Source organism: Poecile atricapillus, chromosome 4, assembly GCF_030490865.1.
Source record: "Poecile atricapillus isolate bPoeAtr1 chromosome 4, bPoeAtr1.hap1, whole genome shotgun sequence".
Lineage (NCBI taxonomy): Eukaryota > Metazoa > Chordata > Aves > Passeriformes > Paridae > Poecile > Poecile atricapillus.
This window is the reverse complement of record NC_081252.1, coordinates 12845366-12917454: the sequence shown is the minus strand read 5'-3', so window position 1 is coordinate 12917454 and position 72089 is coordinate 12845366.

Here is a 72089-nt window from a genome sequence, read left to right as displayed (position 1 = left end):
AGTAATGGCTGACATTATCAGACAGAGAGGGAACATCCCAGTGTTGTCCTTGTCGACTGGTGGAGCAGCACAATAAGTCTACTTATTTTACATTTGTGTAGTATGGATTCTGAAAGCTATTCTTAAAAAAGAATTTCCACAAAAATAAAACAATTCCAACTTACACCCTTATGCAAGATCAGACTCACTGCACAATTACAGGGAATTACACTCTGCCAACAGTGCTAAATTGAGGACCTCTCGTTTCCTGGCTCTGCTACTGTTGGACAGCTTATGTTCATACTGCTTTGTTTCCATCTGTGCTAACAACAGAATCCTTTTTTATTAAAATGTTGCTGAGTTATATTGTGAAAGTTCATTTGAACTGCACACTTTCCTCCCTTAGAAATACTCCTCCTCCATTTGGGTACAAGATATAAGCATTTGTGAGCACCTCCAGCACGAGTTATTTCAGAAGGAGGGGGGCAAAATAGATATTTTAATTAATGTACAGTTTTTCAAGCAAGGGGAAACTTAAGCTCTGGAGGAATAGGTTTTATCTCTTATGTGTGTATATCCATCTATTAGTTAGGGTTTGACTGGTTTGGGTTTTTTTTTTTTTAATAATAGAGATAGTTAACAAAAATTTCTGAAAAAATGCCTTCAGGAAAGTGCAAGTGGAGAATATCCACCCATGAGGATGTGCAGGCTCTGATTTCAGAGCTCACTAAAATTATTTAAAAAAAAAACCTAAAAAAAAAGAATCTTTCTAAAGATCTTTTTCAAATGAGACGCAGAAGGAACCATAACTAAGTAAATAGAAACTGAGGTACTAAATATTGGATTAATTATCTTTCATGAAGAAATCTGAGGACACCGTAGTGTCCCTAATAAACCTACCTTTTTTCCCCCTTTTTAATCGTGAGGAAAGATTTTTCCTGTATTCTGAGCAAGACTGATGGTTGCATGGTCATTCCAGTTTCTAATGAAACTGTGATAACTGGAAAGCCATATTTAGGTATGTTGTACAGCAGGTAGGGAAATACCTTTTGTCATAGCAAAAACTGTAAAGTCTATTTCCCAATTAAAGAAGAAAGGATAAAATTGTAACAAATTAAAACAGGGACTAATAAGGAAATTACCAGAGGAAATTAAGATAAATTAGTAATTAATTAGACTGTAATTAGGAGATAATTAAGAAAATTAAGGAATTTAGGATGTACATTATATGTTCTAGCTAAAACAATAGTTCTAGTTCAAAATCTAATGTCATTAAGCACTTTTGTAATTCTCTGGGACACGTTTCAGATATTGAAGTAGCAAAGTTGGCATTTTCAGGTGGGCCTTCAGCCAAAACAATATCTCTGTGTTCAAGAATAGTGGCTATATTCTTCTATAAGTAGAGTTGGATCTGTTTCTTGGTAACTGTTCAAAATCTGGGGAATGATGCAATTCCTGCACTGAAAAGGGATCCGGTCTGAGTCCAGGGTTGAAGTGCCATTAAGTATTTGAAGCCAAGATTTGGTATTTTGTATGAATCCTGCTGACAGCAGAGAATTTTAATGTAAGAGATGAAGACAAACAGACAACTTTCCCAGCATTTCCAAGTCTCAGGATAGGCTCATGCTGGAGTTTTATACGCAAACTGCCCCTGGAATAGGTAGTTCCAGGAAGGGTCACTTAGGCTGACACAAAGGCAGGTTTCACAGGTGCTGTGATAACAGAAGCACTGCTCTCTCTCACACTGATGACCAAACTTCTACTAATAACATAAGTAAGATCCTGTTTGTTTTCACTGGTCTCCAGAGTTCTGGTGCCACTCAGATCTAACATTTACTTGGAATATGCATTATTTAGTGCTCTGCAGCTCAACCCAGGTACAGCCAAGAGCAGGCATTATGTACAGTTCAGAGCTCATGGGTCCAACCTAACCACGCTTTTGTATCAAGTTCTTACCCTTTTGCAAAATACAAAATTCCATCCACACAGTGGGAAAAGTTGCTTGTAACAACTCTATGACATTGGACTTCAGCTATTTCAAAGCAATCCATCTTCTGACACGCTTAACCAGGAGTAAATTTAGGTTTCAAATTATTAGGTTGAAATTAGCCTCTCTGCCTGTTATTCCCATCTGATATGAATTCTTCTTAGACCATAAAGCTACAGAGCTAAAGCCTTATTAAAAGTAAAAAATGAGCGTACACTATTTTCTCCATGATGAAGTATTTCTCTCTCTCTCTTCAGTGAGTTTAAACGTGCAATTATGTTTGAAGACTGATGTCAGATAATGCTGAACTTCTGTTCAGGCAGTGAGCTATATCTTTGTATTCACTAGCTTCAGGAAAACTGTCCTTGTTGCTGATAAAGAGGATTGAGTAGGAATGTCTCTGGGAGGAATCCTGAGGAAGGAGCACCCAAAGATTTGCACGAAAAAACAGGGGCAAATATTTAGGTTTTTTTCTGTAATTCTGTTCCCGCTCTCTCTTTCGTCAGAATTACATCAAAATATGTATAATGCATGAATATAAATAATCTATTATTTACATGGCATTAATTACCTGGATGGAAAACACACTTGTGAAAGAAATGTGTGTAGAAGCCATGGGAGTGAGCCACTAAAACACAGTCATCCTTTAAATAAATATAACTACACCGCAATAAATATAACTACACCGCAATAAATAGCAGCAGCATGCACTACAGTCAGAGAGGAGGAGTAGAATAATATGTTCAATTGTAAATCACTGTGCATGGAAATTTAGGCAGGCATAATACAATTACCCGACTGGAGGTCAAATGCAATTTCACAGGGTGAATAGCAGACTATGACCATGTATCTGTTTAATTTTTTTTAATTTCAGAATGAACCAGCTATTATTTAACATTTTGAAATATATTTAATTTTTCATATGCTATTCCAATGAACACAGCTAATTGATATAGCAGACAATTGTAATTTGCATAATATTTACAAGTAACATTTTTTTTGAGATTTTTATTCCAGTCCCACATTTAAACTAAAAAGGGGAGGACAGAGACAATTGATCAGAATATTTATCTGAAATCACATCAGAACTACCTATCATCACAGGGACAGATAAATTTTGTGGAGAGGAACAGTACTATATGTAAGAGACACAAGGCATTAAAATTATTTTTCCAATGAATATAGATACATATGCATATATATGAGGAAAACTTCAGAGATATTTTACTGACCTATAAATCCTCCATGAGATACAAGAAACAAATCAAATTAGTGAGTCGCAGTTTTATCTTTCAAGTCCACACCAGTTCTCAAGCTGGGTCTCACAAAAATGAGGACCTTGCTCTTTAAGTCCTTCCTCATGCTTTGGAGCTAGTGTTTACTACCTACATCCTTTATTGTTATTTACTGATATTCAGAGTTTTGTTTTATTCCCCTTCTTTGAAGACCTTGATTCTGTAATGCACACAAGAAACAAAATAACAAAATAGCCAGGCTTTTTGAAAATGTGAATTTTTTCATCATGTTGATTCAGAGTAAGAAGAAGAACTCTAAACAGAGGTGCTTGGGTCAGTTTTACCTCTGAGATACTGCTCTAAACAACATTCATGAAGATGTTTCTATCCTTTCACTGGCCAGCTTCTGTGTTAGTTTTCAAAACCAAGAATAAAAAATTCATTATTTTTGAAGATGAAGTTTTAACCATTATTTTAGAGGCTCACATAAATACCTGTTTGATGGTATTCAGATTGACACAAATTGTTAGAACTTGCAAAATATAATGCTTATTACAAAAAATTACATGTATTGTTCATCACCTTAAAAACCTTTAGTACTACCCCTATAAACACAGTGTTTCATCAGTAAGATGCCGAGTTGGATCTGTGCTGGCTCTTCCTGACAGTTCTGAACTACATTACTGTCTCATTTTGTTGGTTTCATAAACTGGTTCCCAGCTCAATCCCACAAGTACACTGTGGTCTCTGCTTAAAAAAAAAAAAAAAAAAAATTAAAAAAAAAAAATTAACAATATGATTCAGCTGATACATATTTTAGAGCCATTCAGCCATGTAGTACTTAGTGACTTCTTTTGGCCAGGAGTCAGCAATGAGCAGCAGTGTGAAGCAACATTTTCTGCTGCATTGCTTTTTCATTGTGAAGACTGGAAACAAATTAAAAATACAGCTCAGTGTCAATAATTAAAAAAGTTCCTTGAAAAAACGTTTGCTGTGTTCATCAGCCATTCCTTAGGTGGGGACACATATCCTGTACACCTGAAGCACAACTCGGACAGGCCAGTGACACACTGGTGCGCCTGGCCACGTGGCTTTCTGAGGCTGTCCCAGAATTAAAGATTTTTTTTCTGAGTGCAGACTGATAACATCAGTGGAGTCACAAGCCAACAAATAAAAGGTGAACTTGGCAACATCAAAATTGAAGCCATAGGGTAAAATTTATGTTTACTGTACATAGCCTAGTTGTTCAAAGAGCTGAGCATGCTGGCATGAGTCCAGCAAAGCACTTAGAGGACGGCTGGGACTCCTAACGTGCCAAGAGCTCACCCCAGAAATCAGGGCTTTGCTGAAGCAGGGCCTGAGAACACAGCACACCGTAGGGCAGAGCCCACCCCGGACAACTGCAGCTCCTGTTGGTACTTGATGATAGCAGGAATGGTAGTGGCCTACTCAGAGAGACCTGTGGCAAACCAGGAAAATGAGACATTCCTACCATGGGAACTTCACCTAAGTTAATGAAGGTTTTACTGGCTTTCAACACAGATGTAATTTCATTTAGTTCTTCTACCAATTTATTATTATTATTATTATTATTATTATTATTATTATTATTTCTCCCTTTTTGTTTAAAGCATTTTCCCAATTGCACTTAACGATAATTGCATAGCTGGGCTTTGGCCACTGAAAGGGGAAATGTTGGTCTCTGCCCTTAAAACCTCATTAGCACCTGGTTTGATTGGTTTTGTTGGTAATGAGCTTGTACTATATTGGTGAGAAGAAGAAAAAATAAAGTTTAAATACCAAAGAGCTCAAACTATTAACTTTTCTAAGAGGTTTACTTATGAGATCCTGGGAGAGGTTTTTTCTCTGTGCTAAAACTGCAGGGGCCAGCACCTGGATATATTGCTTGATTAGTAACAACCTATCCCCAGGTTTGGACATGATGAAAGATTTCAGGGCTTTAATCCCTTAAATACAATATCCAGCTTTGCATCTAAGAGCATGCATACATTTAAACATAAAATCTTCTAGAAGGCTGTTTGCTAATGGAGAAACTTATTATTATTATTATTCATCCTGAAATTTATAAAGCCCTGAGGAAAACTCTCAATACACTGACAAGAATATTCCACACAGGAATTCTTTCCCATTCCCATTTCACAGTTTACTATTTTTTTAAATTTAGACCATTCATCAAATCTTTGACATTTATAACAAGGATTTTCTACAAGACAAAGAAGATCATAAGCTAAAAACCTTGTGTAAAAGCAGCACACTTTCTCATCTTGATCCTAATAACTTCTTAGTAATAAATCACAAGAGAAATTCAAAAGAGTGATAATCTGAAAATAAAAAAAAATAAATATGGGAAACAGAAGATTTCCTAACAACATGGAAAAAGCAAACATGATTGCTTTCCTCATTTCAGATAATGTTTCTCCAGGAACCCATAAAAAAACATGAATTCCTTTAATATATTTTTAAAGATAAATTCTATCAGAAATCACTCTGAGTACAGTCTTCTGCTTTAGCGTGTTCCTCAGTTCTTGTGAGATTTTTTTCTGCTACATTCAAGTATATAAATCAAAGTTTTAATCTGAAAACTTGTTATTTTTGCAGTGATTTTCTCTGTTCCCTCCTACATATTAGCCTGCCTCTTCATCATAAAGTAATTTTTAATTTTCCATTCACTTTTGTTTCTCTTCTAATTCCACTGTCTTGGAATAAAAGAGATCCCCGCCCCCAACTTTTCTGCTAATTATTTAAAATCTAACTTGTCAGTCCTAGCACAGCTCTATTCATTCATATTTCAGCCTGGCCCATAAAGATCTTTATGCAGATGTTATATAAGTGTTAGCTGTCCAAAAACACAACCAAAGAAAAAAACCTAGCAAAAGAAATGATAAATTAAGTGGTGGGTATCAAATCTGCAGCTGTTATTCTTTGACTCTGCTTGTGCAAGTTTGCTTCAACATCATTAGGAGGATCTGCCCCCTGCTCTCTATTTCAATGATTTCTCCTCATTAATAACTCTAAAGGCATAAGTAACCAAGAAGTTTAAAGGGTTCTGCCTCTTTTTTTTTCATGTCTTCATTAAGTGTAATTTTCAAATGAAACCTATATCTGGAGCCAACACATATTTTTGATAGAAGACAGAATTACTTCCCTTTTTTCCCTCATCCCTGCATCCTCCTCCTGTCATGCTCCTACACATATATTAACAAGAGTTATGGGACAGACAGCCCCAAAAATGATTTCTAGAAGAAACTCCTCCCTATGAAATTAAAATGCTGAGAAAAAAATCTTCCATCCTTTAAAGGTAATGAAGCTAGAAAGGAATTCTTTTTTTATAGTTTTTCAGTAAGGCTGACTACTGGCATATGATTTGCAGAATTCTCCTTGTCTTCCAAACACAGACACAAGATATAAATTCATATCTTTCTGCCATGATGAGATGGCTTAATGCCAGATGCTTCACAAAGTCCACAGCCATATCTCTAAGCAACCTGTATACAAAAATGTGGTTTTAGTTCACCTGGTGACACTTCCTACTATAACACTATGATTTATTTTCTTTAACTTTGGGCTAATAATAAACAGGAAATAAAAATTATTTTTGAAAATACAGTTGCTCAGCAGTTGTATAAAACACATGCAGCAGTAGTAGAATGGGGTGAGTGCAGAAGGATGTACTTTATTCAATGCAGGTGAGAAAGGTAATAGAAAACTTCAGCCTAGAAGAAAGGGAACTTCCATGGTTTCCATTATTCCGTCAGTCTTTTCCAGCCTGCTGCCCCTGCGCCATAACTCACCTGGAGGCAGATCAGTGGGACTTAATTGTCACACATCTTTATCAGTACAAAGATACAAAATCAGAGAGAGAGGCTCACAGAGAAGAGGAAAAAAGCACCTAAATTATATATACAGCAAGGCTGTAAATCAGCCTTCCCTTCTGTTTCCTACAGACTTTCTTCCACCACCCAATAGGTCACAGCCAGGTTAGTACTGTGAAGAGACAGAGCTTCCTCCCTTGACTCTGAACCTGAACTGTATGTTGGCTTAATTTAGTCACTTCATTATAAAAAAACAAAAAGAAGCCTTGGTGTATGGCACACTGTAACTTTAATTTCCTTCAATAAAAAATGTAAAAGCTTATTAAAAAATTCTCATTCTGCTCCAGAGCCCCGAAACTAAATCATTGATTTCATAATCTTTAAATTTTAATTAAAACTAAACTCTCTCACAACAAATTAGAAATACATAAATACCATGTGTTAAGAATACCAAAGGATTGTTCTGACAAGGTACAATGTCAGTCCCCCTGTCTCTGTGGATGCAGCATGGTACATAAATGTGTTTTGAGGTTTCCTCAGTCCCAGCTTCAGTTCATGATCAAAGGAGCTTGTCAAGTAAATGTCACAAAATTGTCACTGCATTGAAAATGAACATAACTTTTTCTTGGTTTTTTTTTTAAATTAGCTGAGGTTATTGCTATTAGAAACTACTAAATGTTCCAGAATCCACCATAGAATGCACTTGAATAAGAAAGCCCTGTTACCCTGTGTGCTGCATTCAGCCAGTTCCCTGCAGTTGGATTTTGTGGGGAGGATGATACCCCAAGGGCTGCTCCACCATGATAAATGCTAGGAGAGTCTGCCTGGGAATAAGGGGAGCAATGAAAACCCTTTTTTTCCCTCACAGGTCACTTATCAAGTTTTAATTTTTATCTATCTGACACATACAAAAAACCAAAGAAACCACTACCATCAACAAAAAAAAAAAAAAAAAACCCCCCAAAACCCAGAAACAACCAAAAAATCAACCAAAAAACACCACCCAAAACCCAAGTCTGAACATTATTTTAAGTGTAAAATGTTTCTACTGGTATGTGTCTTTCTCATAATTTTGCACAGAGAGTGGTAACAGTTTTTTAATTGTTTTACAGAATGACAAAGAAAACACTAGAAAATTTTTTAAATCTTAACTTAAAATTACTGAAAAACTTGGAGAAGACTGAAGGTTGAGTGAAAATTACCAGAGCAGACTGTTATATACCTGGAGCATGCAGCTTTATTCAGACCCCTGAATGATCTTAATAGATTTCCTTTCTCCAGCAAAAGCTTGGTATGTTAAAAACCTGTACAAGTTTGAACTTCTAGAAATGATGCTTTGCATTTATTGTCCTGGTTTCCTATGTTGCCAAAGTCTGGATAAAAACAAAATATTTTTTGGTGACAATTTAGCTGTAAAGATACAGAATAAAATAATTGTGAATAAAATGTGTTCAACAGAAAACATCCCCAGGAAATCCCTAGCAGCCCTCTTTATTATTAGAAAAGAAAATAATTTTCAATTATTCTACTAGCTGCTCAAACATTTTCTAATTTCTATATGGAGGCCTCATTCCACTCAGTCCCCAGTCTTTACTTGGGAGAATTTAGTGGGTGCTGATTATTGTTAAAATATTTTGGAAAGCTTTAGGAAGAAGCCATTAAACTATTTCCAAGACTAAAGTAGGGTGAAATAATGTTTCAAATACACAAAAAATATTGTAGCCAGTGCCCTGAAAAGCTTTAGCATTTCCAGTTGAGAAGCTCAGGCCTGAAACTTGGGTTTTTCTCTCACTACAAGTCTACTTGTCTTTTGCTGGATAGGGGAAAAAGCAAATGCTAAGGCCATGCTAAGACTTTGATCAGGCTTTACGTATGCTCAGCATTTTGGCAGATGATCTCTCTAAAGAGCCCATCTGCAGTGACCTGCTTGCAAACAGGGCTGCGCAGGCTGTGTGGAATCCCATCCGTGGCTGCGGCAGCTAGATGCCACTGTGGCACAAAGCACTGCAACTGCAAGTGCAGATCCTTTTCCCTTCCCTTCTCGCTGCCTGCCAGGCACACGGGAGGAAGCTGAAAGCAGCCAAGCTTGTGCACAGACAGGACCAGAAACTGGACAGGTTCAGAGGCCTTGGAGCAGGGAAAGGTCAGGATTCAAACGGGGACCATGCTGTGAAGGAATGAGAGAAGGAATTAGGCTCAATAAAATACTGAAAAATAAGCTAGGATTATGATTCTATGAATTAGAATATAAAGTAAGCAGGAGACAGGGGGTGTCTCAGGATACTGTGATTTCATACTGTAAAGTGAATAGGCACAAAAGGAAAGAGAAACCAGGTCTGAGTCCAACACTCTTATTTTACGTAGTGCAGAATAGAAATTGAGAAATTTGGTGCCAAATACTTGTCTCCTGAGAATCCGCTACCTTAATGACAGAGATGCATCCTGTGGATCTTGATTAGACACAATCATTCTGGTTACTATTCAAGTATTCAAAAACTGAATGAAGAATGGGAGTGTGAAAAGAAAAAGCAAGCCAAATATCAGGCTCCTCTTTGTTCCGTGCCTGGTAAAAAAAAAAAAAAAAATTCTTCCACTTGCATTTTCCTCTTTTGGTTCCAAAGAAACATTTGTATTATTAATATGTGTAATGTTTCACATGATTCTTTAAATGAACAATGAACATCTTATGCCTGATATGATCAAGTTTTGAGTAGCTTGTTCTGTATCTGGAGGACAAGGAAGAAATAAATTGGACAACATATCTTACCTCTGTGAAACACTAAGTCGTATCATAAAGACCCCTGAAAAGAGTCTGAAAAGCTGCCTTTACTCAATGCAAATAAATGTTAACCTCTGATAAATGTGCCCCTGAAGAGAAATTAAACATCTTGCCTTAGAGCTGCTGTCATAGCCTGAACTTCTGGTAAATATTATTTGTTTGAGGGAGAGAGCTCTAGTTGCTTTATAAAGCTAAGCCACTCAGCAGTAGTGCTCCTCCAGTTGTCCTTGACAGCTATATTTTTTCATGACATTTATTTGCTTGGATTTAGAAGTTTCAATGTTTTGATCCTTATTACTGCAGATCTGTAAAAATGACAAAAATACCACAATATAAATTACCAGAAATTGAAGAGATGGAGTCTGATGATTTCTGCTGAATTTAAATTTTCAACACTGCTCTGAATATATAGGAGAAGCATTTGGTGAGTCCTCCCTTCTACACAAGTGACAGGTAGAGCAATAGAAGCTGTGCTGGAAAGTTATGTTGATCACTGGTGAGGACTTTATTTGAAGGTAAAAAAACCCAAATAGCCCTATACTTCACTGTAGTAGGCAAAAATATACATAGATAAACAGGAAAGCCACACCCAACACTTCCTTTGTCTCCCTCTCCCTTGGGTTTAATATTCCCCCTTCTCTTTCTGCAGTTTCATAGCATTTAAACTTTCTTCCACCTTGGTTTTCTCCACATATTTCAAGAATGAAAGCAACACCAGAGCTGGACCAGGCTGGTTCACTGACACGTGGTTTGTTATCCATCACCAAGGGACACACAGGCTCCTGCTCTGCCATCAGGATCCTGCCTCTGCCTCTTCAGCAGCAGCTCCAGCCCTGCTTGTTCCCTTCTGCAGGCAGGGTGCTGCCCAGTGGAAGAAGGGGTGCTTGACCCCTTGATGTTTCTGGTGACACATGAGGGCAGAGAACCAGCACACATGCAGCACTACAGAGAGAACAGCTCACCCTCCAGATGCAGAACGGGAATCAGTTCCCTGCTGCAGCTACAGCGATGTGGAGAGCATGAACCTCCCACATCCTGGGCAAAACCAGGAAAGCTGGCTGCTCAGCACTCTGCTCCCTGACCTGGTACACTCCCTCAGAAACAAAGTTGACTAGCAGGAGATTTCTGCTGGAAAAGCACTGTCAAACAAACCTTCAGGGAAAGGAACCAAATCTCTTTTTTTAGGTTTGTTCCGAGAATTTCTTGCTGCAGAACATGTTATGCTGTCCACATTAGACAGCCTCAAAGTTTTTAATGCATTGCAGAGACCTTGAAATCTCAATCTGATATACAGCTGCTTCAGTCTGTGCCTCTTCCTACGTCATTATAAACTTGACCTTAATTAACCCTCTTAGTGAAATGGAGTTTGTTGATTCTCAAGGACAGTCTCATTGAAAAACAATGTTGCAATATCACTCAAAAGCTAAAGTAAGGCTGCTTTATAAAGGGATTTGTACTAATAATCCTTGAATATTAACAGCTTCTTATGCTATGTGGTTTATATAAACTTATCCATATAAGCTAGGATTGAGCTCTGTCTTTCTCAGCCTTAAAAAAAAGTCTACATTTCCTTCAGCAAAAACTAATTCTCTCTGGAAAACACTACATTGACATTGTAAAAAAATTAAATAAAATTAAATGCAGATTTAAAATCAAACAAGGATATCCAGTAAACACAGTAATTTCTACTGTGACTTACAATGTTTGTCCCTTCACGCTTTCAGTAATTTTATAGAGAACAAATATACAGAGAAGATTCTTAGGGTGGATAATTTAATTTTAAAATCCTCAATGGAAGAGTTGGGTATGCCAATAATGGCTGCCCTGCATCATTTGAGGTTCTTGGAATATGCTCAGGGCTGATGATGAGAAAGGTCTGTGTTAGCATCCAATCTGTATGCAACAAATAGGACATAAGATAACAGCTACTGATCTTTTACAATTCACTTTAAAGGCAGCATATTCTTTCTTATGGAAATAACTGAGACCACTCAAAACTAAATTGCTTTCTTTGTCCAGAGTTTAAGAGCATAGGCTTCAGAGCTGATGCTCACACATCTCTTTGTCCTTATGCATCTCCATGCCTGTCCTCACTTTAAAGAGCTATAACAAGCTGTAATTATTTCTCAGACTATTTAGAGACCAGAGATTATGAGTTAGTTAAATAATGAAAATATTCATATAGAGAATGTAAGCACCTGAAATTACAAAAATCCAACTGATATTTTCTGAATGGCAAAAATATTAATGTTTTTATCCCCATAAATAAAAAACAATTTTGTGGATGTACAGTACATTTATTACCTTGCCATCAAGTATGTTTTATCCTCCCGATTTTGAGTAACAGTGTACATACATAGTACATATATAGCACAGTATGCATATATGATAGACAAGGAAATTTAAGACATTTGCATACTGGGGAACCACAAATAAAAGCTATCATTTACCAGTGGGTTACTGTGAAAACATTTCTTGGTGTTGTTGGTATTGTACCTGAAATTTGTAGGTACATTTTAATTCAGGTCTAGAGTATTTCTTATTCCACTTATTTTTCTACTACTGTGCTGAAGTATCTGAGTAAAAACCTGAATATCTAAATACTGTCTCCACTACAAAGCATGTGCTACCATGGAACCTCAGTGATGAGGGAAGCACCCTGCAGCATCTGAACAGACAATTCAGAGGGTGATGCTTTGCATTAGAAGTTTCTAGTCTTCCACCAAAGCCCAGTGCTGGGGAGAAAGGCCAAAGCTCTGCATTAAGGGGGAGCTCAGAGCTTATAACCAGTCCTTTGCCAGTGTTCCTGCACTCCTAATTGCATGGACTGGCAACTTTGGTTCATCCAAAACTTTCACCTGTCCTTTTACAGAGACTCCTTTCCCTTATGGATACAGTAGAGAGAAAGGAAATTTGTGTCATTCTTTTGGATAAGATTCAGCAGAGCAGGGAGAGTTTTCTGCTCTGCAGTGTGCCCAGGGACCCCATCAGCTGCCAGCCCCTGTTCCCTTCACCTGTATTTTCTGTCATTAGAGAGTTCATTTGTTGATGATCATGATATTGGAGGTTTCTCTTATATGCTTCCTAATATTAGCTATTTTATTTGAAAATTAGAAAAAAAGACATTAGACCTTAAATTGCTGATGTTAACAAAGACAGAACTATGTGTTATTCAAAGAGGAATAAATCTAAAACATAAATTTAAATGCTGCAATTAGCTTACAGTCAAATGCTAGGCCTGTTTACAAGCATCACTGTGTCTACCTGTCAGTATAAAATTAGTAATCCTTTGCCCAAGTCATGCAAGGATGTTAGCATAAAACCCCAGCCATTTCTCTCACACCAAAGGTGCACACTATGACTGTGACACACAGTATCCAAGTAGAAAAACTCACTGCTCTGTTTCGTGTCTCCTAAAGCTCTTCCAGATTTTGTGTGCTCACAGTAGCCTGGCAAAACTAATTAGGATAAAATAGTAAATTTACCTATATCATAAGAAATGATCAGCTGTCCAGATACATCTTTATTGCAAAGACTTAGTGAATGGAATTGTTTTAATCATAACAAGTCTCCTTGACTACTCTTCTTCCCAGCTGTTTTTAGAATCAGATATTTTACAGGCCTGCCACATATTTGATTTTTTAAAAAATATTGTAGGAAAATAGAGGGTCAAAGCATGATTTAACTTAATTACCATGCCTTTGAAAACAAAGAGAAAACAAAAACCCAGAACCAAATAAAAAAATCCGCCAATGCCAAATCAATTACTTTTTTAAAGGATTTAGCATGGTGAGCATTCAAAATCTATTCTATACTACTGTTTTCCTTCTCCACCCTTTTCTTCACCAGGCTTCACCCTGGGAAAAGATCTACTGACCACCACTTCCCTGCTGTTTACACTTATATGTCAGCAAAGGCCAGACTAAACCACAACTGAGTGTGATGAAGCTGGGGACTGAGAATCTGAGTACCTTGTTCCCAGCTCTAGATTTATCATCTTTATTTGCCATTCTGGCATAGACAGAACATATTTTCTCTTTCTCCTATGACATATAACCTTTAGGACCTAGGACTCAATTTTTCAAATATGTCAGTGTTTAGCAATGCTTAAAAAGGTAAAATTTTTCTATGTGGAATGTGAAACTTTTTGATTGATGGCATTTTTTTGGAATATTTAACCAAAACAAGATGGTTAGGTTTTGTTTTTCATTCCCTGTAAGAGCATATAAATTGTGCAAACTAATTGTATTTACTTTCTCAGATAGCCTAATGTATTTACATTCAAGAAAATATTTACTTTTTCGATTTACTTTGTATAAGTTTGAAAAGCAGACAGCTGCTTTAAAATCAAAATGATGAAATAGATAATAAATGTGGGCAAACAGCTGAGTGTATTTTTCCTATTTTTGTTATTCTAAGATGGAAGAACTTGACAATTTTCCTTAGGTAACAAAGTTTTGACATGATTTATTTTAACCCAACTCAATTTATTTTTGCATGTTTGTAGCTAAAAATAAAGGGTTTTTTTCAATTCTAATATCTGTAAGAATTCCATCTGATCTATCCAGCATTAAATATACATTTAATTGCATCCAAAAATGATACATTTCCTTTTCAGAATGTTCTAAACATGCAGAGGCTGGCAGACTGAAAATAACATTTACAAACGAGAAGCCCATGCTGTGCTTTCATTTTTTTTTTTTTAGTAGGAAAAAGAATGACTCCCTGAAAATTAACAAAACGCAAGAACATCTAACCTGCTAAAGGTATGAGAATTTCATCTGGTCATTTCCTGAATGATACCTGACTATTAATTTTTTAGCTGAAAGATCATTGACTAAATATTTTACAGAGGGAGAGCACATTTATCATCCTGCACATGGTGAAGGATTTCTCTTGAATAAATATGACCAGTGAAACAAATGAGGAAAATATTAACTCATTTAACAACATTAAAAAGACAGGCAGCACATGTAAAAACTTCTGTGGGAATGAGCCTGTCCTTATGAAAGCACCTCACAGGGAAAATGAAAAAAAAGGAACGATTTCTGTTAATATAACCCAACATTGCCTCGCTTTTGGCTTCTCAAGCCTGATGCTGAAGAAAGCCCACAGGAACCTGAGAATGAGGACCGACCCTATGTGTCCTACAGATGTGAGGTCATATACATGCACACACACTAGAGTGCTGCATTCTAAACAAATCTAATTTTCTTTGTTCAAGAAAGCCTTTCCAATGATCCCAATGTTTTATTTTTGAGTAAGTGTTGTAGATTCAGACACTTAGATAGCGAAGAAAAAGTTTTGTGTTTTCAGATTAAAATTACTAAAATCATGTCAGACAATGCAGAAATTCCAGACAATGCCTATTAATCCATTATTAGAAAAATAATCCATTATTAGAATAAGAACTGCATTATTAATAAGGATTTTCTTCTTGTTAAATAATACAGTTCCATCTGTGATACATGGCCACCTAGTGACTAATTTAAATTGATTGAAACATTAATGTGAAACGTACTGTTAATTACATTTCACCTTCACCACTTTAACATATTCTGCAGCAACTGTCATGGATGTAGCACTAACTTGTGACTGGTGGCAGTGAAATGATAAAGACTTGGTGAAAAACTGGGCTTACCATTATATTAAAACATTATTATAAAAAAGTTAAAGACAGCTCCATTATTTTTAAAAAGATGGGCATCCATTCTTGTTTGGAAAGAAATCATCTAACTTACCTTATGAGGAACATGTTTGCATGCTTTTATAAAATTTAAATCTAAGTCCAAGAAAGAACTGCTTTTTTTTTTTTTAATTCAAATTTTCAGTAAAATATAAAACTCGTTGATCAAATTTAGCTGAAACCAAGTTGTTTTCAGAGTTTGAGAAGTTAGTTCCTTTAAGGTTTGGCTTCTTTGACGCTAAGTGAAAGTGATTATTATTTTTACATTTCAGCAATTCCAGGTTTTAACCTAAACTACAAAATACTTATATGGTCCTAACACACATTCCTATTACTGATGCTGCCATTTCATGTTTTTTTTCTAATGCCTTGCACCACATTTCTAAAAATGGAAAAAAAAAAAACAAACCCACACAACCCCCACCCTCTAAACCACCATCAAAATAGTATTTGAAGTTGCAAATAGAAATTTGAATTCTGCACATTAAGCTGTCAAGTTATTACACCCATACTGAATGCTCACAGATCTCTATTCAAACATAGAGAGATTAAAATCCAGGCTGCTTATTTTGAATCCTATAATCTTAATTATAGATTCACATTGCTAGCAAATTTTGTTTACACATACCATTTCTTCAGAGTGTATTGTGAAATGCACAGAACTGCTACTAACCATCATGAGTGAAATAAGCAATAGAAATGGGAAATTTATTTATTACCTTCCCCTAACTGATTTTATTGCTGTAATTCCCCTGTTCTCATTAGATTCAAGAACTACACATTTGTACTTGCTAGTGAGCTGAACACGGACCAGAGAGGTAATTTGAAAAGTGATGATGACATTTGGATTTTTGGTCTCTTGGACTCCTGTTTCCAACAAAATGACCATACAGCATCAAAATATGGAGAAGGAAAAACATCCATGACCTCCAGGTGGAGATGATGGAGAAGGAAGATTGAATAAGCATACAATCCCAACAGTTCTTTTTTCTATCCTGACAGTTCATGACATTTGAAGGCTTCTGTATCATTAGTCATGACACAGTGCACTTCCCCTCTCTCTCAAGCTTTCCATACATTTTCAAGCTCCTTTCCCTTGTAAATTTTAAATGTACAATTGTTTTAGCTTTGGTTTCTTGGGTTTTAAATTAAGCTTGAGTCTTCTTTTCCTCTCCTTGTGAAGTCAGTTTATTTCTGGGCTAGTTATGAATGAAACTTTGACGGAGTGTAAGAAACTAAATTTGCTACTACAGAGGAAAAGATTGTATCAAATTTTCATTGGCGATACATTCTGTAACATTTACTATTCTCTGTTCATAATTACAAGTTTAAAAAAGCTCTGGTGAGGATGAAAACAAACAGCAACTTTCCCCAGCTAATTATATTTGACCTTTACTTTCTGTGCAGTTTGCAGCATAAAAGTGCTGAAAGTAGCAGGAGTAATCTCAGATAATGGGTGTTGCTCAACAAAGAAAATACTTCAGAAGTTGCAAGTGGTGACAAAAGAATGTAGTGTTTTCTATCACACTGCTTGTATCAGTTATTATTTAAATCACTACCAAGCTGGGAGCAGTTCCTGGTGTGTTTCTGTATTATTGCTGCATTCCTCCTCTGACTCTGACACCTGTAACCAGCCAAGGCACATCAGTAATCACCACAATTCATTTCTTCTCCTCGTGGAAAACAGAAACTTCTCTTCTTATCCATCTATGTTGAATAATAAAAACACAGAATGGCTTGGCTTGGAAGGGACTTTAAAGACCATCTATTTCCCATGCCCTGCCATGGGCAGGGACGTCTTTCACTAGGCCAGTTTGAAATGAGACACTTTATTTCCTCCTCAAAATATGTAGCTAAAGTACTACACAAGAAAAGAACATTACAGACCTGATTCTTATTTTTGTACTGGATGTTTCATAACTCATATTATTACCAATTATCATTCCATCCAGCTTGTGACAGCCAGGGATAAAAGGAGGAAACAGGCTTCATTCTCAGCTGGCCATGTTTGGAGAGGTGATAGTACTTCCCTCTCTCTAAAGGAGAAATGATGGGGATAACAGACTCCTTGATGTGAAGCTCCAAAATCATCCTCAATATAGAAGCTGAAATAATTTGGATCATGTAGATTTACAATTTACAGCAGTCCTTCCTCAGATCTGATTTGCATTAACAGTGTATTTTTAAACACGTACAGATGACACAGAAAATACTGCTGGGAATACAGAGTCTATGGGAGGAGACTGTCCATAATATTTTTACTTTTGATAAAAGGATTCCAGAGTTTAACAAATCAGATTATCAGGAACTTGAGAGTCGTCTTCTAGTCAGAAGACTTCTTGACAGTAATTTGGACAAATCTGCCCAAAAGAAGGAGAGGAAAACAGACTTTTTTGTTAACAGTTATTTGTCCTTTGGATTAGTTTTAGGGCAGTGAGCACCTCCAGAACACTCAGTTTTATAAAATATAATGTCAAGCTCACTAATTACTTGCCATTTTCACATACTATCCTTTCAGAATATTCGCCTAATATCTCTGCATAAACCTACTTCTGAGAATATTTGTGTTTATTCTTTGTTAATGGAATTAATTGCAATATGCATTCCCTATTGTAAACAACTTATAAGTTCCTTAATCATTACAAAACAAATTGTCTTTTCCATCTTTGAATTACTAAGTGCCAAATAAGAAAAGTATTCACAATCACACAGCTCAGGATCAAGATAACCATGAAATATTTCATCTTCCAATTAAAATCCAAGTAACATTTTTTGATAGAAGTGGGAACACAATGCAGAGTACAAAAATGGGAATATGACAGTATGAGCATCTAGTCAAATTTTATTCTATTTTAAAATTTCTACCACCCTTACCCTTCGTGCCACAAGATGTTGACTTGCTTATGTAAAAGTAGAAGAATATTAATTGTTTCTAATTATTTTTTTTAAATTCCTGAGCAGAAGAAAACCTTGCTCTGTGTACACTGGTTACACAAATTCCTTCCATTGAATGCATATTTATTTAGTGTCTGACATGTAAATTATTCTAATGGGAGAATGTTGTTTCAATGCAGTGTGTTGAACATTCCAGTTCGCTGAGAGTGAAATGCCATTGCTGTTCCTAATTAAGCTATTTTCCTTTTAAGTTTTCCAGAGAATGATGTGAAGGATGGCAATATTGATGAAGATTAATTGGACTGAAACTAACAGTGATAAAACTGCAGATAAGGTTATTCTGCTGGGTAGCAAATGAAAATTACAGCCATTTGAAAGCTGAATACTTAAAGTCTTCACATTCTTAATATTAAAATGGTGTACAATGGAAAAAAAAAAATTAGGAAGTATACATATTTCAGGTATTGGATATGTTGGCACTCCTTTGCTCAATGAAAGAACACAGTAAAAATGTAATGTAAATTCCTAAATAAATAAATAAAATATACATATTATGTTAATGGTTATTTTGCTTTGTCTGGGAACTTGATAGACCTATTTATCTAATATAATTTAAAAAAAATGGTGAACACAGTTTTATCCAAGCACTCTCACTAGAGTGCTATAAGGATACCAAACAATTCCAATTGTTCAAAAAGATAATTTTCAGATTAGGCGAATAGATGCTTTCTTGGATTCTTCAGGCCAGGGACGCCCAGTGGACTTCTTCACCTACACAAAACTAGGCTTGTCAAAATTCAACTGATAGCAGGATTGATAAATGGCTATGGAAAACAACCAACAAACATCTCAGCCCAGATGCTGTTACATTTTGGAGTAAATAATTCAGAATCCATCAAACAAATTGATTTTCCAGATGTTAATTAGTGTTTTATTAAGAGAAAAATAAAAGTCTACTCACAATTTACTTGTTACACATTTATTTACATAACTCTTGGTCAATAGCAACTCTAACACAATACTGCCACTTCCTAAAACCTGGATAGAAAGTCCTTCAAGGATGATCTTCTCAACACCAGGCAAAGTAACCTCAATTGCTCTTTTAGCAAGAGATTTAGAAACAAACGTCAAGCTGTGTAAGCAGCAAAGATATAGTTTTGTGAGAAGTCAGAGTAAGTCTATTTTGCCATTCTGAAAAGTCATGATTATACTTACATCCGGGGACATAAATAAGGATATAAAGAAAACAAGTAGTTGAAAACGCAATGTATTTATGTTTCACAGTTACTTAACCAAGCAACTCTTTTTCCTGAGTGTAACAACACACTGTAAGAGCAAAACCAGCAGCAAACTAAAACCAGGGCAGTCACCTGGAAAGAACTGAAACCATTGCAAAGATTTTGTACAAGCATTTTACACTGACAGTGCAAAACAAAAGTACCAGGCACATCTGGTAGTGGTATCTTTACCTTTAGGTATGAATTATAGCACATATTTCCTCCATTAACTAAGTCAGATGGTATTGAACTGTATATAAGTCAGTATTGCAACTTCATTAACCTCCTCTTGCTCCAACAGTCTCACATTCTGACCAGTTTAATAAATTTAGTTTCAAATTTGCAACAGTTCTGTAGAGATAAGGCTTTACTGTTTATTTCCTCCCTATGCATAAGTATGGAAACTAATCAATCAAGTGACATACATAGATCTATACATATTTATATACACATTATGTTTATACTCATTTCATACTTAGTTCAAGTATTATGAAAATCAATAAAATCATTTGTTGTGCATACTTTCTTGTGAGCAGTGAGAATACTGTGACTACAAATCTTCATATACTGTATAGAGATGCAGTCCATAATGCAGAGATATTATTTACTATCCAGGTATAAAAATATCTTTACAGTCACGTTTTTATTATGAGATACGTGTTACAGCCTGTAAAGTCACAAAACCTGCTTATACTAAAAAAAAAAAAAAAATCTTACTGCATAAATAAGATGTAAAGATGTCTATCTCCCTCTTTTCAGGCTTCTCACTCATATGCAAAATTTCCCTAATTGCTATAGCTGCCATCCGCCATCCATTAAGAAAGAAACTCTGTTTCAGTCATCCAGAGATCTGGATGCCTTCATAATGTACTACCCACTGCAGCATCCAGGTTTAGCACAGAACCACCTTGGAGCTATCAGATGTCATTAGCAGGACCTGTGTGACCGAGATGTGTCTCTCTTAGGTAAGACAGAGCAGAACCTAAAATGCTCAGCGTTACACGGCACTCGGCACCAGGCTCCAGCAAGGAAAACAGCTGGCTACGAAAAGGCAAAATGGCATAACACAAAGTCGGTGCCAATCATGGCCAGCAAATCTTAAACTGCAAAAACCTGTTGTTGTCTCCTTATATTGATTGTTTTGCTTACTGTACACAAATAAGGGAGATCCTTACTTAACTTGTTAAATAAGCTAAACCCCGTAAGAGAATGTTCAATGAATTTCCTAGGAAAGAAGAATATTTCCTGAATATCATTAAGCAGAGCAAAGAAATACAGAAGCAGCCATTTAGCATAATAAAGCTCCAACTCTGTTAAGCCCCTTGAGACTTACAATTTTCAAACAAAAAGATTTCTCCACTCTCATAAAATCCCAAGCCAGAACACAAACAAAACAAACAGCAGACATCCATCCATTCAGATCTCCCTCAGATACTTGTCATTTACAATTTACATGCTATTGAAATTCATGCAAGAAAATGAAATGGTGATTTAGTATGTTTGCAAGTCAAAGGAGAAAATAATTTTTTTCCTATCTGCCCACTTTTCTTTTCTCAAGTGTTCCAGAATCCTGCTGGAAAATGTGTATGCCTTAAGCCTCTGTGAGGACTTGTCTTTCATGAACTGTTATGGTTTGGAAAGATACAGTATCTTTAGTTTTGAGGATCTGGAATCTTTCCTATTCCACATCACATTAGCAACCAGTTACAATCAATATTATCCATGAAAAAGAATCAGAAAAGCAGAAATTTAACTACATTTCAAATTAAATAACATGTTTTACAGTCCATACTTGTGGCTGAATTAACTATAATTTCTAAGTTATCCATGTCACTACGCTCTTTGACTTTTAAAGACAAATGAATCACTTAATCTTTGACACCAAAGACATCAAGATACCAAGACATAATCTTTGACACCAAGAAATGTCTTGGTGCAGTGTTCACTTAGGTAATTTTTTTTCTAACACAGTAGGTAGATAATAATCAGATGAAAAGTAAGTTGTGAGTTGTTGTCCAGCTGCCTACATTTTCCCCAAGGCCACAGTTCGTGTTAAGAGCTGTATTTAAATTGCTACTTATCTGTGTTCTCCACATGTTTCAAAGTCTTTGGCTCAAGTGAAACTCTCATGAGATGCTGCAATGTGATTATGAACGTTTACTTGTCAAAGGAAAGACCAATTTTAAATCAAGATTCTTTTTAATAAAAAAATGGGGTGTCAAATCCCTCACTTTACATTCCTTCCCAATTTCAAAACCACACTTTCCACCAGGTCTGCAGGACAGAGAAATTCCTGTATCTTTATTTTCAGGGGAAATTCAGTTGCCCCTTCACAATTTAGGAATACTAAAGTATTCCTATTATGATTACCAGGAGAACATGCACATGAAAGCCTCTTTCTTCTTCTGCTTTAAGTTGCAGAGCTCCCTTTGATAGAGATGTTGGACAGGGATGTTCCACAAGACAAGCATCCAGAGTGCCAAGGAGCTGTACAGACAGATCTCATTTGTATTGATGGCATCACATGCTGAAAATGCCTCCAGCTCAACTTTGGTAATTTACCTCTACTGATGCAATTTAGTTGACTATCAGTACTGACCTGACTTTTTTTCCATGTAAACAATGTAATTACTCTACAAAATAGAAAATATGTAAATGCTATGATTTAACTTTACACAGCAATTCTGTACTAAGCTATACTATGTCCCAGAAGGTTTTGCCACTAGATCATTATTTACTGATGGGCTGTAGGGGAGCCATAGAAGATAACCTCCAAAGGCACAAAGATGAATATTTAATCCAGGGTTTCTGCCCATTAATATTTTATTAAAGCCCAGCTATTTTCCACCATCCAGAAAATATTCTATTCCATTAATGATAATTGTGAATCTCAATGGATTCGGGTTTAAGCAGCTTCTGGATATTACAGTGAAATAATTCCTGTGCTGGTCATTAACAGCAAAGATGGTACTATTTACAGCTTCAAACCCCAATACTCCTTTGTGAATAATTGTATTTTAACCCAATCATTACGGGGTAGGACTTGGGTTCAGAAGTCACAATGATAAGAGTAATATAATTTTTATTTTTTTTTCAAATACCAAAACCAGCACTTAAGTTTCTGTTGCCTTATGGAGTGAGAAATAAGTACCAGGTCCTTCCTCTGTTGTGAACTGAGCCAACTTTACAAATGATAGCTCCTCACTCACCCAGATAACACTAACTGGATATCAAACCCCGTTTTCTTTTTCTGTCTCTGTGCAAAACAACGTACATGATGATAACACTAGCAACAAGGGAATGGGCACCAAATTGAATTTTCTAGATCAAGCTCAGTAAAAAAACCTTTCCCTGTCCTTTTCTATGACTGGAAGACTGATCACAAATGAATTTATTGAATGTCTTTCACAGATACTTGATTATCTAAAACAATAAAACAAAACAAGGCAGATTATTGCCTTGGGAACAACACATTTCCTTTGTTACAGAAGTACTGGAAACAGAAATACACTTTTTTCCAGTCCTGCCTATAGGACTGGGATGGAAAGAAAATTGTTAAGCAAATGTTCAGCACCAGTACACATGGAAAAAAAAACCAAACTTCCTTAGGCCATTAAGCTGCAGAAGAAATTGCACTAAGAAGTTTTCTGCTATCCTTTTTAACAGCACTTCTACATATGTTTAGTGATTGTAACGGACTAACCAAGATCTGTCTACCAAGAGGTACAAACCCAGTTCCACGTGCTGCCTAAGAACTTGAAACCTTTTCAAAGAGACAGAGCCATCATCTAAACCCCAAAGGAGCTGGTGTGGTGTCCTTTAACTCCTTGCAAGACCAACTTCATTTACAGTTTCACTCACTGGTGTAAACCCCAGAGACATCTAAGCTACATTTGATGAGCAAATGTTTATCATCTCTGGTAGCTTTTGATCTAAAAATATATGTTAAAAAAAAATGTTCAATTTCATTTACATTCATGCTTACCTGTCACTTGGAAGGTTATTAATGCACATAAAATCAAACACATTTTGTTTTGAAGGCTAAATCTTCAAAACTGTAATGAGTACAGAAGTTACATAATTGATACACATGTTCATTAAAAAGCTTATTTTAGCAACAGATTTTACCAAATAATGCTTTCTATCCAAATAAAATAAACAGAATTTATTACTTTCTTTTCCTGTGAGAATATTACTAAAAAAACATGCTTTTAAGGAAATATATACATATATATATATATATCAATATATTTTGGTTATTGTGTGTGTCTACATACATGTATCTAATTTCTATATGCAAAAGGACCCCCATGTACTTCTCACTTTGCACCATATGGTCCATTTATGTGCAAGATTAATCCCATTCTAAAGGTATATAATAACACATTTGTCATGGCTCTGCTGTTTCATAGATGTCTGCCATGCTTTGGTTCTGTTTCATTGCTAAATATGCTCATTTTTTTAACTGCAGTTTTAAGTTCCACCTGACAGTACACGTGTTCAGGCCTTGATCTCATGTCCATTTCAGTGAATAAAAGCTTTCATATACCTAAATGAAGTGGGTAAGTCCATCTTCATCATTCTTCAGAGTGCAAACTATCCTTCCCTCACAACAATTTTGAGTTTCTCTCTGTGTTTTGGCATGTGGTAAGTAGATGCTTTCTTTCAGAAAGTTTTCACTTTAACATTAACTTTTGTGAAAATGCTTTCACTTTGTAATTAAAGCATTCATACATTTCCTTGAGAAATTGTTCCATGTAAAGCAGACTTTCTTAATATTTTTCTTCGTTATTCTTGCATTATTTCTACACCTAATTCCAATGCCAGTAAAAGGAAGATTTTTGTTACAGGATAAATAAAATATTCCTTTTCCCTTCTCAGTCACACCGAGACACAAAAATAAACTGGCAAGTTGTTTTCAAGAAGCAACAAGTAACAGAGTAATTTACTTTTTTTTTTTAAACCTAATCACCAAGGGAAGAGACAATAGAGAACAAACTGGTATGTATTCTCATTTCAGGTTTCAAAATATTTTCAGAACAGTGACTATGACCAGAAGAGAGTCAGCAAGTCAGGTTGAAAGGGAAAGGTAGAAAATTGAAAAAGTACAAAAAATAAATCAAACATACAGGGACTTCTGTGTACTTTCATCACAAATCTTGCTATATTCAGCACAAAATGGTCCTAAACAGCAGTTCTGATGTAACAGCTGATCAGTTTAATAGATGGTAAGCATTTTGCCCTGTTGTGATGAGTGACATGCAGGGTCTTTTATTCCAGATGAGAGCTGTATTTTTGCCCACAATAAAGACTTGTACAAAACCTTGTGTTTAGTCAGACTCTTAAATGTGATGGTCTATTAATTATTTACACAATGTAAGAAGTTATTAGGGGTTGCATAAAATACTGTCACCATGCAAGTGTGAGCAAAAACATAATGCAGAACATTTGACTGATGATAGGTGGCAAAGGCCTCACATATCCTCACAAAGAACAGACTTGATAATGGCAAAAATGATCATTAATTAAAGCACAGAACTGAAAGATGCATATCTAGAATGTCATTAACTACAAAGCCTGCATGGGGTGAAGTTGAAGGATATACATATATCTAGAGCTAATGGTCTATGGCTGGCTTCTAAAGATCTTCTCCCTGATAAGGATTTTGCTTCTGAAAGATAAGGAGTGACAAGAGATAACTCACTTGATGGGGCACTTCCCAATTTGCATTCTGACTTGGACTACAGCAGAAAATAAATGGGGGAAACTTGTAACAAATTTGTGGATACATTTAAATGCTTTCCTATTAAGAGATTTCTTTAAACACTCAGAGTAGTAAGTGCCATTATTTCCATAAGTGAATGTGCCCTACACTGTCTCTTACACTCAGCTATTTCTGTCATTTTGTGTGTTCTGTCTTGAAAGGTTACAGATTTGTGTGAAATAAAAAAAAAAATAAAAGTGTAAGTTTATCAGTTATTTTACTAAGACAAGAATATCAAGTTTTATGGGTACATGGTAATGGTGAGAATGTGTCTTTATATGTGTAGCTGAGTTGTAGATTAAATATAGCCTAACATTAATAAAACTAGTGTTTTACACTAAAATATCTTCATGTAAAAGCACACTCACCTCAAAATTCTTGTCACATATTATCTTTATACTTTTTATGTGTTTTCATCTACTTTTTCAAAATAATGACACAGAACTTTAATGAGTAGTTGTCCAAAGCTTATATTACTGGGCAGAATAGTGCACAAATTAAAGAGAGAACAAAACATTTATTTAAAGAGCTAACTGTTAAAAAAACCCCAAAAAACAAACAAGAAAACCCCCAAAGCTCCACCTCTTTTGTGTGCTTGTGTCCATTCAAAAGATATCAAAGATCTTGTGAAAAAAATATTGAATTGACTTTTAGGCAGACTGCAAGCTGCTCGAGGAATCCAAGGGTGAAGTGGTTCTTCAATTACATCTGTATAATTCATCTATGCATCAAAATCCTTTTAGGTGCACAGAAATTTTAACTTTTCTTTAATACAAAAAACAAGATATTGTGTTATGCTTTCCTAAGAGACCTAAAAATCTTTTTTTTATAATTTATTACATATCTTAAAGGAAGAAAAATGTTCAAGTTAATGATGAAACAAGAAGTATTTTGTATTACTTCAATAATCTACACATAAAATGACATGGTATAATGTATGAGAAAATGTTAAGTTCTAACTCACTGATCTAGGTCTAGTAGGAAAATAAGCAAACCTCCCTCATTTGTTCTACCAAGACATAATATCCCTCTTACTCCTCTGCAAACTCTCAAAAGTTAGATGAACACTCCTCAAGACTGTTACAATTGTCAAGAGGCTGAATATATATGTCCATACACAAGTATGTACTCCTAATTTCTTTAGGTTAAACTCTAACTAATACATAAAATTGGCAAATAAAAATAAAAATAAAAACAAACAACCCGCCCCCCCCAAAAAAAAACCCAAACCAAACCAAAAACAAACCAATCAAACAAACAAACAACAAAAAACCCAAAACAAAACAAGAAAAATAAACCACCACCAAAATCCAAAAAATGGCCATTGTGTTTGGAAAAAGTTACTTATGCCTTAAGAGAAATTTTAAAAATAGAATAATAGTTCTATAACTTATTATTAGTACTTTTTAAATTTAATATTTATTTCATATCACCTTTTTAAAGCTAATTCTAGATATTTATAGTGGCACCTTAACCTTTCAAATAAAGTTCTAATAAATAAAGAACTTTAAATATATACATGTATAAAAGTTGACATGAAAAAGATCAGGTGTTTCAAATGTTAAAGCCAACAAAATTCTCCGTCCTTCCTCAAGAAAACTGTATCCATAAAGAAAATTATATTTATTTAAAATTAACAAGATCATATTGGACTATGTGACTGATGTTGACAAAAGTATCTGAACACGGAAAAATACAAATACTAGCGGTCATCACTGAAACGGATGCCAAAATTGAGGCATGATTATAGTTTTAGGTGAATGCACAAGGAAGTATTTTTTACCTGCCCTCCTCCCTAGGAATAGGGAACAAGAAACCTCAAAACCTACAAACAAACTCAATCTCAAATCAATAATGTAAGTAGAGTGCTGACATCTCTGAACTGATGTAAGAATGCAAACAGTGAACTTCTCTAACAGTTCCAATTTTATGCAGAAGCAAAGGATAAATATAAAACACTGAAGGCAACATTTTTAATATAACTAAAAAACAACTACAATGTAGAAAGACTAAACTGACACTATAAATTAAAATTAGAAACAGGTTATGATGTCTCTCTCCAGAATGCACATTTCTTTAAACTGCAGATAAGAATCAGTGATGATTTTCCCTCACAAATCTTGGGAGCAGAGAGGGACAGAGCTCTTGTTACACTGTTCATCATCGATATGAAATTGGCTTGCTGGAACAGAATATTACTTCTTATCTGCCCTGGATATGCATATGTGTGGATCTGCTGCTCTCTCCTATCTGATTAGTACAGGAATAAGAAATACTGACTTTGGCATTATCAGTGCAGCTTTAAGCAGTGGAGCTTTTGGCTTGCTGAATGGCTGTGGAGCTCAAGATAAAATCTAATTAATTTTTCAGGGAAATTATCAATAGGAATTCTACCACCTATAGACAACACATTTCAACACTCCTAGGAAAGACTGCTAAATACATCAGAGAGCACAGACTCACATGAGTGCCTCCCCGCCAGAGCAAGAAGATGCACCCATTCCTTGCTGACAGTGTTAGAAACCACCAAAACCAGAGGAGAGATTCATCAATGTAGCTCCTGCCAGAGAAATGCCATGAAATTAACAGCTAGCCCATATCAGAACCAGATAATTAGCGTCAAAATAAATACCTGAAGCAGAATTCTTTCTCTTTTTAAATCAAAACTCTTGCACAGTAAAAAAATTTCCAAAGTAGGCAGAGGTAACTGTGAACCACCAGGGAATATTTATATTTGCTTCCCCATTTGAAAGCTGAAAAATCAAGTCTTAACCAAGCCAGCCCAACTCAGTTTTATAACAGAAGTTTGGGTACAGAGATATCTTCCTTTCAATGAAAACTGAATTTTGACCTTGAACTGTGACACTGTAACCAAAATAATAAAGAGCAAACAAAAAGATTTTATCAATCTCATTTGATTCTGTATGAACAGCCAGTGGTGTTAATGGTGACATTACCCAAATGTAAAAGATAAAAACAAAATGGGACATCAGGTCGTGCTTTTCTCCAGATGCATACAAGGCACAGCGATTGTGATCTGCTGCTTTACACTGCAATTCCCTCAGGACAAGGGCCTTTTCTGTGGTTTCACAAATTTGAGGCACAGCTTGACTCCCAGGGCTAGTGTGGATTCCCAGGCACCCCCAGAAGCTCGGGGAGCAGTTTGTCACATGCCTGACCACACCCCACGGGCACAGGCTGGATGAGCACAGCAGCTGCTCTGGTGTTGCTCACCTGCTCTCACCTTTAGGTGCCAGTGAGGCACCAAGTACAAATTTTCAATGCAAGAAGACAGAGAGCAGGATCCAAGTAGAAAAAACACAACAGTTAGTTTGTCTTACCTATTGCACTGGAGCCAAGAGGTCAGCCACCTATTCCACCTGGCACAAACTTTCCGTAGCTGTTAAGAAAGAAAAGGAGCTGCACAGCTGTTGCTTCACAGTCCTGACTGCAGACATACAAGCCAAGATATAATATAGCTAAAGGGATGCTTAATATTTGCCAGCTTGGCTACAGAGTACATTATTTACCCCCTCTGGTGCTTCCTGAAGCTGAAATACAGTTATGTACCCACAGATGTACACAAATAGATGGTTCAGCAAAGAATTTATTTGAAAATGTTCTGTTTCAAGCAAATAGAGAAGTGAAAACTGTTCAATCAATTCCCTTCCTACTTATTCAAGCAGTATGGAAATATAATACATTATCAGCCTGCTCTGAGCATAAAAAAATTTCTTGGATTCATGCTGGCAGTAAGTGGTCCTTTGAGGATTTGGGTGTTCCCCCTCCAGAAACTCTCCTTATTCTTCTGGTTGATCTAAATCTTATCAATTTCTACCTCCTCAAGTAAAAAGCAGTCCAACTCTCAGACAGCCTGTGGTTTGCAAGATTGAGGTGGAGGGAGGATGACAGTCTGTCTGTCTCAAAATCTATTTCTGAATTCATTTATGTGTCCTCATAAAAGATGTAAGAGAATTATGAAAGCACAGAAATAATGAAATAGAAGTCTTTTCCAAACTGGTCTCACTATCCCACCACGTTCAGATATCTGATTTCCATTGTGACACACTTTCTTCCGCATTGATGAATTTTAATTTCTGCTGCTCAAGGGTAACACTTCAGGAGCAGTGCGAGTGGTCATTATATCACACACATATTAGAGTCTACCTCTCTTTAAACTAGATGCCTGAATTAATAAGGTCCTTTTCCTGTACTGTGCTGCCACTCTGGCAAATACTTTCTGACTGAGTAAAACTGAAGTGAAAAAAGTGCTTTCCCAGCTGTCTTGTGAAGTCAAGATCAGAGAACAGCATGCGGTCTTTTGATATTTCATGTCGGCATTTGCATTCTCCACAGCTTTCCATATTGCCGATGGAGACCTTGTTCCTTGGCTGCCTTCAACTAGACAAGGGGTCAGAAAAAACTCCTGCTTCTCCTCCACCACACCCCACCCCAAACAAATAACAAGGCACCACCATAACAGAGTATTAAAAAACATGTTATTTCTCCCAAGTACAGATTTAGGCTATCGAGGGCCAATTCGCCCTGCTTGATATACACGTACAAACATTTGGAATGATGCTTCAGCTTTCATAACTGCACTCACTAATATTTTGACCCCTTCAATTTTATCTACCCTCTGCTTTGAAGGCAGGGTATAATGAACAGTAAATATGGGACCTGATTTAATTATACTGGTTTTGAAAGATGGGTTGAAGTCTAATGATGTTTACCTCTGGCTGAAGATGGAAAACTGGACATCTACCAAAACAATGCACAGTTTACTGACAACAATTTAGTTTTGTTCTTTACTGCAGAGTAGTAATTTTGCCATATGCTGAAAATGCTGCAGTACAAAAGATATAAAACACCTTTGAGATGTTTTTAAGAACAAAAATATAACCCTATTTCCTTACAAGAAACGAACTTATTATTTATCATACTTCTTATATTTTATCAAGGAATCAAAAGGCATAATAGTGCTACAGAGCTGAATGCTGTCTAAACGCTATCCCAACACATGGACTCAAACTTCAGTGCAAAAAAAAAAAGATGTATGCCCATTTCCTTATGGTACAGCAATATCTTCATAAGCTGTCAAGAGCAAAACTGTCAGTCAACATCACTGAGGTATTCAAAAAAATCATTTGTTTGGGTAAAATGCTGCTCTACAGTTTTCTGAAGCACCTTTTCAAAATATACCTGGGTATTCCAGCCCAGCAATGAGTTTCTACATAAAAGTATGTAAACTGTGCAGAAGCTGACAGCAATTTTTCTTTCTAAGTGCTCAGTCAATACTGTCTGATAAGATCACATCAGCAACATGGCCAGCTTTTCAATATGAACCAATTCTATAACTTACCTTTTCCCATGTGTCTGACTGTGATGCCAAACAAAAGGGTGATGAAGACCTCAAAACATGAGAAAAATGATAGATGCCTGCAAATTTAATTAGCAATCAAAAGTCCATGGATAGCTATTTAGTGGAAATATGTAAAACCTGGCAAGATATCCATGGATTCTCCTATTTCAACTTAACAAGACACACATCAGCAAGGGGAAAGGAAGATCTAGTTTCTAATTTTTTCCCAAATTTGGAGAAAAACTCTACCTCTCCCCATGGCTGGTTTGCCAGACTGGTCTGTGCTTGAAGCTACTGCTCTGTTCCAGCCATCTCACTTGCATACAAACACACACCAAGTGGGCATATCTGCATAGGAAATACCTCCCCAGACCTGTGCCAAGCTCAAGTGTGTTTAATTGGATCCATTTCTTTAATAAGAGAGCTCCATCATTGCTGCAGATAAGACAAAACTCAGTTTAGGGAGACAGGAGAAAAGGAGGAGAGGGAAAAGAAACAACTGTATAGGGAGGAGGTTAAAGAAAAATCTTTAGAAATAATTGCTGAAAAATAGTTATTTAAAGGCAAATTAAACTAATATATCAGTCTGTACTAGGGAGCCCACGAGACAAAATTTGCTCAAACATGGACTATCAGTTCCCTTATATAAATAACTTCTGGAGCATCTATCTAAGTTCTTGAGATGCAGATAATATTGTTTTAAGACATAGTATCCTATTTTTTTTTTTTTCAGGTAGGGTTGGAGAGACAATACTAATATATTCTTGGTAGAATGCACACTCTTACTTTACAATTTCCAGATTTCTTACAGTTTCTAAAAATTTACATACCATACATTTTTTTAAAATGTCTACACAACATTTTTTTTTAACTTCTTTTTATTAATATCTTCACAATATCTAATTGTAGCAGTGTTGTTCTAAATGTTTTAAATTTTATTCCTTTCCAGGTGACCGCAAGCAGCAACCAAAAAAGGAGTAACTTATATTTGAATAATCTGTTTAGACTGCTGTTATTTGTGTTCTCCATCTCTCTCAGAACATGAACTGCTGGCCAGATTTCTGGAAAAGGAGCTTTGTAGTATGCAGCAAATAGTAGAAAGACAGAAATGCATTAAGATTTGAGATTTACAAGACAGCTGGCTGGATTTATAGGGAAAGTAAGTATAGTGGAGGTAGCATCTATGTGAACTTAATAGCAGAAAAGTGAGAGTCATGGGACATCTGGGATCAGATCAGGTTCTGTCAACCAGAAGATGATATTACACATTTAAAACCATCAGGGCTCCCAATCTGGTGAGGAGACAGAGGGTTTAAAAATACATCTGTCTAGTGTTAAGGGAGCCCAAAGGAGTTTGAGCAGGCAGAAGGATTTGTAAAATTGCATCAGTTTAGGATAAAGTTCAGCCTGCTCTTCCTGGCTAGTTGAGAAATAGGGGAATGCAGTGAGAATATGCAAGTTCTTTTCTCTTTATATATTTTCCAATTATTCTTACACTGGTTTTAGGTTTGCACATAGTATGGATTGGCATGCCTATGGCTATTTAAGGCCATTCCCACTCTTTGTATCTATAGTTTTGCTTTTCCTTACTGAACACAAAAAGAAATCAAATAAAGATCACCACAAAGTCACCCAATGACAAAAGGACACAAGTGCAGAACAACCCCTTGCAGTGGCTGATATGAAGGTGTAATGGAGAACAGAGGTTTTCATACTAATGAAGTCACCTCATTCACTTTATCATGGAGTCATTGCTACACTGGGTTAGTTTCATTACACCAATAATTTTAATTGCAGCTGCCAAGGTATGAACAAAGTATTCCTTTTCTTAGGGATTTACATTTCAGGGAACAGGTAAATTATATAAAACACAGAAAAAGGAAAGCTGGTAGAATTAATAAGACAGATTACCCCTGGAATATAGTCTCCAAATAATTAATTCTACAACTTCAATATTAGAATTCATTATCTTACATGACCCTCCAAAATTATCTTCAGTTTTTGACCCTCACAGAGACTGAAAAGCTCTTCCTTTCTGTCATATATTTGAGAGGGTCCTTTAGGATATAGGGATTTGCATAGATTCTGAATAATTGTTTCTTCCCAACTACTTGTTTAAATTTTAAGTCTGTTACTGATGAGTTTAAACATTATTTTTAATGTTTCCCTTGCTGAGAGACTGCATGCATGGACAAGATTTTCTCAGATATTTTGCTATTACTTTAATGATTTCTTGCTATACTCAAATTTCACAACACATTTATTTTCCTTAGAGCATCTAATTTAGTATCAGTAAACAGCATCTAGCAAGTTCAGTGATGACTGCAGGTCTCTATTTCTAGTGGTCCCACTGCTGTTCCTTGTCCCTTTGTCACACTTCAGCTCCTCTGCAGGCAGCATAATTTGGCAAAAGTAAAAGAGCAATGCTGAAAGAGTTCTTCTACTTACTTCTCTGTGAAGCGGGGTAGGAATTGCTTGAGAAGTGTTAGAACTTTCCCTGCAAAGTTCTGTGTAGTCTAATAAGTAAACATAAAAATGACCCAAATGTAAGGCATTCGCTAAGAGTGGCAGAATAAAGATAACACCAGGTATGATCCCAAAACCAAGTAAATGCTTTTCTGTAATTAACACAGAGGCAAGGACATTGCTGATGATCAAAGGTAAGACAGCCAGGTCAAATATGTGATAGTGAACCTATATCCTGAGCCAAGAAAAAAATCCCCAAATTAAAGTTCGTCAAAGAAGGATCAGGGAATGTTCTTAAAGGAAATAATATCGAGAGGAGAGACATATGATAAAACAGCAGGAGAATTACCTCATAAAACAACAGGAAAACTGTAGATCTTGTACTTTGTTTTAAGAATGAAAAGAAAAAAGTAACACTAGGCAAGCAAATTTAAGAGCATTAGTCTTATCCCAGTTGAGAAAAACTATAAAATATATAAAAACTAAATTATACCTCAAAACTTTTGTGTAAAAGGCAGACAAAAAAGTTAATGGAAGTTTGGTAAGTTTGTGTTGAAGTTTATTGAAAATAGATTGTTCCAGAGTAATGCAATAATGGCTTTAATAAACAAGATAAATTTACTAAACCCAAATTTAACCTAAGAACAAATAAACTGCTCTATATACCATGTTGTCCTACAACACAAATGGTGAGATCAGGTCTAAAAGACAGATTGTAGTACAAGAATTGCAAATTGTGCAAAACACCAGCTAAAAAAAAACATAACAGTAATTTACACTGGACTGAAAGTTGTTGACGTATTCCCACAAGGATGAGTCTCAAAAGTAACAATTTGTTGACAGTAAAAATTCTGTGGGAGAAAAACTGAATAGACATTAGAAAAATGTCTAAATAGACAATAGAAAAACTGGTTGGTCAGAAGAAATCATCAAAAAAAGCTAGGTGTAATAGTGAGTAACTCATGGGAATGATGGGATCAGTAATATTGTGATGATACTCAGTAAAAGCACAAAATCTTTTGTTCACCAATAAAAAGAATTTCTAGTTTTAAATATTAATTATTTGGATGTGACAAAGGAAGACAGACTTGGGTTTCTTCTTCAGACTGATTGACTGAGCTATTAATTCAGTGTTACTGTGGGAGAAACACAGTGAGGTGGCAGGTGATGTATTTCCATTTTATAAAGTATCATTAATGTCATGGTACAAAAGTCCTTTTGAATCAAAACAGCTTAAAACAGTGACATCTACCCTGCCCATAGCACTGAGATAATGAAAACATGCCTCTTAGAAAGCAGAAAATTTAGTCAACTACTGCACTGTCACTTTTCAATGAGTAACAAACTCATTAAAACTAAAGATGATCAGGCAATATATTCTTGTGCCTGAAGAAATTCCTCACACCAACTGGAGATCATAAATGATGCAATTGTTATGAAGAAGCACAAGCTTCAACCAGTTGAAGGCAACTGGACCAAGTTAATCCATTGGGCTGCTGTTTTGTGCCTTGTGTTTAGAATATGAAGACAGAATTTCCAGTGAAGCACCTCTGCCTGAATGGCAATCCATTATCAGCTAACATATCTAATGGCCTAAAGCAAGCTTCAACAGTTCACCTTACATGCCTCAAATGATCTTTTTATGTCACTTTTTTATTGCTGTTGTTTTATAAAGCTCACGTTTCATTTTTGAAGATTGCATAAAGGACTACAAGACTATAAATGTAAGCTACCTAATTAGGTATTTCTTTGTTCTAATGTTCCATGTGTAAACAGATCTCTGTATTTTCATTGTCTATTCCCTGGTATGCAGGGCTGTTACCTCAAAACTCCAAAGGATTAAGAACAGAAGCCAGTTAGGATGCTACATCATAGCAAAACAAAACAGGGTTATAATAATCACCACAATTAACCTCTGCCATTTAAGATACAGCTTCCTAATATCTCATATTACAGTAAAGATTAATGTTTTTTTTTTTTTCCCTTAAGGTAACCCTTTGGAAAGGATACAACTTAACATGGCCTGGAAATGGACGCATTCTTTTTACTTAGCAAAAGAAAAAAGCACAACATTTTCTGATTTTACACAAATGTTTTGAAGCCTTTCTTTCTGCAGTACCATGGCAGCAGCTTCTTGTTGTTCAACATCTACTACTTCATGATGGGGGAAAAAAACGTGCTAACACAATTTTATCGTTTGGATTTTCATTGCTTTCTATCCTCCCATATGTGCATTTCTCAACAAGCTCTCAGCACTCAATCACTTTGCCAAAAGCTACCAGACTGAACAAAGCTTTGTCTCAGTCACCACAACAAAACAGAGGATTGTCCCAATTCAGGAACACGTCCTAAACCAGACACTGGTCTGGGGAAGAGTTTCAATGCCCAGAGTGAGATTAAGACACAAGTGTTGTCAACTGCTAACCAAAATGATAATTCACTTTCATTTACTATCAAGGAAGAGAGCAAGGAGGAAAGATAGGAAAGGAGGAAAAGTGAAGAATTAGAGAAAGCAAGAGAGGCAATCACCCCCAGGAATCTGCAGCATTCCATGAAGAGCCTTTAACTTTTGTATTTCAGTGGGGAGAGCTCTTTCAGGACCCAAAAAGTGGCAAGAAAAGTTGTTTTCTAACACTTCTCTACAGGGATCAAAGTAGGAAAACTGGCCAAAGTTGCAGCCACAGGCTTGAATTTCTATAGGTTCTGCATATTTTTCTGGATTCTCTGTCAGAATCTATCAGGGACAGGCTGACATGAAGCCGCCTGTGGTATTGGGGTACCATTTTTCAAAAGTCAAACCCTCTTTCTGTAAAAGGAGCAAGAAGCACAAACTCAGCTTTCAAAGTCCTAACACTGATCTTGCATGATCTCTTAATCTGATTCTGTGTAATTAGAACATACTCTTCCCAAATATGTCTCCTCAGCTAATTATAGCACTGAAAAGGAAATCTCACAGCAGTCCAGAATCAGGCAGGGGAAAAGAAACTGAGGGTTTAATCACCAACCTAAAGGCAAAAGGAGTACATTATGCAGCATGATTTTGAAAGTAGTTCTACTAGTTCTCTATCAGGGGTTAGATACCTGCAGTCACATTTATCTATGGCATAAATCAGTATATTTCAATGGAGATACCCTTGGGAAGAATTTAGCTCATCTTAAGACATCATTTAAAATCGAAAATTCATTCTGGAGTGGTTCAGAGAATTTCAGTTCCTATCATTTTTATATTGTCTTTTTCAGAATTTTCTGCAAGACATGAAGGCAATGGCCAAGCTCAAAAGACATACAAAAACATTACCATTCTAGATGCAACTTAAAAATAAGGACATGTACATAGGGCTGCATGCCTCTATATGACTTTTTTTTCTCTGACAATGCCTTTTAAAGCTTTGGAAAATGCATCATTATTCACCAGGTAAATCAGTATATTGATTGCAGAAGTACTTCTTGTACAATTTTGTCTGCACTTTTAAAATAATCACACTATTATTTTTCATTTCAATATATTTGACACATAGGGTTTGATATGTGATTTGTGGAAAATTTTGACTGAAAGGGGATGGAACAAAGAAGGATTTTTTTTTTTTTTTAACATGATAATTTTGCATTAGCTTTCATATAAAAAAAAACAAAAAAAAAACAACAAAAAAACCCAATACCATGTATGCACAGGGGTTTCAAGGAAAAATAAATAAAACATGGTACAAAAATTTAACTATATCAACTGGAGATTTTTTATGTGTTTGCCTGTTACTCATCAGAGATATACAGTAGATATTCCAGAACTACTGTGAGCAGCAGAATAAAGAATCTAAGGTTCAGTAAAAAGGTAGGGCAGAGTCTTAATCTCAGTAATGTCCAAGTGAGCAGATGCTGTGATGTGGGAGTTATTGAGATGCTGTTCAGGCAAAATCTTTTTTGTAATTATGTGCATGAAAAAATAAATTCCCAATTTTTTTCTGAAAGCACTTTTGTACTGAGAAGAGCTCTTCCTAAGTCGTCATTGCCACAAGAGTTTTTAGTCTTTCCTTCTCTTTCTGGCAAAACAATTGTTACTTAATCTCCGTCTGCAGCTGTTGGACTGTCCAAACAACTGCCTGCAGGCCCCAGAAATAGTCTTTTTGTTGATGACCTGGCTTTAATCCTCTTCATCCTACTCCCACCAAAAACAAGCAAAAAGCATGCAGCTGAAATTAAGCAAAACCAACTTTGCCTGATGAGAAGCAGGAGAAGAGCCCGCCAGTCTGGGGCTCATCCTCCAGTGCACATTATTAAATGTGTATCTGGGGGGAAGGAGGCCTGCAAGTGAGAAAGACAGACACACATTGCAGACCTTTTTTCACAGTGCTCAAAAGGAGAGCTTAGGTGAGCTCCTTAATTCCTGGTCACAGATTCCCTCTGACCTCCTCCTGGAAGCATTAATGATAAAGGCGATAACACTCAATGAATGCCTCATAACCCCGAACATAACCTATAGATTTAATTCAGCCATTCTTGTCTCTTAAAATTTCTGCCGGATTCTTGTTCAAGAGTTATGTTATCTTGGCTTATGACTTTGACTCTGAAGGCTAGGGGCATGGAGTCAATCAATTTTTCATACTTGAGACCTACGTGAAAAACTATTGCGTTATGTCTTGGTATTCACTTCTTGAAATACTTGCACTGAATATTGCAAATGTGTTTTACTCAAAAGTACTATGAAAAAAATGGATCTTTTCCAGCTGTAGTCATGTTTTAATCCTCCTTATTTTAGTTGAGGGGATGAGTGGGGCTGTGTGAAAAGGTGGTGTAGAATGTGGGGAGTGAAACAACAAAAAAAATTCCTGACACATTCAATAGTAAAACATAAGTGTGCTGATATATACAAATAAATAATTTTTTACTTTTTTCCTTCCAATTTTCCAAACTAATGCTGTGTTCTATTTTTATTCTCACATTTCAAGTGTTACTTAAAGTCATGGGCAACAGAATAAAGGGGAGAAAAAGGCACCTAACAATTCATATTTACCTATCCCTCTCACAAGTCTCTCATTATGAGCAGCCCTTATTTCTACTGTATCGTTGTATGTATGAATTAGTTCAAATATCAAAGTAGGCCATTAGATAGGTAGCCAATTAGATAATCTCCATTACAGGAAAATACTGCTTTTTAATTAGCTTGTTAAAAAACACCCCTATACACATACCCTGAGAATAAAACCTCCTGTAAAAGTACAAAAAGATATTTATACACTACAGCTGCCAACTTCCACAGGTATACAAATGCCTTTCTCAAAAAGAATATGTAGAGTGCACTGTGAGATTTACTCCTCTTGAAGTCACAGGATTCAAAAGTGCCTGACACCTCTTCTCTTGGCCAGTATGGCTGAGTGCAAGAGAGCAAATTCTGGACAGATGTGTATAAGAGGAAATCCCTCTTATCCTTTTCCAAAACAAGATACTCAAAACACTAGCCACCTCTGAGCAGCCTGCAGAGAATTCAACTTTCCTGGCACAGATTCAGCTGTTCCAGTTGCTTCTTTGTCCCCATCTTCCCAGGATACACATCTGCCATTCCATCTCCTACATTCATTATTTTCAAGGATAGATTTTAATTTTCCTCCTAATGAGGAAAACTATGCAGAAGAATTCATTGACCCTTAGAAGAGACTGTTCACTGTCAAGCCCAGAGTCAGTGCTTAGAAGCATAAGTTATTTTTCACTATATTTGAACTGTTGCTAAATCCAGAGGAAACACCAAACAACATCATTACTCCACAAAAAAAAAGAAATTTGCTATATTTTATGTAGAACGTGCATATTCTTGCAAGTGCTTCTGTAAATTTACACTGCCTTAGTAGCAGAAACAACTTTTCCTACATTTTCATGTTACCTGTAAAATAGGCAACCTATAAAATAAGTTTTGTGAAGATAGAGGCATCATGCAGAAAAAAATCTTTGCTACACTATAAACTTTCCCAACAAAAGGAAAACCTACATTCATAGAATATCCTGAATTGGACGGGGCTCACTAGGGTCATCAAGTCCAGCTCCTGACCCTGCATGGGACAATCCCCAAAATCACCCCTTTGTGATTCAAATACAGATTATGGGAATTAAGTTTTGACATAAATTGTGATGGGATGAGAAGATATTTGGAATCTGAACTGCACTTCATAAAGCAAATTGTTGACTGAATCAGTCAATATCAGTAAGGATATTTCCAAAACACAACTTTGTAAACTCCATAATATCTTTATTTTTCAAACACAAAGGAATAGGATTAATAATGATAATGCTATAAAACTTTAAACACCAACCTAAAATTTTTTCAGCTACAAAATCCACTAAAATTATTAATTTCAGTATGGAAATACCTTACACTGTCCAAGGGAAATTCTCCCAACTCATTTGAAATGATCTAGTTTAATGAATTTTAACAAGACATGTGACTTAAAAGCTCCCCACAAGTTTATTTTACTGTCGCCAAACAGTAACTCATTGGCATGCTGGCTTCATCTAATTTTCAGGCAATCAACAAACCTGCTCAGTGCAACAGACATCATGATCTTTGGTTCCATATAAAATAAGAAATCCTAAAATGAGAGTTACAACTCAGGCATCATATGTAGAATTCGGTGCAAACATAGGTGCTTATCATCATTTTAACTGTCAAATAGCATGCCAACTGCCTTCACCTGCTTTTCCAAAATGTGTACCTTGTTTCATGTCAGCTCTGCAGTGATTTCTTGAATACTCAAAGCCTTCTATCTATTTAGGCAACTGAATCCCAAATGGCAGCAGGCTCATAACCCACCAACCAGCAGCTGAACATCTAACGGGTGTGCATTTGATTTTGAGCCAAGAGACATTACTTACAATCTCATCTACAGTAAAAGATTATCACCATATATTTTCCAAAGGCTGAAAGCATCCCGAAGACCTGAACTTCCAAGGATAAAAAATACTAAATCTGAAAGACCTTAAAGACTGCATTCTCAGTTTTGTTCTTCAGGAAATAAAATTTTGCTTCAACACTTGCTCGACGACCTACAGTAAATCTGCTCTGTAAATCTCAGAAGTGACGAGAAGGAATTGCCTTTGAAACTGAGGCATAGCTCATATCCTACTTAGCAATTCTATCCTATAAAATTGCATCAGGTTGTCTCATTACAGGCAATCTTTTAGCTGCATGCAAATATGATCTTGGCTTCCACAGTGCTTTACGAGCTTCTCAGTACTACACACCATTTTACCAAAAAGGGCACATTCCCAGCACTTGGTGAGGAAAGAGCCTCCAGGCAGAAGACTGCTTGATACAGACATTCTGCTTTTCCACAAGCACATTTTTTTAATCAATCATGGCATATGTAATTATTATATAAAAAGGCAAATAAGCTCACACCAGCTTCCCTATAAATGCTTATGTATTGCAACTAAGCTTGACACAAAGATCACAAAGGTTCCAACCTAAAATGATGTTTTACACCTCTGTTGTACTATTAATGAAGTCCAGCATCAGTGGATAATAGACAGGATGGGGCCTACACTGTAGGAACAAAATCAATTGTTTGGTCAGGGCAGGATGCTATAGATTTCACTGGACAGTCTGTGAGATTGGGTTTGGAGGACCAATTAATCTCTGTCCAGTTGTCAGTGTAGCTGCCCTACCCCACCTCACTCCAAACAGCAGCTCTTACTTTTCTTGGGTACTGGGACTCTCAGCTCTTACAAAAGCCTCTGCTCACAGCCCAGAACCCCAGAGGGAGTTGCTTCCTGCTCCTGGCCATACTTTGTTCCAGTTATTTGTACCCAGGAATCTCCCCAGCACAAAGATAAAGTAACCTGCATTCTAGTGTAAGAGACACCTGCATATTGCCCCCCTCAGCTATGCCACGTGGAGCAAAAAAACCCATGAGGGAGGATATTTCTCCCTCCTTCCCCACCTTACAGGAAACACAAATGAGTGGTGTTACACTACATAGGCAGGAGATTTTCCTCTGCCTAGCAACTGCTGTTTTCCCCTCACAGCATATGGTCTTGTTTAGTTTTTCTCTCCTAGCAGTGAACTAATATACAATAGGAAGGCCTCTGTCTTTTCACCAAGGGAAAACCAGAAACATACTTCTAATGAAAGGTAGACACTTATCTTGGTGCCATCATGCCCCATTAAACAGAAGGTATATTCTTGTCTCCCTGGTTCTTATGTTTGTTGCCTCAGATTGTTAAACAGAGCAAGGGCACTCCTACTTCCAAGCACCTGCATTTAATTGCAGCTTATTGCATTCCCCACAGGGAAACAGGAACAGCTGCAAAAGAACGCTGTACTGATGCAAGAGAAGAAAATATTATTTTTTCCTGAGCAGGAAATGTGCTCCTTTCTACAAAAAACACACCACTCTAAAGAGAAATCATTAGGAAAAACATCTAGTACTGCTTGGTTTTCCTGTTTTCTTTCTTTGTTTTCATTCAAGTAAGTTAATAAACCGCTACCATAAAATAAAATTCAAAAAATTTAAGACTCTATAAAGAATATTTAAAACTCACTTTTCTGGAAAAATAATGTTTTTTGGCTGAGCAACCTTCTTGTTTTTTTAATTGAAAGGTTTTCCATCATGCCTTGGCAGGTCTTTGAGAGTTAAACTGAATATAAGTCAATAGAACTAATAAATAAATTAAGCTTAGGACTATGTTCTAAAGAAAAAAAAAATAAAAATAAGGGTTTCTCCCAAATCTGTTAACTTAATAGCTTATTTATGGAGGACTGTGTAATGGAACTCTGGGGAGACCATGTACATTTTTACCTTTGCTGCATTCAGACCTTTTTTTTTCAGCATTTGTTCGATTTATTTGTCTTCTGAATAAAGTATTTTTAGTATGATACTTAATAGATAGTGTATTATAAAATAATACAGAGAGGCTATCTTTATATGCTATTTTTTCTGGATTTTTTTCCTTTGTCTTTTTAGAAACTACCTGTAATAAAGAAGAATGCTGAAAACCTTTATAATCATGCCAAGCCCCAAATGCAGAGGCTGGCCAGCAGTTCCTGCTTTGAACTTGGGTGCTCTCTACCAGCTGACAGAATAATGAGCAAATCTTCATGTGACACAGGGCTGGTTTGAGAGCTCCTCCAGCTTAGGAGAGCAGAGAAAATCCTGACAGAAGCCCTGTCCTCTGGCTTGATGGAAGCCAGCAGAAAACAAGACACACCGATGCGAGGAACTACCCATGCTCATCTCACGTGGAAAAGCCAGCAGGGAAGCTTCTCCTCATACATTAAATTCAAGACTTCCTGGCCTAACTAGGTCACCTCTACAAAAATCAAATGGAAACAATAATCCTAGAGTTTGGAAGCCTTCGGGCTTCCCAGCATGGTAACAACAGCTCTTTTAGATTGCAAAAGCTTTCCGGGTCCAAGTTTTAAAAGAGACATTGGCTTTCTCTAAATCAACCTCTGTACCTAGAAGTGGCACAACAAACAGTAAAGGCACAGCATCGCTCTCTGTCTGGGCCTTCTAATACAAGACATGGGAAAGAACAATTGTTCCATTGCATATCTCTCTCTTGGATTATTGAATTAAAAAGTGAGAATCTTCCCTTTTTTCCTCCCCAAACTACTAAAGAAATAGATTATTTAACCTCCCACCTGCTTAACCAAAATAAAAAGAATAAAAATGGGAATGTTTTCTTATTCTCTTTGAAGTTCATTGGATTTGAACAGACTGTAATAGTGAGGTTTGGTTAGTTGCATGCACTGCATCCTTCATGTTGTGCTCCAGCTTCTTTATTTATTTATTTTAGACAACTGAAACAGACTTGTTTTTAGTCTAAACTATAGACTAAAAAAGTCAAAAAAAATAGAGCCAATTTGACAGCCTCAGTGTATGACGATGCCTTTGACATAATAGGCACAAGCCAAAAGCAGCATTCTTGCCCTGCCTTGTTTATTTTCTTCAGCGTTAACTTTGAGATACTTCTTTTGAACTGAAGATCAGCTCAGCTTTAGCAATCCCTCTAGGCTTTGCCTTAGGTCTTGTAACAAGGAATTTTCAGATGGGGGAGTTGAGATTTCATTTAGAAACAAGACAGAACGCACTGCCACTCATGTAGGTTAAGTGAAGGAGGAGACAAATACACCATACATAGTGATCAAGTCACGAAATATCTGAAATATCTCAGGGAACTGAAATATCTCAGGGAATCTCATCTCCTTCCCATCTACTAGCCTCCAGTCAACTGTTTAGCAAATGACCTGCAAAGGGGTGGCTCCTGCTTGTGTTCCCCCCTTGGACCCATAACCACATTGCAAATGAAGATCCAGAAACCAGAAGATTGTCCTAAATACATGAGAACAGCACTTCTTTCCTGCCTGTCCCTGAGCATCTTAGAAACCACCTCAGCTCAGGAAGGTCTGTGCCCTCACCGCTGCAGAGGTGCAGTGACAATCCTGCTGTGCCCCAGCTAACTCTGCTGTGTGCCTGTAAACTCTGGCTCAGTTTGCTCTGATTTCTGCCTCATGACCCTTTGCTTTCCAGCTAAAAGGTGAGGCTCCAAATATTAGGCGTTCAAGCATGATGGCCCAGATAATTTTCTTCCAGTGGAAAAAATATTCTATGGGACTAAAATGAATATAACCCTTTAGGTTAGTTTCTTTCCTCACAAGAACTTTCTAAGGGTTTAGTTGAGAGGTAGTCATCAGTATTTCAGCCTCTGATAACGAGTATAAACATGGATGCTAGATAACAGGCTCCAGCTCTCAAGGAAACTTAGAAAACCTTGGAAAACAGTAAGGGAACTGTAGATGAAGAGAATTGGTTAGTAGTGGAAGGATATTTGTTAGTACCACCAACTCAGAATTGAGCTTTAATATTTCTTTCATTTGCTGGACCTGCCTCAGGTTAATAAATTTTCTGCCAGACCAGACCTTGGTCTCACAGTCACCAGCAGTCACCAGGCCTCAGGTTGTGAAAGATGAAGTTGTTCTGAGGTGCCAAACACAGACTGACATCATATACCTCCTGCCCAAGAGTATTTTCCTTTACCTTGAAAGGTAAGGCAGTTTCTAGGTATTAGTGGGCAAGAGCAGGGATAGGAGCAGTTCCCTCTGAAGCAGCTCACTCTTCCCATGTTCACACTTACACTTCTCCTCTGATGGAGTTTCTAAAGCCTCAGTCATTCATTTGCTCATAAGTCTGACTGAGGTAATAACTCCCCACACTTAAAAAGATGTAATAATAATGTAATTATATGAACATTTAATATTTTAATAGTAATATGATGTCGTCATTTACTCTGTAGCTATATCTCATCAGCATCCTCAAAAGCAGAATCTAGAAGAAAATATAACATAGAACTAACAGGATTTCAGACTGGGTTTTTATCTTTGTTATCACAACCAAGAGAAATGATCCTTACTTTTTACAACACCAGATCCAAACTAAAATATTCCTAGGGTTCTGAGGGGCATATGACTTTAGGTAAAGCCATTGTACAAATTCCATTTTTTTGTAATTACCTATATACTGAGAATTAGATGAGAGTCCTACCAGTTCCATTCATCACATTTATTTGTAATTGAAAGGTGACACTTGGCATGTCTCCTGCTTACTTTCTATTTGTCATATTATTTTTCATATTGACAAGCCACGTCTTGTCAGACCTTGCGAATATTATCTACACTGGTTAAACAAATTGACAATTTAAAATAATTATTCATAAATCATTCCTTCTGCTGTTAGTCAACTAGTTAGTCCCATTTGTTCCCAACTCCTTTCCTAGTATATGAAGTTCAGGTATCTAAACCTTTGGGATTATCTGAAGATAAGAAAACACACTTTTATTTGGCACTTCAACAGTACATTCTGCTTGTGTATGTTGGAGGCAGCAACTCTGTACCCAAGGCTTTTTTTCTAGCCCAAATTAAATGAATTTGTGTATATGCACACATCATTAAAGTACAACATTTAGAATTTATCCAAGATCTAATTGCTTGTACACCAAATGGAGTTTTTATTGCTCTCTGTAATAGGAAATCTAGATAACTATTTTTGTTTGCTTGTATGCCTGCCAATATAGAACTTGACATAATTCAATCTTTCAGATTCAAAGCAACCAAGATGATTAAATTACTTGCATATTATTATATCTTGACAGAAACTCTCTCTCCTGAAATAGCATTAAATCTGAGGGGGTTTGTTTGTTTTTAAGAATATTGAATTGAAACAGAAAACAGCCAACACAAATTTGCAGTCTACATAAAAACAGGGAATCTACAATATATTTAAGACATGTGGAAAATGAATGGCAAATGAATGATGGATTTCTTGATGAATACAGAGGACAAAGGAAAAGAAGTAGGTGCATGGAGGCCTTTTTTAACAAATATATATATATTCTTATTAAAGATACTTATTAAAGATACATCAATTTGAAAAATATTTTGTGTTAATAATAAGCATATGCATCACAATTTGAGGGATTGTTTTAAGCTTATTTGAATGTTTTTCTGATTATCCTGTATGTTAAGGTTTCACTGAAGTTAGTCACATCTTGCAGCTACTAACTCCTGTATTTCTTGTAAACATGAAAAGCTAAAACACTTCTATTACTGTCTCATAACAAAAGTGCTATTAAAAAAAGAAAACACCCTGTGTACATCAAGTGCCATTGACAGCAGAACTGCATTCAGATTTCTCTATAAAATTCCTCAGTGAGTCTTGACTGAGTATGAGTGATAAGCTACACTCGCAGACTGTCCAAGAATATAACATGTAAAAAAAAGTAAATTTTAATTATCAGTTGAAACTAAGGAGATCTGCTCATGTGATATCTGCCAGCTAAGGAGTGTAAACTACTCTGCCCCTCATCCTCCCCTTCACCTGTGTCCTCCCACCAACTCTACCTTGCATGCTGTTTCTCTTGGAGATCATTATCCTAGCCCAGTCTGAAACACTGACATGCTTCAAACAATCTCTTAATTTTGAGCTACCTAGATGTCCAGGTATTCAGGTTTCTTGTATCCAGATGCCCACTTATAAACCCTTGTGATGCCTGCAACACCAGCAGACCAGCTGCCATGTGAAAGTAATGCCAAAGTACATAATACTTCTCCTTATAGCTACCGATCATGCCATCAATATTCAAACCCTGAAAACAATGAGGATTTTACCTAAATGGAGGTCCAGTAAATCTAGCAGAGATGTTACATGTTTTCTTAATTTAGTTGATATAAAGCCTGACCTGAATATGAAAAAGAAACTATTTTCAGTGAAAATTATCAAATTTGCCTGACTCTACTGAAAAATTAAACAGAAAAATATTTCTATAAAAATAGTATCATCTGCAAACAACGGAAACTTTTCATCCACTTCTCTCCATGGCCAGAAGCAAAGGAGCACAAAGGAGCCTGGGAAATACAGTGTTTAATAAACTTCTTTAAAGGTTTTCTTAAACCCAAATATAATATGTTTTTAGCTGACTGAGCTATAATCACTCACTCTTCCTTCATGAAGAGTCAGGACACTGAGTTCACATGCTGGCTGAACCTCACTTACATCTCATTTGTTATCAGTAAAACACAGAACACTTTAAAGAAGTTTCAGGTCTTCTGGCCCCATCAATCACTACTTTACAGAAGGCATTATTTTATTACAGAGATTTGGGTAGTTTTCTAGATGTGGCATATATCAGTAGTACTATGCCAAGTTACAGAGTTGTAGGAAGCAAATCTAAAGAGATTAAAGCAAATCCATATTCTTCCCTCCTAATCTTCACACAATGTGATTTACACAAGTCTTTGCTTATAAATCTATTTTTTTTTAATCCAGTGCATATTCATAAAAGTTTCTTACTTAACAATCACAGGATCACTGAATGGTTTGGGTTGAAAGAGACCTTAAATTTAGTCCATGCCATAGGCAGGGACAGCTTCCAGTAGACCAGGTTGCTCAAAGCCCCATTCCACCAAGCTAATTGTCATTTAAAAATACAGTACATGTTTAATAAAGATTTTAGACAGTGTGTGAATAGTAAATTCAACACCCATGAAACACACCATAAAACTTCTCAGAGAGCTCAAAACCTTAGGCTAATTTTGTAAATATTAGTGTAAAACAAAAAAAAAACAAAAAACAAAACAAAAAAAAACCTTAACAGGTACAAATCCAGTGACAGGGAAATTAAATTCACAAGAATGTCTTTCCTTGGAGATTAGTGTTTTCACTGATGATTCACAGATACTTTAGCAATAATCCCTTTACATAGGCATTCAGATTCAGTTTTACAGATAAAGTATCCTCCAAGAGCCTCAGTTTGAGGTTGTCTTTTCAGAAGCCAAAGGGCAGTATTTCAGATTATTTCAACAAAAGTAAGACGGTGATTAACAACTGTCTTCATTTATACATTTGCTGAGATATACACATTTTAGCTGCACCATGGGTTTACACACAACCACTGGCATTTTCCTTTTTCTTCATATTGACTGCAGTCTGTGACTTTCCTTTCATTTTTTTACCCTGCCTTTTCCATCTGTTGGCTCTTTTATCTCCATCTAACTAATGAAGGCTTGTCCATTTCATTTTAGGAGTTTCAGCTATGACAGTTGTGCATGCTCATTTCAAGCACTTCTTATTTAAATCTATTCTGACTTTGCTGTGCAAGGACTTGGAACTAGAACTAGTCTGGAATTTATTTTATAAAATGGGCCTCTCCTAAAAATTATTCTCATCAGCTCAGAATAATTAATGAATTAACATGAGAGATAAAATGAATGTTCAAATAGAAGTGATATTGTTTGGTCGTGTTGCTATTAAACAAGCTTCCTAACAATATTAGGCTATTCAGAATATTTGGATTTATTATATCAGAACTATGTTTAAAGCACCACACAAGCCTCTCATATTTATCGCATGTAGCTCGCCATGGAGCTCAGCCCATAAAGGTTTCCTCATGGGCTACTTTGAATAAAGACATCAACTGGACAGTGGGGCCAGTTTTAGCAAGTCTGTATAAAAAAATAGCTCCAACGTCTGCAAATATGAAGATATTTAAGAAATTGTATTTAGGAAATATAGTGTGCTACCCCTACTATGGGGAACCTACATTGCTTTTAATGTGCAGGAAGAAGGGATGCTAAAACATTTCATATATTAAGGAAGATTAGCTGTATTATTTTTATCTAACAGTAAAATAGAAAAACACATTTATGTTTAGAAACAGAACTAACCCATATGCATTTTCTACCCACACATAATTAAGACAGTACCAAATTTAGGTAATCACAGGCACATTTGACCATTTACAATACAGTTTTCCCTTTGTTTACCAAGGGCACATCTTATGTGAGAAGAATTAAATCAGACTGCAAACTCAATCTATCATATAATTCATTCTCATATTCTGTATGGTTTGAGCATAACATGAGAACACCTATTTCTTTTATAAAGGTCCTTCACATTTTATGTCTTCACTCTCTTTTTATATTTTACTATATCAAATCATAGTGATTGGTTACTTTGTTCTCAGTCCCACTGGGCCTGTTATCTGTAATTAAATATAAGCCTCCTTGATATTAGTAGTGTGCTGATGGATTGTTGCTTACCTACCAGGCAGCACTTAGAGAAATGGAGGTCCTTGAAAGCAAACAGCATCAGAGCATAAATCAGCTAGAATGAAGACAGGAGTGAATATAGATTTTTGTGGTAGGAACGCTCAGGAGATTGTTCTTCAAAGTCCACAGATTGGAGATTACATTCATATTGATTTATCGTCAGACATTTATTGATCATTGGCTAAATGACTCTACAGATAAACATATGTATCTTTCCACTTCTGCCACTAAACCTCACCTTACAGATGATGCAAAACTAAAAGCATAATCCTCTCAAAATGTTGATTAAATGCTGCATGAAATTCTGTGCAGTACAATGGGCCTGCAACAAATTACAAAATCTCACCTCACCTCCTACTCCCATCAGAACAAGTGTCCTAGTTTAGGGCAAATTAGGGAGGAAAACTCCAAATGGGGATTTCCCCAGGGAAATGCCCCTCCCTACCAACTGGTCCGGGAAAGGGAAAAAAAAATAAAATTCCTTGGAGAGAAGTGGAAAAAGCTGTTTATTTAACAGAAATTTGAATAATATTAAATAATAAAACCTCTTGCTGTTCGATAGGATGGCAAGTCTAGGAAGAGAAGTCCTTTTCATGTGGTGTAGCTCGGATTGCTCAGGTTCTTATCAGTCCTTTCGGCGCTGGAAAGTGCCGAGGCCCAGGCCCCGGTGGGCCACAGGCGTCAGCTCCCGGGGTTTGTCTGGGTGTTCAGTCCAGAGCAGGCTTGCACAGATCCAAGAAAAGGAGAAAACAAAGGTCCAGGGAACTCCTCTGCCTCAGCTAGCTAAAACTAACTAAAAGCCAGAGAGAAGCTCTGTCTCGCTGTCTGTCCGTGCTGCAGACACCACAGTCCAGGAGCGAGATGTGTGGGAGTGATGTTTTTCTTTAACACAAACTGCGTGCTTCTCCTTCTCTTGCTCTCAGAGCCAGTCTTAAAGGCGCAGAACTTAATATATAACATAAACCAGACGATTGGGGATACCAGTATCATAAAGTCACCCCAGGACAACAAGTGAAAGTCCAATTAAAATATTCCAGATTTACTTTCAACATTTTAAGTAAATATTAGTAAACTATTCTATTGCTATCCCTGGAATTCTAAAATCTCTTCACAATATTTCCTTTAACACCACGTACACATTAAAAAAAGCAAAACAAAACAAACAAACAAAAAACAAACAAAAAAACCCTACAAATTTACAGCTACTTCCAAATTTCAAACTACAGGGTATTGCTATGAGGAATTGATGACATAGACAATGGACAACTTGGTGAGTAGAAGCTGTCAACAAATTCCTAAAATTATTTTCAGCTAGTCTTATCAATTCACACCCTGTAGTATCATAGTACAGATCTTACATTCTATGGAGCTGAGGCAGTTTACTATAGTTCAGTGCTGAAACATTTTTTTACTTAAGGTCAGATTTTTTTCTGAATTTTTTCAGAAACACTTTTTTCCATTTGCATGTTGCACTTAGAAATATGAAATTCAAATGCAATCACACCACAGATCTATTTTTGCAACACATGTAAATCTAACATTTCAGAGATACAAGTCTCCAACTATGTGAAACTTCCTCTTCAGTGTCGTCTGCCATTTGCAACACTGATTTGGTGAAATCCCTATGATGCTGTGCTCGCTTAATTCTTGTATTTACTCAAGAGCAACCAAAGCACCAGCAAAATTAACAACAATTACCTGGTTATAATCCTGCCAAAATGAAGTGGAGAAGGAATGCACAAAGAAAGAACCAGTTAAACACAGAGATGAAACCAGCATCCATGCAGTGAACTGCCAGTCTAGTTTTAATAGACTGTGAGTTTTGCTGTAGACATCAGCAAAGATTTTTCACATGCTAGAAAGCAGAGAGGGTCACCTGAGCTCAGCCTTTGCTAATCAACACTCTTCCCCACCCAGACCGGAAACTGGTACAAAGGCACTTAACACTCCATCAGTTACTCATGCCTCAGCAGTGTCCTTCTCCCCAGCAGCAAAACATTTGGTGAGAAGAGACATCAGAAGCCTCTGGGAGCTGGAGGCACTCTCCCACCCTATCCATTTCCAAAGCTGGTTGTTAGGAGTGCCTGAATGTAATCCCTCCACATTAAAAAACCCAGGACAAACCCATTAGAAGTACTTCCTACTTCATACACCGTCTCTCTCACAAGGAGTTTTTGGTTCTCATATGCCATGGTAATTTTTTCCAGGTCACTGAGGAACTCCTTTGAAACCTGTTGCTGGAAGAAAACCACTTGCGCTTCTCCAAGCCATCTGGTCTCCTGATCTTTCTCTGTCTTGCTGCTACAGACTGTAATTAATCCCAGTTGAACAGGTAGATAATCTCCTTTAAAAACCAGAATCACCTGGGGCATATATATTTCATTGCAGAGCATGGACCAATATTTACAGATTAAAAGGAGTTTCCTGTTATCTTCCTTTCCTTATCTTCAGAATCCACACAAATAAGATTGGATTGGAAGTTAATAGATAGGAAAATTATTCACCACATTTTATAATACAGGTAGAAATTAAGAAAACACATATTATTAATTCAAAATTCAAATTGACATATATTAGAGCTTTCTCACTGGAAGAATAAATCATTAATTGAGAAGATAAAATACTTATATGCAAATAGCAAGTATTGGTTTTGTAGAAAATGATGTCAGAAGCCAAGGGTTAGAATTTACCGCCATAAGGAAGATTTTAAATTAGGAAGTGTTAAGTCAAAGAAATTGTGCCGAATTGGAACTCTGAAAATGCACCTAGTGATATTTAAGGTTAACTTATGTATAATATGCCACTAGAATGAAAATGCCTGGATAACTATACTATTAGAAATGCTTTTAGAAAACTGCAGAAAATGAAATACCAAAAAATAATGAGCACTTTGGAACAGAAAAGTCTATTGCTTGCACTTTATTTTATGAAAAGAAAAAAAAAAAAACAATCCAAAACTAACGAGACAGTATAAAACTGTATTTTCATTTCATGGTTATAGCTCCAGCGAAATGTCTAAACCAAAACAAATTTTGTTCATTATTGTTCATTATTTATGTTGTTATGAGAAGCCAGCAACAAACTTGACTTATAAGAGTTAATGCAAATTGCTCTTACCACATCCATACATTCATACTCTTAGAAGTGTGGAAAACTCATAATGAATAATGTGAATTTTTTTCATACTTGTTTCACTACCACCATGAGGTTATAACATACAGCAATTTGAGTGGAAAAAGGAAAAGGAAAAGAAAAGAAGAGATGTGATTCTGAGGGAAGAAACAAATGTAGGTGGCAGGCATTGCCTGCTTTACAATGACTGGGCTACACTCAACTGTATACCTTACCCCACTTCTTCCCTCTGTCCATAAGAACATACATGTATTTTGAATACATTGACTTGAATTTCACATTATTTATGGTGTCATTACTGTGATCTATGGTGGAGACAGACTTACAGACTCTTGGGTGGCTCCCTGCCATTCTCAGACTGGCAATAACCAATATGTAGAAGCAGAAATAGCAAAACACATTGAATGCCTTGGAAAACAATGCTGTGCCCACACCTAGGATAAATAAGACTGGTTTTTTTGGTGGCTGGCACACAGTCTTCCTTTACTGACAGCTTCAAATACCACCATCACTCAGAGGCATCTGAATTAAACACTCTAGATTGATGCTGTGAGTGCACAGTGCTCATTTGGGTTGATAACGGCACCACACTGTCTTGGGCACCTGGAATGTGTTGAATTCCACAGTGTATCAAGACTCACACACCCATAGCTGGGACTAAGACCCAAAAACTCACTTGTTTCAAATGTTGCTGTTGAGATTCACAAAGAATAACACAACACTACACATGGTGGGAAGGGATGTTTGATGAAAATCCTGATTGGCAGCCATGTGCCCCTTGTTCTGCTCCTGATTTTGCAGCTGACCTGCAGTGTGGGACGAAATTAACCATTTTTATCACTTTGTGCCTTTATTTACCTATCCAACAGATAAGGTAACTGAAACTTGCTTTTTCTTTTGAAGCAATTGGACATGGATGTGGGAACAGCAAAATGTATACATTGAGAGCAAAAAACCTCAAGCAAGGGCACAAAAGGCCTTGATGAATGCCTTCTTGAATAACATCTTGATATCATTTCTTCATTCCTCTAAATAATTGTAACAAAAATAATGTAATCCTTCTATAGAATTTGATGATGATATCATTTGGTTCTGCAATTTTTGTGAAGACCTGAATAATATAATGCAGATTCTGTCTTTGACAAAATGAGGCCAATAACTACCAATCAATCAATTCTGCTCAGATTTTCTATAAAAGAACTATAGACATACATTACAAATAGGTACAAATACTAGTAAGTATATATTAGTAAGACAAAAGGATTTTACTGTGGAGGCTTCCTAGGCCCAATCTAACAAATAGATAAACCTGAAAATGTGTTTTACACTGGGGAAAATGTTTGTGTTGTAAGCCCTGCTCTTTTAAAGTCAAGTTTATACCCCATGTGCTATCATGTGGATAAGTGTTTTTCTCAGCCTTAATTTCTTATTTTCCCTTCTTATTTGAATAACAGCTGGGAATGCTGGCATATTATAAACTGCCAATCTCTTCAGAAGCTGCACTTACAAGCATTAAGTAAACATCAGTTATTAAAATTAAGTCTTCAACATGCTGAGAAGCATGCATTTTTATCTCAGATTACAAGTAAATGTGTTAAAAATGAGGATGGTAAGCTCTTTTCCTGCCTACCCCTCCTGCTAAGTGAAAAATGCACAGATTTTACTCAAGCTATCCATCTCATTGTGATGATCAGAATAGTTTGCTGTAACAAAGAAATACATCTGGACAAAAGATGGGTTTTTGTAAGATATCTTTTCCATGCTATTTACATTCTACACGATTTACATGCAGTAATGTCTTATAAAAATACCTTTGTTATATAAATACCTGTGATGAAATGCTTTGGAGATGGCACAGAGAGAGGTACATCTAGATACCTCGGAGAGAGAAAAGCCATATTAATTCTAGAATCTATGTTTGACATCTTGATAAAGTTTATCATTAAGGAAATACACAAAGCAAGAATAGGAGGTGAATGTGATTGAAGTAAAGAAGATAAAGGGAACAAAACCAAGTTTAGGTGGACAAACTACAGGAGAACATAGCTAAAATAGTGAAGGTGAAGGAAAAGTGAGTGGAATATGGCTATCATATCCTGTTATTAGAAGGGAGTCTGGCCAAAATGAAAGAAGGAACTGTAAGCAATCTAGCTATAATCAGTCAAGGGGTATTAAGTGTATGGATTTCCAGTCTCATTTGTTCAACAAAGAGATTGAGCTCTGAATAAAGCAAATCTGCATGAAAATTGTTAAAAAGAGCCACCAAGTTTTGGCTCCTACCCTCAAATATCACAGGAGCTATGTTCCCACATCTCGTCCTCATACACTGAAAGAATGGCCCAAAAATTATATTAAAGGCACAGAAAACACTGTTGAGGGCAGTTCTCCTCCTGTTTCTGTGTAGTACTTTATGTATACACGTGTATAGCGGTATTATATATATAGCAGTAGTGCATATACATGTAATAGAAACTAGCAGTATTCAGTGTGAAGGTTAAGAATATATTTGCAGCCTAATAAAACCACAGACCTATTTTTTTTACCTGTCCTATAAGATGTACTTCAAAAACTGCTAAACCTTCCTTGCCCAGCACTTGTGCTTCAAAGCATTGCCCAAAATAACAGAAAAATAAGCAGCTGCATTGTAAGTTTGCCTCAACACAGCTTGATTTATCCAGTTGCTTTCTCTTCTGTATTCCTTTTGGTTTTATTTTTTCTTCTTCCCCAACACATGTACAAAGTGAATCTGATGCCTGGTATATGTGGTACAGCTGAAAGTCTTGTTGTGCCTCAAGAAAACCTTGTTGATCAATATCAGTTCTATGTAACTTACCGTGCATTCTTTGATCCTTCTCGACTAGTTATTAAAAAACCATGTCCTTGTGTTAGTCATCTACACACAGCATCATTGGGTTTTTCTCCAGCCAGTGATACAGACACACGCAGATAATGTTTTAAGGAAAACATAATTCCATCTGGACAAATAACACTGATTGACAGAGTTATTTTTAAGAACACTTATCGCTTAGGTTTTTATGTGTAAAATGGGATAACAGATCTCTTCATATTTTTTTTTTTTAAACTGAGAAACACTCTCCAAGTCCATGGAAATGATGTTTCACCAAGAATTCTCGAGTGATGTATTTGCACTGTGATTATTCACAATAATTCATGGTTTTGTCAGCTATGCATTGCAGAGTATATATGAACAAGAATCAGATGATGGAGTATCAATAAGAGTAAAAATATTATATTTATCTTGAGAGTTTTCACTAGATATGTTTGCTAAGACATTCACACTGGAAGCAGAAGACATTAAGGATGAGTTAGGAACTCTCTTCATATTTTACTGATCCAACATGGAATGAATGAGAATCTGGCCCTGAAAGTGCTGCACAGCGAGTGAGTGAAGTGCTATTAACACCAGCTTAATTTCTACACATCACACCAGAAACTATCAATCAGAAAGTCCTAAAGAAACAGTGTACATAATTTCCATTGTAACTTTTTACGCTACTTCTTTCAACTAGGAAATCTTCCTCATGTGGACAAGTGGATTTTAATTTTCCACCTAACAGTAAATCTTCATCTAAAAATAGGGCAACAGGTCCTGTTATCGCTTTGACATTAATTGACAATTAATTTGACAAGCAAATCTCAGTCATTAAAGCTTATGTTTCTATAAATTTCATGTTTGTTAATGGTACTCCAGAGTACCTGTGGAGCTCCTTGGAGTTAGGTGCTGTAAAAAAACCCCAAAAACAAACAAGTAAGAAAAGTAATCCAAGAAATGCCTCCAAAACTAAAAAAATCCTTTATTCTAAAGAACTTATCTTCCAAACAGAGTAAGAAAAGTAACAAAAGAAGGTGCAGCTAAACTATTGTGAATGAGTTTCCTGATCAGCAAGTTAAATCTTATGACTCCTCCAGAGCCACTGATCATTCCAAACTTTCACTGAATGAACTGAAAATTATATTTATTTATATGCATTTTTAGTCTGTCAACTGGAGGCTCTGCTTAAAATCACCATTTAAAAGAGAGAAATTTGAGGAGAACCTGAATAACTATATCACACTGAAGAATAAAGTTCAGAATATATCTATATGATATATATTAGCTCATCAGATATACTGTGAGCCACTTTTAAAAGAAACCTTCACATTGCTGCTAGGATATTTTCTATCAAACATTCACCAGCTCTGACATAATTTTTGTAAATGCTTCAAATTCATATGAAGAAAGTATATAAAATCACTGTAGATATTGTTGTTTATTTTTAATTTTCTATGGGTTATAAAATGCACACTTAGGACTAAATGCCAATCGTTTCCTCTTCAGTGTTGCTGAACAAGATATCAGATTCCTAATGAGGAAAAAACAGAACATCAGTTTGTTATGCATCTTATTCATGAGTACATCCAGAAAGGATGAATAGATGACTGACTGTAATAAGGAATAGCTAATGATACACAGCACAGTAGACATTTTTCATTATACATCACTTCTCTCCAGTTACCAAAAGTATGGATTAGCAATGATGCTGGGAAAAGGAACACACCTGACATTTTGGTGCTTCAGTCAGCTCATACAAATGAGCTAATTTTCAACACATTGTTGTAAACTCAACAGAACTTCCTGAACATCTTATATTTTCACATTAGAGATACAGGGAGCAAAATTATAGATTCCTCTCTTTTGCATTTAGTTGAAAAAGATAAAAGGCAGTGAAAATACTTATATATGTATCACTCAAATGAGTGAAATATGATGAATGAAGGGAAAAGCACCAATAAAAAACACATTCGCTGTTAATGACTCTAATTCCTGTTTCTGCTTTTTTTGCCTCTTGCAGTTTTAACAAAGGCCCTGCCATAGCACAGAAACACTTCCAAGACAATGGAAAAAACAGGGTTTGTTTGTTTTCAACCTGTGTGAAAGAAAAGCATGTTTGCATAAAGTGATGCATCTGGGCTTGTGTTTCTAAGAGCTATCCCTATCACAGAATTTGAAAGAGTCTCAATATATGTTTATAAAGTGTGATAACCACGAGAAGCCTAATTTCTTTTCTAACCTTGAACAGAAGTTACATCTCAGCTACAGTGATTGCTCTAATGTAGTGGGGTGGGTATTCCTAAATATGAAGGTTAGAGACAAACTGCTTGTGCTAAATATGCAAAAGGGTTTCTTAACCATGTATGTCTGCCCCATCCTACCTGTCAGAGACCTTTTCTTCCTTCCTGCCCTCACATCAAATATGACCATTGTCAACCACACAATATGCACAGGGTCATGCAATCTTTTCTTTGCTGACCTTTGCAAAACTACTTTATAGTCTCTCACAGGAGACTGAAATTAATCCACTGGGAAAGAGAGAGATATCTGGGGTCAGAATATTCTTTGCTTCCTGCAGAAAGCATGTTGTATAACTGTGTGAGAAATACTTCAAAAGGAAATGGTTGTCTTTTCTTCCACTCTTTTATTACTACAACCAGAGCTTGAAAAGTTCATGATTCCATGTATTTCTAAGGTGTGTTTTATTTGAACAGGAAATATCTCAAGGAAATACTGTAAATGGAAATCCTGTGACTGAGAAAAAGAATCATAGAAATTTTTGTGCTTCCAGTCAGTTTTTTTTCTCTCATAGAACACCAACTTATAAAAATATGAGCTGTTTTAGCCTTCTTATGTAAGTGAGGATTGCTCATGCACCCAACAGAAAAATAATTATATTCAGACATCAAAAGAAATTATTAGAATTTTAATTGAATAGCAAACTGTGAAAAATTATTTCACTTAGTGTTCTAAAAGAAAAATAGCATGGATATATTATTCTATTAATTCTTTCCTTTGAGAAATATACTTCATCCATAGGTATAAGAAGTAGGAAAAGAAACAATCCAAAGTTTTGGAGTAAAGCTCTTACACATAGCCAGAAGTACTACTGAGGATGATGTATTTGATTACTATTTTGAAATGACTAATTAGAAAGTTGTGTAGAGTAGCCTTCTGTAGAAGCTAAAGAGACCAAACATCAGATTTCCATACCTCCAAACTGATGGTGAAGTGAGATTTGACAAAATGTAATATCTCTGAGCAGTGGGGTTGATATCTCATTAATTCTGTTTTACTGCTAATGGTGCTTTGGGATTAGCAAATACAGTTTGTCATGCAACTTAAAAAATTTACAAACCTGTAAAGATCTATTTTCTGTTCTAGCCTCTCCTTTCTCTACATCTCTCTTTTCTCTCTTTCTCTACCTTTGAGAACAAAACTCTGTTAATGTTCTAATACATTTTTAATGAAGAATAACAAACTGTTAAATCACACATTAATTATTTTACTACATCCCTAATGCAATGAATAAGTAAACTCTCTGACAGTACTGCTCTTGCTATATGAGTAGAAAGTTGCCAAAACACAGCTGATAAGTGAGAAAGACACCATCCACATTCCAGAGTACATCTACTGACAGGTGATTACTGTCTAGCTACAAGATAAACAATAACCATCCATGGTTTCAGGAATATACAAGCATAACCCCATAACAGATGTAAAAACCAAGGGAATATAATGAGATGCTGCACTGAGGTACAGCTGTCAGATGTATTTTGAAATGACCATAATTTTCTAAATATGCCAGTGTAGGTCAGGTGGTAGTTTTTTCTTGTTTGTTTTTTTAATGTACATGCTTTACAACAATTAAGAAAAGGAGAACCCAAAACCAGAACATGAGATCCAGCTTCCTTCTAAAGTCAGGATCTTAAAACCATCTCTCTTACAAATGCTACGGACCAGGTCTAGTCCTACCTGCCAAACTAGAACCTTGAAACAAAGATCCCTAGGAATACAAATATATTAGCCTTAATCTAAATTTTGACCGTAAATCTGCAACCCAATCTTCAAAGCTCAGTTCTCTGTCCTAAGCAGCATATAAATTGATATAAGAAGTGCCAGACTTTGAAATCAGAAAACCAAAGGAGGTAAACCTGCTCTGCATGTCTGAAAGGCAGAACTGACAAGCCCAGCATGAGGAAAAGGGTTTCCTTCATGGTGGAATCCACCTTGGGCTAGTATTCAAAGTCAGCTGATATCTTCACTGGGGATTCATAGACAAAACACCACCTAAAATATTAGAGACATTATTGTGCTTTCTAATTAAAATGTTAGGCAAAACACAAGGCATTTTTAATACTGCTCATGTATCTGATTCCAATCAACCATATCAGCAGGCATCTGCTTCTTCTCTGTAAGAAGTCTTCTTTAATGTTCTTTAATGTTCTTAAGATCACAAGCAATTTTCTGAGTTCTCCTCAATGGATTATTGCTGCTAATGAAAGAGTCAATGGGAGCTAACTGTACTAAAATTTGAACTAAATTTAGCAATGGTGAACTGCTTAAAAAGATGTCATTTATTTATTTATTTATTTATTCATTTATTAAAATTTCATTTAATAAGATTGCCTTTATAAGAAAGTGTGGTCATACCTGTAACATTCAAACCTCAAAATCTTCATTGCAGCAGGTAGTCGAGGCTTAGGCAAAAGTGGGCAGAGGTGTCCAAATTCCCAGTGTCAGCCCAAGGGCCATGAACGGCAACTTCTCAGAGGAACATGCTGGAAATGAGGACAAGTTCTTTGGGAAATAGGATATACTTTTCTGTCATGATTAAACATGTATTTGCTAGAAATGAAATGCATGACCATTAACTTCAGCTTGAGAGAAATCTTCATAGTCAGGAGTGGTCAAGCTCTGTGAGTTTCCCATCCTCGCTAAGATGAAGAGACACTTTTCAATGATCTATCTATGCCTGATCATAGCTCATAGAGAAAAGGTCCACAGGTTGCTCCAGGTGGAATAGGATCTGAACATCAGCTGGACTGCCAAATCAACTAGAATTTGACCCTCTTGTAGGAATTTTTTTTTGCCTCCCTGTTTGCAATACTCTTTGGCCGTAGATTTTCATATATATATGTATATATGCAATACATGCATAATCTAAAAGTAATAGAAATTACAATTTATTTTTTTTCATCAGAGAATCTGGCCAGATATATATATATCTTGGGTATGAACTGTTGAGAGTGCAACGTTTTCATAAGGCAATGAACCTCTGTCATTAGAAAACCCTGCATCGTTTACAGGAATACAGATTCATTACAGACATGCTTTGTGCACAAAAGCTTCTCCATAGAGCTAAGGTCAGCTAAGCCATAATCTGTGTCTATGTAGTTCTGTTTCTGTCATAAGCTAGTGAAGGTACAGCTCAAGAGATAAGGCAGAGTGGTTTCTCCCCCTACAAAAAAGGAGCTATTGATAACAAACACAATAAAAGTAGTATGCAAATAGTAACCACATGAGTATGAAGAGCATCAAAGTCAGGAAAAACTGTGATTTGCAGCCTTGACCTGGAACAATTTTGCAGCCCAAGTGACAAATATTTAGTTAGTCCATTGTATAGTGGCACCTTCAGTGTCGAAATATTTTAACTGTTTTGATTTTTGGCAGTTTCTTAAAATATTAATCCAACTCTTTTTTTCTGCTTCCTCTTCCCCAGTCCTGATCACTGTCAAAGCCAAATACTGTCCCAGCTATGGGGATAGCTCTGGATCTGCAGTTCAACTTCCAGTCAGGTCAGCAGTCAGCATTCTGCCAGGAAAAAATACTTGCCAAGAAAAGGCGCCTGCAGAGGTGCAACAGAGCAGCTGTTGAGCAGCATGGCTCAAGTTGGTAGTCCTCAGTCTTATAGTTTATATGTTTAGTGGCTTGTAAAGGCTCATTGCCATTCCTGGTGTTTTGTACAGCCTTACAAACTGCTTGGAGTAGTTCAGCACTGGCTTTAGCAGATATTCATCCCTCAGTTATAGAAAGAAATATATGTAACAACCTTGAAAGGATTGTCCTTGCATCAGCTTTATGTGCCATGGGTGGCACCAGCAGCAAACAGGGCCTAGGGTGCCCTGTGCATCTTTGGCCACCAAAATATTCATAGAGGCTGTTTCCAAGCTGACTCAGCTGAAGGCACAACAGGTCCCCAACTCGATGTGACTGTTGTGGGTCACACACATATTGCATTGTATTTATGTGCTTCATTCAGCAGTTCAGATTTTTCCTGCCTTTTTAATTTTATGCATGCAGCTGAAAGGGTTCTTGAACACTAGATAAATCTTGTGCCTGACTGAAGAGAAAGGGCAAAAAGAGATTATAAATTACATTTTCTAGTTTTCCAATCTGCTTACCAAATCCTTCTTTTTTAACATGTGCAAGTAGCAAGAGCCTATTGGGTCAACTAGCTTATAATTAATTATTGATTAGATATTAAAGCCATATGCTGAGACTCACTTGGAAACCAAAGTGCTTCCTTGGTACTTATGTTAACATTTATTAAATATGCATTATTAATCTGAATTACGTTGTGTTCAAATGTAAGCCCTTAGAGCAAAGATAATGATCACAGCATTAGTATTTGTAAAACAGAATTGATTTTCCAACTTCACCAAATTAGCTGAAGTATGGGATAGGCTGCAGGTGTTGAAGAATGAATACCACTAGAGTAAGTTGGCATACTTAGTTTTTTCTATGTACCACAATAAAATAAATAAAAAGCAAACCTAAGCCTAATTTATTCCCCTAAATAGTGTAGGCAGAATCAAGATCTAAAGGTCTTTAAAGAATAATTAAGAAACCCTATTCATACATCATGGTTCACACATTTTTGTTCCACACACAGGCCTTGCAACATAAAAAAAAATAGTTTTCCATATGCAGCTATTTCACAGAAAACTGGTAAAATTCAATGAAACAAATGGTTCAGTATTTCACTATATATTTTGAAATAATTTTTTTTTTCATGAAATTCACACCCTAGTAACAATTTTAAAGAAAAAATGCCAGAAACTAAAAACTGTCCTACTGGTGTGAAGGGTTAATGTTAGTCTTTGCATAATAATATTATAGGATAATTTCATTCATTTGATAGCACTTTTATCTAATGACCAGTTTATAGTTTCCTTAGAGCCAAAATGGCATGTGATTTGCATAGAGAATTTTCACATTTATATTCATACTGCTCTCACTCAACAACAAAAATTCAAAAAGAAATATACTGACATGGTTATAAGCTTCACAAAAATTTCTAGGGTACTGGGTGGGAGATACAGGATTTGAAAATACCCTTCTGTCTGCTTTTTTCTTTGTAATACTTCAAAACTATGGTTAAAAGCAGAGAAGAAAGAGTAAGTGGGTTTATTCTCTGGTAATTATGCAATATGCAATTTCTCTGACAAGACTCTTCAGTGCTTGGAAGGGATAGGGAGCTCAGGAACAGGCTTTTGCCTCATGATCTAAAATTTCAGGGTGGAAAAAAAATCAATTAAAAAGTTATTTCACTTTCTTTTTGTTGTTGCGGGATTTTTCATTATGTCACAGACAGAGATTGGTATTTCATTTAAACTATGGCTACTAAACCTGAAATATAAAGGGAATATTGTAACAGAGAAGACAGTGGATACTTGGAGTTTGTTATACCTACTAACCTACTTAGCACTTTACATGAATAAAATATTGGCATTAAACAACAACAACAACAACAACAAAACCCCATCACTTTGGGGTATACTTTTATTTAGAATTTAAATAAGGACACGAGCATAATACTGTTTTGATATTTGGTTGCACTAAGGGAGGAAAAGGAATATTAAACTGAGTGCAGCAGGTTTAAGTCATGACTGTAGGAACAGATGCCCACACACAAATTACAAATACAGAGCAGACTAGGGAAAGAGAATACTTTTTTTTTAATTTTTATTGTTTAAAAACAGTTAACACTGGTTTTCTAGCCACTGCTCATGCCATGTATGCAGTGCACTTTTGCTGTTTTACTCTCTCTTTGCTACAATTACATTTAAGCTCAGGTATATTTACTTTTTGTTTCAACTCAAAAAGTTGATAAGAATCAATTTACAACCGCACTAGTCAGAACAAACAAAGAGAAATACAAAGAAGAACTTGATGCAGTGAAGGCTGAAAAAAGAAATTAAAAGCATTTTGATCTTTAAGGAGCAAGTCCATTTATGAGAACATTTTCACCCGTTTGTATCCAAAAGTATTAACAGGTATTGAATTAATACTGAAGACCTCCCCCATGCTTCTCCAAATAAAATACAACATGATTATAAGGAATCAAGGAATGTTTGGAAACAATGAATGCAAAAAAGCACCCAAATTATAAAAAAAGAAAATCTGTATAATAGAGTGCCTCCTGATGGTTCACATCTTCCAAATTCAGCCAAATTATTCTAAATGTAATGCCACCTTTCATGTACCTACAATTATGTCATCACATATCATGGAGACTTAATTTCTGATTTAAAGGTAATGCAATGGTATACAACAAATTTTTGAACGTATTCTCCCTTATTATTGTTTAAATGGCAACTACATTTTATTTAAATAAAAAAGTCACTACTATTTCCATTTTAATATATCAGAAAATTGGTTTTTTCCTTACATTTTTAATGTACCTGCAGTTTAACATGCTTCAGGAGTGGAATCATGTGCACTTGTTTTCACAGATTTTTTTCGTATGGAAGAGACTGTTCGAAGAATACAAAACCAAAATTACTTTTTATGGATAAAAAAGTGATTTTTAGGTTTCCCACCCCACTCTCCACAACAAAAATCATATTAACACTCTGAAAAGACTGCATATAGGTGCATGTGTGGTCTGAAAATTTTGTATCGAGCAGGGTGCTCCCATGTGTGCAGGTATTATGCTATACCACTAAGCCTTCAGTATAACTAGGAACACACAAAAGTTTTCTGTTTTGCCTTTCTCAAGAAGTTAATACAGCAGTATCAGCTTAACAGTTTAACAATATTGGATCATAGAGGAGCAGCAAATGGAAAAAGGGAGAAGACATTGAGTGAAAAAAGGAGATGAAGCAAGGCAAGAACAATTATGGCTACAAAATTACTGTTCAGTCATTTGGCAGGTTATTTCCAGGCAGCATTGGAATGACTACTGGGAGCAAGCATGCTGGAAGCTGTTCCTTGGCTGATATAAAGATTAACAGCTTTTTGGGGGTTAATAGAACATGTGTGAATTTACTCCCAGGTCTTTGATAAAGGTTGGATGAAGGGCAGAATTTCCATTCTCAAGGAAATTAAAAATCTATTTTTCACTCTGATTTGAAAAAAGAAAATTGACGGCTTGTATTTCCTGTAATATGAAAACCTTTCCAGAATCCATCTACTTGAGAAAGGAAGTAGAAAATAAACATGAATGAATGAACAAATGAATGAATGAATGAATTAATTAATTAATTAATGGAGAAGTTGTTGCTGGGTTGGATGACTAAATTACATACTTGAAGGTGGCTGTCCCCAGCTATTTTGGAGAAAGGAAGCCTTGCTTTATACAGCCCACAAGAGATGTGAATATACTTTTTATTAGTAGAAACAATAATGAGAGCTGGGCATTTCCTTGTTTAAAGCTTCCTCCAAAGCATTTTGTTCTCATCTCAGTGCAGACTCACTCCAGTCCCATGGGTCTGCACAACTCACCACTACCTACCTCTGGTGCCTCCCCTCTCCTCCAGACACATTCCTCCCTAGAGCCTGTGCTCCTGGGCTTCACGGTGCAGCCTAGCCCACGGAGATTAATTTACTTTAACATGGATAAAAGACTAAAATGTTATAGATTTTTCACGTTTTACTTTAAAAAGTAGAGAAAACAAATATTTCTGATTTGATTTGGCTGCCAGATCTATAATTTCCTGTGCTCAGTTGTTAACTGGGATTGTGTACCTATCTATGAAGCATTATATTTGGAGATAATGAGGGGATTCTTTGCGGTATTTCTTCATTGCTGTCTCCCATCATGATTACTTAAATCTAATTGCAAAGTAAATGAATTGGTGCAGTCCCCATGCCCTTACTCAAGCAGAGGATGACTGCTAGCCCATGTGCAGGCTTTGCAACCTCCAGATGCTGAAACCAGAGAAGGGCTTAAGTAGCCCTGAAATCTTTCAGTTTCTGCTTTCAGAATCTGAATTTCATTTCTAGGCCTGTATGACCCATTTATTTCAGATCACACTTACTCAATACCTAGGTCCCATAATGAGTGAATTTATTATGGCAATTAATTATTAATAAGTATACACTTAGGACAGGGATGCATTCTAACAAAAATACAGAGACTACATGGAAACTGTACCTTGAAATACAGAGGCAAGTAATTTAAAATTTAATTTTAAGATTGCCCAGAATTAGTTTGTAGTATAGAAAATAGAAAAAGCTTAGTGGCTTAAACATATTTGACCTATTGTGTGAAAAGAAAAATTATGTACTTCAAGAGTGAGTATTCTTGGAAACAAAATGAAGAATATAAATGGTAGTTCTCTGTAATTATATATCCTTAAAAACCATTAGAGAAACATCTTTTTGGGAACACATTGTATGTTCTGTCATATCTCCTCTGATTCCAGTTATTTGTGTTAATATTTCTGTGATAATCTATCTATATATATACATATATATTTCATTGCTCCTCACACAAAAAGAAGTATTCAAAGCCAGAATGATTGATTACACTTTGTATTTCAGTGTAAGAACATAACTAAGAGTATTCTAGAAGCCTTAACATGTTCTTCTGATTCACAAGGTCTCTATGAAATAACTTCATTAGATAAATGAAATTGGAAACGTGTCTTGTATGCCTGTCTTGTTAAGCTGCTATGAGCTGCTTTTAGTCTTTTCTCTCCCAGAAGCTAATTTTCATTTCTAACTCCAGGAATAGAAATCTGATATACAGTAACAATTATGTGGATGCAAATTTCAAAGCAAAATTTGGACAAATATAGCCAAGAAAACTTCATCCAGAAAAGATGTCGATCAGTGTTTGTGCTTGTTAGTAAACAGTCTCCTAAGAGATGAAAAAGCTCCTTCCTCCTGCCTCAGCTAACCCTGTAAGTGCATGTGTGCATCAGAGCAGCTTCATGGATCATCTGATAAGACCTGCTGCCAGCCAGCTAAAAATGATGAATGAGAACACAAGGAAAAGCAATAATTAACCTTTTCTGTATTCTGAAATTTGGAGATGAGCTATCATTAGATGTACAAAACTGACCCAACCAATACTTCAAATTCTGCCACTAATAACAAAAAGAGCTTATGAAGAGAATGCTCAGTTAATCATTGTTTACCAGATCCCATTTGGTAACAAATAATGCATGCAAACTTGGAAAGGTCCAGAAAGTCTTCGTCAAAGTTCATTCTAGGTCTCAAACTTTGAGGAGAAATGTGAAAACTCTTCATCCAGTGAGTGAATTGCTCATCATCTATGTACAATACATGGTTCACTGGCTGACTTATCATTCTGAGAAGGAAATCCATTTGTAGGCTGTAAATTACTAAGCTGAAACTTCCATGTTGGTAGCTTTCAATGCACTTTGTTTCAGGAATGCTGACAAAAAATCCAGGCTGATGCATCTTCTTTTACTATAAAATATGTGTTACAATTTAGAAATATTGATGAAAAGTGAAAATCAATTTCTTCTGTCATACCTTTGTGCAGATGCCATTTGAAAGGTGATATGCTGCAGTTCTAATCTCTCTTCCATTTTGAAGCATCTATGGAAAAAAACCAAGTAGGTAAAACATAATGGTCAAAAGGGAAAAAAAGAAGGAAAAAAAGAAGAGAAATTTAAAAATACATGCTTGTGCATCACTATGCACTTCTCCAGCAAGAAGTCTAGCATATTCTTTTTATTTGGTGCCAGATCCATCATCCACTTAAGTGAAGATACAGGCTATTACTTGCTTCAGTAGGAGTTGGAACAAACCTGCAAATTGCAATTGTCAGGGTCTTTCTTGCTTTGTAGTATCCAATATCAGCAGGTATTAAAGAGATTCAGCACTTTGAAGGCATTTTTACAGCATGCAGATAAAAATAAATTACCAAACACTCATTGAATAGTGCAATGTTGCCCTATGCATGTTCTTATAAACATACATTTCACAACAGAACATTTGAAGATCTCTAAGAGTACTTGAAACTTAATCCCAAAGAATTCACAAAAATACACAGAAGTGTATTGGGCCTAGAAAGATGTAAAAAGGGCCCAATATCAATGGATGAATAAATAGTAAACTCTACTCTTAATTTATGCATTTTAAGGAACATTTAATTTTAGGAAAATAAATTTTTTCATCTCCTATGTTTAGTATGGTTAAATACAACAGTCTGTTTCCTTTGGGTGTATTTCAGTTTGATTGTTTTCAGAAGATGCACAATGTTTTATGAATGTTTTCAAGGTGGAACATTTCAACTTTCCATTTTAAATTTGAAAAAAAAAATCTCCAAAAAATAGAGATGGATTAGAAGAGGTTGAAACACATACGCGCATCATTTGCCTTTGATCATTTCCCAGCTTTACACAGGAAGCCATCAAAAATAAAATAAATTCAACCAATTCCCCTTCCTTGTTTTTATCTGTTTATTTTTCATCCCAAAAACTAAAGCTGTCTTTCTTGTCTGCTTTAAAGTTCTGCTTACATACAGTAAGAAAATAAAGTGTTTAATTCAGACATTTTAAAATATAAATACCAAAATATGTCACGGTTGCAGCTACACTTGCTGTCGATCTCCTTAATGATTCATATCAATCATGTACAAAAACAAGTGGCCCTGACCTTTTACTGTTTGGGGGCAAAATGTCCCAGTATTTCCTCTACGAAACATCGGGAAAAATGCCAGAAAGCCCACTAGGACTCCCCAGATTAGATGCTTTGCTGGTCTGTCTTCTCTAATCATCACCAGTGTGTCTCTGCATACTGATTTAGATGCTTTAAATCAGCCACATCTCTTCTCAAAGCTGCATATATATATATATATGTATATATTATGATTTACATCCCTAAGATCACAGATTTTTATTTGATATTTGTTTATCTTGAGGCAGCAGCAAGCACAGGTGGAATCCCACACTGATCTACAGATTTCAGATACATTTAAGCAAGGCAATATTTACGGAAGGAGGAAAGACATGAAAATTTCTCAGCACTTTTTCTCACCTGAACTCGTGTAAGCTTGTGCAAGCATGAGTGTAAGCTGTCATGCAAGATCTCACAGCTGAAGTTTTTGGTTTAGAGATCAGTAGCTAAAGTCTCATGTTTTATTGCTGTTTGCAGCCATTTCTCATCACCCTTTTCACTCCTCTCCTATAAGTGCTTTCTAATATCTAGAAGTGATCCTTTATGTAACTCTTATAATACATCCACTGCCTCTCTTACGTGTATCTTCCTTCCTAATGTAAAATACTCCGAGCCTCAGATCCCAAAATGTATCTTAAATTTTCTGTATTGTGTAAAAATCACATGAAGCATAACATCATGGGAACTGCTTCTTCCAGTCAAAGAAATGTGAAAATAAATGCGATGAAGTGGCCCTTTCAAAAAATCTTTTTGAAGTCTTCCAGGGAATATTTCAATATTTACCACAGACTCAAGGAAACAGGTTGCTTACAGCACTGTCCTGACCATCTTTGGCTCCCCAAGCTACCTCTTATTCCAAAGTCATAGCAGCATACAACAAATCCCAGGAGAAGGATTGTGTGTCTGTGTGTGTTTGGGCATGAGGAGGAGGAAGATGGAATGGTAGAAAGAACAGTTTTCCCATCTTGAGAACAGCATAATATTGAACATGTTTATTATTTTCAAGTGTAACAGGATCCAAACCCAAGAAATTTTTTCCTAAACATTCTTACAACATGACAACTGAAAGACAAACCTCAACCAATTGAGGAAGGACTCAAGAGCTGTCATACAGTCACATTTAAAGTGCTTTTTAATAACTAATCTAGAAAGGGAAATCATGTTCCAAAAGGTGGTTAGATATTGAACTATTTATTTTTCTTCCTCTGCCCTCTCTATAATTATCATATTTTTCTTCAGCTTGTCAGATTTACTGTCCCATTTGAACAATAAAACAGGGTCATTGGTTTGGATTGTTTTCATTATTATTTTGTTTTATTTTTGCTTTTAGCCCCACAAGCCTAATTAATTCCTGCTTTGTTGGAAAGCCAGCTGTATGTACAAAGTAGGTTACAAACATTTTAATAATCACTCAGTGGCTGCATGTGGTATTTATTTAAAACTCTGTCTTATATAATAGATGTTCATGTTTTGATAGCACAGAATAACACGTGCTTTGAACAAAAGATTAAATTCCTACTTATAACCCAGTACTTATAGTCCAATTCCATTCCTACTTATAATTATTTATCTCACATATAATTTTTACCTATACCCTTTCTTCCCTAATCATGGATATCAAGCAATCTTTCCTCAGGTGATCTGTGCCAAAGAAAGTTCCAAAGCTCCAGACTTAGAAACAGATTTGCTGTTATGATTCTTCAAAGTCGAAATGAAAGGGCTCAGGAATTGTTAAAAAAGGGAAAAAATGCTAAGAGTCAGAAACAAAGAGTGAAATTTGCTCACTGGAAGGAGGTTTGAATTGTTAAGCTGGAAGATCATAAAGTCTGAGAGAAATTGAGGCCTTAACTTTTGAGGAATATAAAGTAAGATATCTCTTGCAACATTTTGCTCTTCCTATATCTATGTCATTCAGGAACAACAAAGCCTACAAAGAAATTATAAAAGCAATAAAACCTTGCTTAAAACTTCAGACTCATACGAGCTTTTCAATATCCACAGTAGCTTTGACTTTGCTTGTGTGGTTTCGATTACATTATGTACTTCAAATTGACACTAGAGAAGAGAGCAATGCTTCCAAGCACAGAAACATATTTCCCTAAGAGCAATTATTTTAAGATTTAAGATTATGGGTATATTCTTTTGATACTTCTGTATGAAAAAAATGAAAATACTAGATAGTCTTAAATATTAGCATCTATAATAACAAAATACTGGATTTAATTGAAAGACACCTTTATAGTTTATAGTTAGTTTATAAACTTGATAAACTGTAACCTCAATGCAAGTCATTAGCTCCTTTTATTAAGTAAATAAGATGTGTTAAAATTTGAGCATTTGTGTGAGAGATGCACAGCACTCCCCAGTTCATGCTCTGTGTGCTGCAGCTAATGTGTTTTTTCAAAGTCATGGGGCAAGCAGGAGCTTAATTCCATGTCCCTTTGCTCTATTTTTACTACTTTAAATCTTATTATGTCATTGATTTTTTAAAACAGAACTCTCCACAGAAGCCAACAGGACTCTGCTTGGAAATCAATGGTATCATATGGCCTTATGTATTCCATTATTTGGCTGTAGAGATGGACTGAACATGTTAAAAAGGGTAAAAACATCAGCATGTAGGCTTCAAATAGACAAAAAAAAAAAAAAAATATCTCCTTTCAACCAATGAGTTGAGTAAAAAGTAGGTTTTCTTCTTCCTTCCCAAGGGGAGCACAGTTCAAGTAAGGAGAAACTAAAATCACATCCCCATGGCCCACAGGCACTGCTTCATCCCCATCCTCCAGGTACAACATTCTGAAAAAAGAATGGGCTTTATTTTCCCATTAATATATCCCATTGCTGCCCCTTCATTAAGACATCCAGACATGCCTCTCTGCTACTTTCTGTGAAAATAATAGGCATTTCATATATGTGAGTGCATGTGTGTATTTATAGATTTTGTTCTTGGCACTTCCGTAGCCATAATCTTGCACGCAACTGAGAAATACCTAGGACCCAGAAACTTCAGAACTCTTTAAAAACGTGGCATTGGTTAGCAAAGAATTAACAGGAATAAAATCAGCTTTGATCCACTTAAGACAGAGATGGTGAATGGAAAGGGATACTATCAGTTTATCCACATTTACAATGCAGGTTTGCAACCTTCTGTAAAAGAAAGCTTGAAAAAAATGCTTACAAGAACTGGTCATTTATAAAGAAAAGAGAACATAAATAATTCAATTTCTCTGTAATTGTCATAAGTTGCATACCAGTGACTAGACATGACTCTAACAGAATCCAATTTTTTAAAGCATTGAGAGGGGTAATTTATATTTTAAGGGAGAAAAAGTTACATAGTGTACTACCTTAATCTCTCAGACCAACTTCAAACATGGCCAAACTCATTTCCTTTCCCATCAAATTGTCCAAACCTGATCACATCACTCTTGTTCTCCCATCATCCATATAACTACAGCTCAAAGAAACATTAATTCATACAGTAGAGGTCATATTTAATATATAAAATTCAGTGAAAATAAAACTAATGTACAGTCATTTATACAAGTGGCAGTGCTTCTGGGAGGGTAAGAGGACTAGATGTGGAAGAGCAAATATCATGTGTGGGGGAAAAAAAAAACATCAATCTAAACTAAAATAAAATTTTCCACTATGCCCTCACGTGGTTCCTCTCTGATTAGAACAAGTTTCTTTTTAATATTAGGTGCTTAGTAACAGAAAAGAATTTGTAATAACATTTCTCACAGATGAAGCATCCGCTCTTTCCTTTCAGGAAGAAACATTTTCTTTTACCCAGCACACATTTTAATTGCCTAAGATGCAATTTCCCTTATGAATAATTTGAATACAGCTGACTTTTTGACTAAGCAAATTTCCTTCAGAACTCAAATGATGTGTGCACTGTAAAATATGGAAAACCATGTGGCAGGGTAGCAGAAGCAAAGTGATGAAGTATAGCATTAATTTTAATGTCATTTAAGAAGTCACCAAGGTTCACACTCTGTCAGTGACACGTGCCTCTGACCAGATGTGTAGCCTACATTTTAGTTCACAGCCACAAAACATTCCTCCACAAAGCTCCCTTCACATCATCCCACTTCATGTCAGCTTTGCCATTACAGACCTTCTCTCAGTACCTCATAAGGGCTCTAAAAAACACATCCACTGCAAAGTGGAGTTTGGCTATAAAGCTTTGTCTCTCCATCAGAGAATTTGTTACTGTCTTCCCCTCATATACAGCCCTCATGGGGCCGTGCGCTTCCAACTTGACATATGAATAACTTGAACATATGAATAACTTATTGTGGCCTGAAGTGGGAAAGCAAGATTTAGCAGCTAGAATTAAAATAATTTAATTTTCTTTTGGCTAAAATATAGTGAATCAGAAAAAAAA